Genomic DNA, 72,089 nt, shown 5'->3' on the forward strand with positions numbered 1-72,089 from the left:
GCCTGGGTGACGAGCGTCCTTCGTGGACTGTCCGGAGACCGTGGCGGATGGCTGCCTTTGGAGAGACCCGGTCCCTCCTGCCAAGGTCTCCGCAGCGGCTGGGTGGGACAGGCCCTTCTCTTCCAGGAGGCTTCTGTGCAGCCTCCGTGTGGTGCTTTCGTAGGGAGCGCCGGAAGGGCCAGTCTCCTTTGGGAAGGACAGCGTCTCCCCACAGACAGCGGCCTGAGACGCAGGGCCCTGGCCACAGGGTGCTGAGGGCCTGAGAGAAGGCGGCCTTCCTTGGTACAGTGGCACGGGTAACAGCGCGCATCAACAGAGCCAGCCATCGTTGTGGTAGTAGCGGGGGTGAGGGCCCGCGCGGCGGGCCCGGGTGTTACTGCGTGAGATGGGGTCTCATGACTGTGTTTGCCATGCGGTGATGTCCGTGCTTCTCCTGAGCTGCGGGACACCTGCCTTGAGCCTCTACCCCGGGCTCAGGCAAGGTCTGCAAATTAGAAATTCCCGGGCTTTACTTTGTGTTTCAGTTGTAACTGCTTTGGATTGCTAGCCCCTCACGAATATAGATATATATTTGTGCACAGCTTGCATCACAACAGAGATGTGGACAGATGCTGACTTCCCCCCCTCCAGATGAAATGGCCAGTGCTTTTCTAGAGCTGTAGGTGGCCCTTGCGTGGGGGAGGAAGCTGGGAGCCACGGTGAATCATGAACGTGCTGTGTCTGTCTGGTCTCCCGGAAGGCGCCTGTGTGGCTGCTGTTGACTGCGTGTGCGTCCAGTGGAAGCAGCTCCAAGCAGAGCTCAGCCAGGGCCTGGGCAGTGTCATGTCCCTCATTCAGGGCACCAGGCTGTTATTATTATATGCAGAAAAGCGTAGATCGTGTGGTTACGCAGTGTCTTTTAAATCCAGCCGTTTTTCATAAACAGAATATACAGGGGCCGATGAAATTTAGATCCCCTAATTGGACGAATCAATTACTAATCTCAGTCAGCAGAACCCATAAGAATGTGAGGCCCTGGCATCCGTAGAAATCATGAACCTTTTCAAATCGCATGACTGCTGTTACAGACCGGGGAGCAGAGCGTCTGCGGGGGCGTATCACCCAGGGTGTCACGAAAGCCTCAGCTGGAGCTTGAAGCAGCAGCGGTAGTTTTCAATGTTGACAACATTATGGCCATGTAAGGGAGTATTGTTCAGCACCTGGCTAAAAGCTCTCTGGTGCCAATAATGAATGAATGAGGAGGAGGAGGAGGAGGAGGAGGAGGGGGAGGAGGAGGAGGAGGAAGAGCTGTGGTAGCTGTTCCTGCAGAGGCAATCTCAGATCATATTTACGTGCGCTAAAATGGCAGGAAAAGAGTCAAAGTGAGTTTAAAGTTACAACCAGAGAAGAGGCCCCAAGCCACGGGGAGGCAGGAGGCTCGAACGTCACCCTTCCTCTTTCCTACTGTCCTTCCTGTCAGTAGAAAAGGAAATGGAGGAAGGCAAAGCCTGAGACAGTTGGGCCAAGTGGGTGTCTCAGAAACGAGAAGTTCCACCCCTGAGTGGCTGCCGGGGAGTTGGGCCATCCCTGCCGTCCCTGCCCTGCCTCAGTCGGAGCTGGAGGCGGCTCAGGCCCCAGGCAGCGGACCCAGCCGCTTCCACCTCGACTCCTCCCTGCCTACCTCTTCCCTCAGCCGGCCCTCACTCCATGGGTGCTGTCCTCTGTTGAGGACCCGAGTGAGCACAGCGTCCAGCTGTCTCCACACCTGTGCGTTCCTCCCACTCCTGATCGCACCTGCCGTGGGCTGAATAAAACTGAGCCTCAGACCCCGAGGAGATGAGGACCCAGTCAGCATCCCCTGGAACAGCGGATCAGACTGCACAGCCATGTTGCTTGAAAGCAGACTCGGAGCTAAACGTCCAAATGGCTTCTCAGCCGAGCTCTCCAGGAGTTAATTTAATACTGTCTGTGCATTTTAGAAATTAGAAGATAGATATCCAGAAATGTCAGGTTATTTGTTTCAGGTCATTTAGCTACTTATTGACAGCATACAGTGTGGAGCCTGGCTGAATATATAATCGTGACTGGAACCAAACAGACATTGTTCACAGGCAGTAATCTCCGAAATATAAAAATTATATCTGAGTGGAGAAACTTTTCAGTAGACTTCTTTGGAATTTAAGGTAATTTAATAATAAAATAAAATTAATTTACATATACAGTCTGTGTATGAAAAATAATGGAAACTAACTTTGATCTACATGAGTATATGTTAAATGTAATTTGAATCTGATTATTTTACCTACTGCTCTGGTACTGATTTTTTTGTGCATGCGACAATGAAGAAAATATGTTAAGAATTACAAAATACTTAACATCAATTTGCTGGAAAGGATTGGTCCCAAGCTACGCACTAGCCTTGTTCTAAAAATACATTAAAAATTATTTGACACAAAAACTTTTACAATACCTTCACAGAGTAAATATACAAGAAATACTTGCCACTTATTATATACAAGCAATTAAGATGAAGATTGTTTACAGAGTAAGTACCTATGGAGTTCTAAAACTCGATTAATTTTCTTTACTTTTTACCCTTCACAGCCATACTGCATTTACACTATTGTCATACTTTGAATTGTTCCTTATACTCATGGTAAGGGTGGCAATGCTACAAACTGGAAAGTCAGAACACAGAGATGTGGGAAGTGAATGAAGAGGCTGAGGGTGTGCGGATGTGGGTGTGTATGTACCATACACCGGGAAAGGCCTGCAAATTCCTGAGAGACGTAATCGCCCCATTTGGTTCTGGAGATTGAGTAGGAATCTAACGATGTGTGTCCTGTAGATATAGAAAGTGGTGGAAACCCGGCTTTCAGTGCTTGAGCTTCTAAGAACACCTCCTACTCAGTTATCCATCCTCATCTGACGGTGCTGCTTCAAGAGGCTGCGAATGTTTAGAAGGTCGGTCTGTGTGCTCGCTTTACCCGGGGGCACACACACAGACACACACAGACACACAGACACACACACACACGCTCACGTGCACCTGCACACACACACACGTGTGCACGTGCACCCGTACACACATGCGTGTGCACACACAACCATATGTATATCAGAGAGAAAGATATTGAGATAGAGATTAACATTTGTGTGAAATCAAGCTGTATCCTGAAACTCATAACATTCCTACTTCTTACTTAACAGATAAAGACCTTTGTGTTTGAATTTTTTAATGCTACAGAAGTAACTGTTGACACTCAGTCTTATTCCCGTGTAAAATTAGTTCCGGTGGGTCCTAATCTTGAGCTAAAGATAGTCTTTCCTGGGCGCCATAAGTCATTGTAACTTGAGCTCTGATAAAATATTAAATCCATTTTAATTAACCTTCCCTAAGGGTGTAGAAGTGGGATTTTTAGGATATTTATCACGCAGATCTGTATCTATCTGCCTCTGATGGACTCGGGTCTTGCTTCTATTTTGGATTGAGGCCCTGGGCCTCTGGGTGCACAGAATCTCTTGGACTTTTTGCTGAGTTTTCAGTGAGTGTCCAGTGTCCCTAAGCTATTCAAATATATGAGCTTTTAATTTTGAAAACATTCATGGAACCCCAAAGAGTGGGTGATGAAGTTCCACAAGCACCTCGGGAAATGGCCTTGCATCTCTGAGGCCCATCTCCTGACCTTGCAGAGTGGGGCCTGGGCCTGCGGGGTCTGTGGATGGTGTGGGCCGGGGCCTGGGCCTGCGGGGTCTGTGGATGGTGTGGGCCGGGGCCTGGGCCTGCGGGGTCTGTGGATGGTGTGGGCCGGGGCCTGGACCTGCGGGGTCTGTGGATGGTGTGGGCCGGGGCCTGGGCCTGCGGGGTCTGTGGATGGTGTGGGCCGGGGCCGGGGCCTGTGGGGTCTGTGGATGGTGTGGGCCGGGGCCTGGGCCTGCGGGGTCTGTGGATGGTGTGGGCCGGGGCCTGGACCTGCGGGGTCTGTGGATGGTGTGGGCCGGGGCCGGGGCCTGTGGGGTCTGTGGATGATGTGGGCCAGGGCCGGGGCCTGTGGGGTCTGTGGATGATGTGGGCAGGGGCCGGGGCCGGGCCTGTGGGGTCTGTGGACGGTGTGGCCAGGGCCTGGGCCTGTGGGGTCTGTGGATGGTGTGGCCAGGGCCTGGGCCTGTGGGGTCTGTGGACGGTGTGGGCTGAGGCCTGGGCCTGTGGGGTCTAAGGATGGCGTAGGGTGGGAGCTCCCAGGGTCTGTGGACAGTGTGGGCTGGGGCCTGCGTGGTGGGACCCCTGTGGCCTGTGGCCATACTTGGTTTCTGTGACCGGTGGGCTCCAGAGCTTGAGGGTCAGTACCGCAGGCTTTGATATCAACCAGGTCCCTTCAGATGCCAGGTTTGTTACCACCTAGCTCCCAGACAGAGCTCGTGATCACCCACGTGCCCCTCATGAACGCCGTCACAGCGCCCCGTCAGAGCCATGGTGGAAATAGAGTCCTTAGCCTGGAGCCAGTCCTTAATGGGCACATCCGACAGTTAATAAATGACAGCAGTGCAGAGCACCCATGGTGGTGCACATAAACACACACTGCTGTGCAGACACAGGAGATGACTGAGCCCGTATAGGAGATAACTGAGCCTGTGGGAGATGACTGAGCCCGTGGGGGATGATGGAGTGCACTAGAGATGATGGAGCTTACTCTAGATAATTGAGCACATGGGAGATGAATGGGTACATAAGGGATGACTGAGGGCTCAGGAGAGGACTGAGCGTGAGGGAGATGATTGAGCACACGGAGGTGATGATGGAGACGCAGAAGATGACCGAGAGCACTAGAGATGGCTGACGTCAATATTCCAATGAAACAGTTTCCCTGAGCATCACATAGGGCACTGCATAGTTTATGTTCTGAGATAGATGTCTAACTTTATCCACAGTTTACTCCACCCCCGTGGCCTCGGTTCCTTACGGGTGGTGATGATGATGATGATACTGAACAATAACAATCATATCACCCAGAGAATGAATTAGCAAAATACAGCAAGAAATTATTTTGAATGTAAAAGCATAAGAATTCCAAATGTAAGGTTTTAACACATTAAACTGGCTGAACTTTAAGTCGGTGCACCTGTGGTTTTAATTGTGAATCTGTAATGGATTAATGGAGAGTTTCACTGGAAGAGCAGGGTCATTTACTTTTGGATGAGACTTTACTTTTGCAGAGCCTTTCTTCACCTGCATGAAGTCTCTAATTCAACAAAAGGATGTGCGCCCTTACTTGATTTCTTAGGACTCTTTACAAAAGCCCTACTCTCAGGTTGAATTTTATGAGGCTACAGAAAAAAAATTGTAATGGAAAAGAAAAATCTTTATGTCTTGGCCTGAGACCACGTAGCAGTGTTTTGCAGATGGGAAAAGAGGGAGAGCGAAAAATGGGATGAACTCCTAATACCATAAGCTCTCTACTGAGATGTGGTGGTAATTGCTTTTTTTGTAGCATCTCTTGGAAATGGTAATGCTTTCAAGTGAGGATCAAAGAGAATGACCTACATAAGAAATAGATTGCAACATGTAGTTACATTTGTTCATCCTTTGTAATATGCTTTTTGCATCCATACTTCTAATAAGAAACACAGCATAATGCTCATCATCTTTTAAAATGAGCTGTCACTGAGGTCGGAAACTAGGGGAAAAATGATTTGGACCAGGATGTTAAGGCCAATAGATGAGGGAGTCTCCATAATGCCAGCCTCTGCTCCGAAAGGAAGTGAGACCAAAGACTCAGAGAGTCATGTAGGCTGGGAGAGAGATGCATTGGCTCTTCTTGCCCTCCATCTGCTGTCTATCTCTCTGTGTGTCTGCTTCTCTCTCTGTGTGTCTGCGTATATGTCTCAAGGATAGAGCTGGGCACTGGTGGCTCACGCCTGTCTTCCTAGCTATTCAAGAGGCTGAGAACTGAGGATCATGGTTCAATGACAGCCTCCGTAGAAAAGTCCATGTGACTCTTATCTCCAATAAACCACCAGAAAACCAGAAGTGGCGCTGTGGCTCAAGTGGTAGAGCGCTAGCCTTGAGCTGAGGAGCTGAGGGACAGCGCCCAGGCCCAGAGTTCAGGACCCATGACCACCACCAACAGCAACAACAAAACAAAGAAAATCATCTCCATTTTTTCACCCCAATTATTCATGAATAAAACAAATGATTTATATAGGAGAAGTGATAATATCGTACCATTTTAAAGGCTTATTCAACCCTTTTGCTCATATAAAAAAAATTGCTTCCCCCAGCACTATATCGAGAGGTGAGCGTCAACCAATGTCCAGCCCAGACTTTGCTGAGACTGCATCTCGTATAAGCATGTGATAAAACTGGAGAGGATTCTTTGTGTTCTGACCTGTAAGGATGAGCAGTGCATTTATAGGGTTAGCTAACTTCAGTTTTTCAAGCATTCTCAGTGATGGAGACTGCCTGAGGTTGTAAGTTATATAGAAAGTTCCAGTGACTCGGAACTGGCTGAGGAAGAATTCTGTGCCCCCCCCGAAAGCGAGAGCCACTGACCCCCCGATCCACATCCCCTTCTCAGCCTCCTCCCACCGGGGTAACGTAACCTGACAGGATGATGATGCCACTTAATAGATGATCTCTGGGATGCGTTGTGTCATTTGTGAGTTTCCTTAGTAGCAGAAGAGGCAAGGAAGAAAATCTATTTAGAAAGGAGTTGTGTGGGGTGAAGGTGCAAATCGCACACGGGTTTCAGTGGACATTGATTTCTGTGCCATGGAAATATCAGAATGGCCTCAGCCGGTCACTGCTTGGCCTTCTTTCTAAAGGCAAAGTTAATTTCTGCATCCAGTCCGTGGGTAGCCTTCCAAATGGCTGTCAGAGAGACCCACGGGAGCTGATGGCTGCCCCAGAGAAAAGTTAACAATTGGGGCACGTGCACAAGGGCCCTCAGCCAGAGAGACGAGGGAAGAAGCAGGCAGGGCTTATTTGCAATAGACAGAGCACGTCTAAGAGGAGGTAGCTACTGCATTTAACAGAAGATTCTGTGTGTATTATACTTCTTGAGCAGCTTTTCATTCAATTCTATTTTCCTATCATCATAAAATTTAGTATCTATTCTTAGAGAAGCATCCATCCCAAGATAAGAACTTCTGAACGGGACACCACTTAGGCAATGTAATGAAATGCTTAGTTGGTAAGAAAATAAACTTTGAATATAAGGTCATAGGACACAAGGACTTCTCTGTGGAGCTACTCTTAGAGCTTTTGATGATCTTACACAAAGTAGAGCATCCCGAATAAGGACCACCACCGTTGATCAAAACTTCTGCTACTTCGAGGCCAGTTCAGGAGTTAGCTGTAGAAATGAATGGATGAGTCCAGGTTCAGCTCAGGACTTCATAAAAGCACATCGTTTTCCTCAGCTGAAAATGCTCAGACAAAATGGGAAAATGGGTTTCACATTTGCCGCTAGTTTTTCATTAGAGAACCTGGAAATTTTGCATTTAGATAACACAAAGAGCAAAAGTTCTTAGATTCATTTATACAATCCAGAGGTAGAAGAAGAAGAAAAAGATAATGGGGAAACTGAAATTAGCAAAAGTGAAATAAACTGCTGCTCAATAATCATGAATTTACTAAGCTTTTAAGGACTTCCGCACTCATGAATTTTACATCATGAACTCTATCCAGTGTGCCTTCTCTCTTTTTGGATGGTGTGTGTCACACTCACTTTTATTATAACCCGGCGAGAGTGTTTCCCGGACAGAAGCTGTGAAATAGGAATGAAAGGCAGAATTTCCATACTGGACTTTGCCTCTGGGGTGGAGCTTTTATTTAGGAGTTATTTTTCTTTCTTTCCTTAGTACCTAAAGCAAATTAGCACTTTTGGTTTGAAGTGAATGGCCACATTTCCTGTTTGATTTTCTCACACTTCTTGTTTTCATTTATCAGACAGTGAGGACGTTTCCGTTCTTTTTATTTGCATGGACCCTGTGTCTCAGGAAAAGCATAATATTCTTCACATAGATACTAAAATATTGGCCTAGGAGATAGAAATCTGTAGCTTCTGTGAGAAATTATGGAACAAGAAATATCCATCCAGTCAAACAATTCTACTCAGCGTGGAATATAGTGATAAAATTACTTTTGAGAAATAGGTTCAAGGTTTTTGGAAATGTCATATTTCTGGTGATTCTATTCTCTCTCATAAGAAGATAGCATGAAATCTTTCTGCCTTTTATCCTTGGAATCACAGGCAATTTTCAACCCTTACATTACTGAAGGTCCTAATTTCTTAGGAGAAGTAGAAAGCCCTTTTGCTCTCTGCCTGGTGTAAGAATCTGCGTTCTGGAAGAGACTGTCAGGGCTGGAGTACAGCTTGCACCTTGTGAAGTCAAGGCCCTCATGTTACAGAGAGAAAGCCAACCCCAGAGAGAGAATCTGCATCCAGGACACACCTGTCATCCGTCCGGGCTACAGCCCACAAGCAAGAGGTTTTGGAGTCAGCCTTACCCAAACGCTGTGGCGGGGGCCGATCCCCGGACCCTCTACAGGTGTCCTACTTACTGAGCACGGGTTTGCTTTGGATTTTCTTCCTTCTCCCCAGTCTGCCCCACTACACAACCGGGACAAGTGTTGGCTGAATTGTAACAACCCGTACTAAAGGATGCGTCTATTATCACAGAAACTGCTAGTAACAGAGTCCTGGCACATAATCTTACAGTCTCACACTTCCAAGTGCCTCTTTGATTATTGGATGGATGAAGAGTTTGAGACTACCGCTATCTGTCCTTTATACACCACGCTGGGTGTCAGGCTGACGCCCGGCCAGAAGAAACACGCAGCCTGCAGCCACCGGCCGTGTGGTCTGCCGGAGGCTGTGACCACACACACTGGCCGTCTCTTCACCCAGCGCTCTGCCTGGGAGAGAATTTCTGAGACACAAATGTGAGCATTTTGTTCTGTGGTCAAACCTGGGATCTGAGTGAAACTTCTTTCTCCAAACCTCTAAACCTTGTAGGTCAAAGGTGATCGTTCGTGAATGGCAAACAAGCTATCAAACATCTGATAAAATGGTTTCTTTGTAAATTGGAATGGTATTTATTCACTTTGCTTAAGAAATCCTTGGGTCTAGACAGGAGCAACCACAATTCTTTTTGTTCAACTCCGTATGTCTGAAATCAGAAAACCTGGATTTGTTCCTGGCTACCTCATGCTTGGGGCCAACGTAGTCCCTCAACCCTGCGGTGAGCAACTAAACACAAAGTCCTGACCTAGACTAAACACAAAGTCCTGACCTAGACTTCCTGGGATGCTCTTCAGCTTCTCAACAGGCAGTGTTTTGTCACTCGGGGCTGACGAGGAACAGCTCAGTAACCACGTTCACTTCCAGAAACGGTGCATAAAACTTGTGCCAGATCCAGAAAACAAGTAGTGGTGTGCTCTGTGAATTCCATTTGCACTTACAATATATGTTTGAGTGTGTGCAATCCTTTTTGTTATTTTGGGGAAAATCACGTTTAAGAGCGGCGTGCCAGAGCTTTTAAAAAGGAAGCATCTAATTTATTCCATTTCACGTTGGCCTTCCCTAACTTGTATGTCACACTATGTACATTACTAGCCACTCAGCATACACAGTTATCTAATGGGATTGGTAAAGTAGTTCATGCTGCCACGCATTTAGCTTTTGTGTCATATGACCAGACAAAAAGTTCTTTGGTTTGTATTAACTTGTTAGGAGGCAAGTCACTAAGAACTGTCATTCTACTCTATCTCCTTACATGGCAGGGGGCCAATTAAAAATATAACAAGCTTTGACTTGACTTTTGCTCCCTCTTTTGATTTCAAATTTGAAGAACTATAATAAAGAATAAAAAAGCACTGTATGCCATATTCACCCATTTTCCTGAGATACTTTGTGCACACACACATACATATATGAATGATACATGTGTGTGTGCATGCATATGGATATGTATGACAATCGTTCATAATCTGCTTCCACTAAGTGACAATGGCATCCAACAGGATATTTTAAGTGTCTCAGCCATTAGCTTTCCATTGCTTAGAAGCGATATCTAAGTAAAACAGCCAGCAAGTTTCCTTTATTTTAGCTTTGGTCAATTTTCCAGACTATCATTTGCACACTCAATCTTAGCGTCACTTGTTATTTAAAAAAAAAAAAAGGTGTGAATGGGAAGGAAATCCAGATGTGCATGTCTTCCAGCCCTGGAATCCCATTCAGAATAAATGAAGCTGGAGTCAGATCTGTTTTATTCTGTAGTAACATGCTCAGACTAGAATGGCCACGAAATGGTTTCAAGTTCATATGTATTTTCCTAAAGAAAGCATTATGAAGCTACTGTAACCATACAATAAAGGGCTTGTAATTAATGTGAGTTTCCTAAAAATAAAAGACAAGAGAAAATACAAATCACAAAAGAAAATAGGTGTGTATGTAGCGCCCGCATTGCTGTTTAACTTTGAGCTGAAATGTCTGTGCAGCTGACAGTGGAGACACGGAGACACGCTGCACAGACCGGGGCCGCTTGCTCCTTCTCACACGATGTCTATACGACAAGGGTGTGTTCAGCCACTCTCCTGTCAAAGTGGAACCCCGCTTCCAAGTGATGCCCCCCAAATCAACCACGAGGTTGAAATGCTCCTCATTGAAAACCCTGTGAGTCCACCTCATCGAGGGAATTGTGCGCGCTTGGCATCCTGCCGGGAGAGGCAGGAAGTGGCCGACGCGGCCCACGTCCCGTGGGACTACTCCGGTACCTTTTTATGGTGGGCGTCCTAAACTAACTGCATTGGGATCTTTTAACAAATACCAAGGGGGCTTCGTCGCAGATGCAGGAGCGTGCAGATTGTGACGAGATGCGTCCGTGTGTCCACCCTCCTGGCTGGGCGGTGCTGGGCAACACCACAGAGCCCCGTCCAGCCGGGAGACGTGACCACAGCTCTGAGGGAGGCCGGGGACCTCGTCTCCAGCCTCCTCCCTCAGATTCTCTTCTGTGGAGCCACTAGGCAGGTGGTTGGGCGACAGAATGTCCAGGCTCTGGCAGGCGTCGACGGGCATTTCACTGAATGCCGAATGGACTCTGCTTCTTGAGTCTAACTTCTGAACTGTATCTCGGCAGTCTAGAAGCCGTTGTGATTGGGATGAACAAATGATGTACAAGAGAGGTTTGAAGTGGGCTGAATGAACTCAGGATTGACATCGTGAGAAGGTGGAGGAGTGAGGAGCTGGGAGGCACGTTCCCTATCCCAAGGGTCCCGCACGGGGAGGAACCGCTTCCAAACTGGAAGTGGGAGAGTTACAGAGGCCCGATTTATCTGCCAGCCTGGAAAATACTGGCCTGGTCCCTTCCAGGGTAGAAGGGTTTTTAATGAACAGCGCTGGCATACCTTAGGACTTCAAACTATCAGAGTATGTGGACACATATTCTTGGAGAAAATTGTGAGATGTTTGACAATTAAAATGTGGCAATGTCTCTTAGCTTATTACAAAATAACAATACATGTACATGCATTTCAGGGTACGGAAAAACAAAGATATCAGAGTATTTTATAATAATTGGTACTATGTTGGGATACAGGTGATTTGGGTATGCATATTACATTTAATGTGCATTAAATGTAACACCTTTAACAAGTTTTTCACATAAATCTCTTAACCCAAAGCTTGTAAGGACACATCTATCCTGGGATAGAAAGAAAAAATATAGAAAGAAATGTAATATCTAACAAATTAGATGGGTAAGTTGGGACTCTGTGTTTAAAATCCAGTAGGAAGCCATAAAACCTTAATTTTGGATTAGGAGACAATACTCATTTAAAATAGCCATACCATTACTCTCTAACAGTGTATTCTTGCCTAATTTATTTAAAACAGCCTCTCTTCCCATATCTGTAAAATAGAGTTTGTCATTATTCCTTGTGGATGTGTTGGGAAATCAAATCAAATCATGTAAATTTATACTGGAGAATCATTGAAAATGAAATACAAGTGAACAATGCGGCTACAATGCAGTGTAGAGACAGAGTGCTTGTCAGGTTTTTAAAACCCGCTGGGCCTTACCACTCCAAATACATAAAACTACACAGTCCACTCCAAAACATCTGTAAAAATTTCCGTGGATATGGTTATGGATAAAATTTCATGAGAAATAACAAATTCATTCTAAGATAAGTCTACTTTTCTTGAGGTTAGATATCTTCTAAGTAGAATATACATAAGGCACATTGAAGCTGCTTTTATTGGGCTTAAAAGACAATGCCTGATTGATGACAGTTTCACTTGTTGAAAGAAAGCTACTTCTGTAAATAGCGATTTTTTTCTTAATAGCCAATGGCAATGACCAGCTACTCAGGAGGCTGAGATCAGAGGATCGTGGTTGGAGTCCAGACCAGGTGGGAAAGTCTGCAAGGCTCCGTCTCTAGCTACCCAGACCCTCAAGAGAATAATATTCCCCGAATCCATACGAAGCCGGGAATGCTGCTGAGACAAAATGCGTTTATGAAATAGTGGCCATGCAAATGATCGATTGCTGAGACTACACGACCTGGAATCTAAAAATGTACAAACCTAGCTTTTACTCTTAAAAAATCAAACTAAGTGCATAAAATAGCCAATATTAGGCCCAGATGCCTCAAGCAACCTTACTGTTAAAAGTATAGTTTTAGAATAAAAGCATTGGAATTTGCTTTTCTACACCTCCCAAAATAATCTGGGGGATACACAAAATTTCAGTTATTGGAAATCAGAGGTGGAGTGGTAGCCAATGCAGCTCAGAGCAAGCGTGCTAGTCTCACGGACGCAGGGCGGATGAGGCCTGTGTCTGAGGTGTCCAGGATCCCCAGGGGGCTGGCGGTCCCCGCCGGAGGCCCAGGGGCGTCCACTGTGTCCAGAGGGTGGACAGAGAGTGGGTCTCTTCTGGGAAGCTTTGTCTGTAATATGATGGCTAGGGGACCTTACCTCTCCTCATTGTTCTGGAGTCCCAGATACCGCCCATACCCAAATTTCTACCTCTCCTCAAGGTTTAGGACTTCTATTATCTTATCGAAAGGTTTCCATGGCTTTAGCTTGCACCTCCTCTTCTACACATACCCGTCAGACATTTGGTCTTTTAATGGTAGCTCAGATTTTTGTGAGTTTCGATTGATATTGTTTTGTCTTTGTAGATATCTGAATGCATGTTCCTTTCAGGTCCTAATAGTCTGCATTGAATTTGGGCCCATCTACTGAACAGCCTTTCAGCTACCTTTTTAAATTCACTTACTTTGAACTTTTAATTGAGCTTGATCTTTTTATTACTGTATGATGGTTATATGTCTTTTTCAGGTCCTGCAGTGCTTATTTTATTCAGTTCCTTGAGTTTCCTTGGAATTCACCCATGCATTTGTTTCCTCATTAATTTTATTGTTTTTAATTTTGTTTTTTGTTGATTATTCTTAAAATTCTCTGAGGTTTCATCCACTTTCTGTCATAGGAGGTTTTGTGGGTCTGTGTGTGTGCGTGTACATAAGAAAAGCTTTTTTAAAAAAAGTAAAACTGGTACAAATAGGAAGTCAGCTTATTCCTGTTTGCAAATGATGTAATATTCTTAAAAGGCCCTAAATACTCCCCCCCGTCTTAGATTTGATGAAGACTTCAAGTAGAAGAACACAAAATCAATCTACATTAGTAATTTTTCTCTATACCCCCCCCCCCAAAATAAGGGAAAGGAAAAAACCAGGAAAATTGTCTGATTCACAGCACTGATTCAAATACCACTTAGGAGTATGCTTAACTGTCGGTGTGAAAATTCCCTACAGTGAAAGCTGTAAAATACTGATGCAGAGAGTTAATGAAGATCGCACATGGAAAGACCTCTCATGTTCACGGTGTCAATCACTATGAAAACTGCTCAGCTGCTCCATGCAATGGACAGACTTCAATGCCACGCCCATGGAAATCCTCATACTGTGATTCACAGAGGTGGGAAAACAATGGCAGAGTTCACATGGAGAAGTGAGAGTCCCCACCAGCAAACGCAGTCCTGACTGAGAGTCTCCTAACACCTGATTTCCAGTGTGCCAGGACCTGTGCTGTCACAGACATACGGACCAGTGGCGTCACATCAGAACCAAACCCACACAGCGACAGCCATGGAAGTTTGACCAAGAAAGCACAGTTCCTCCCGGGTTGTGTTGGGAACACTGAATGTCCACGTGTAAAAGATCGACGTGAGATCTCACCCTCAGCAAAAGTCCATTCGACGTGAATCAAAGATCTAAGGGTAAGCCCTGCGCTTTGAACCACCACAGAAGTGGGCAGTTCCTCTCCCAGTGGACTCCATTGGCGCAGCACCTGACAGCAAGACGCTTCCTAATTGGATGACCCTGAATTCACAAGCTTTTCCACCTCAGATGCAGTGCTGTCCAGAACCAAGACGTGAGCCACAGAGTGGAGGGCAGGGGTGTTTCAGGCTGGCCATTGCAGCGATCGTATTCTGAGCATGCCAGGCTCTCAAAAGCACCTCTCTGGGTCGGCTCTAGGGGCTTTGCTCACACCCCTCTGGTCTCCATTCTTGTGACCTCGTAACCTGCGTAAGTCCACACCTCCGATTTCAGGGCCGTGGTTAGGCGTGCGGCGTGACTGTGTGTGACTCACAGTATCCAGCCTGTGGTCCTGTGCCTCTGTCACGCGTGCCCTGAAGGCTCTCAAATTAGACTGACGCTGGTCTTAAAAACATTCCTCCTTTTCATGGTGGATTTCTAGGGTTTTTTAAAAACTATTTTGATCTGTGAAGGATATGCTTTGATATTTATGAAACACAATTATACACAGACCAGCAACCCACCAAGATGCCGGAAAGATTACTTGAAGCAAAAGCCTTTCAATCGCCACAGAGGCAGGAGGAAATCTACCTGAGCATCCTTATCTGAGAAGAGCAGAGTCTCGGAAACTTCACTGCAGGGAGCCTCCCGTGGAGCCTGCTCCGGCCTGGGCCCACTCGAGCGGCCGGGGCAGCTCCCTGCCAGCCCTGCTCTCTCTGGACGCCCGGCTGCCCACAGCCTGCCACAGCTGGAAATGGAAACTTTTCCGGTGAGCCGCGGCCAGCGACGTGCCCCGTCTGTGTCTGACGGGGTGGGCATCACCGTGGCCAGCGACGTGCCCGTCTGTGTCTGATGGGGCTGGCATCACCATCTGTGTCTGTCGGGGCTGGCATCACCGTCTGTGTCTGACAGGGCCGGCATCACCGCAGCCAGTGACTTGCCCCGTCTGTGTCTGATGGGGCCGGCATCGTGCGCTCTCCTGGCGGCAGGTTTTGAATATCATGTGCTTGGCGATGTGCTTCTCTTCAGTTTGATTACTCCTCAGACTCCCTGTGTGACACCTCGTCATAGTTACAAACGTGACTGCAATCTCCTTGACTTTAACTTGGATTTTAATGGCTGCTGCTTTTTTATTTGCCTTATCTTATTTCTGTCACATCGACTTGTAGAAGGCACAACACCCTTCTCGTCGCTTACTGAAAGGTGTGTTAAAAGGAGTCCACCTGCCTGGCTATGGTCTCCGGCCGTGCTGCGGCCGCCCCTCCCCCACGGCCCCGAGACGCCAGCTGCCATCATCTACCTTCTACTCATTTTCTCACACGTCCCTGGAGACCATCTCTTAGGACTCCCAGAGCACTGATATTAGCAAATTCTTAACCGCATCCATCGGCATGAGTAGCAGACAGGATTAACCACGGTGAAAGAGAGCAAGATAGTAGAAAATAATCACGAGATTTTGAATGTATATATAAAACAAACCTATATCAATTGCACAAATAAAAACGCCATTTCCTTCAGTGACCCCAGATATTTGAAAAGCACCATCAACTACTCATCAATAGTGTGGATCGTCTACTGGATTCTTTAAAATCTGAGCAAAGAATGGCAGCAGAATAAGAAATTGGAGTCGGTCCCTTAAAACCTGGCCTGTGGCCTGCGCTTCTTCCAGGGGGGAGGGGAGAGTGGTGTTTCACGCCTGCGTGAAGGGGGCGTGGCGCCACGGGGCTCCACTCGCTTCTCCTCTCCCTGCCGTCTCCACGCTCCGCCCTGCAGGGAGGCCGGCAGCCTCTCCCAGTCTGCCTCAGCCTCCAGGACGGCCGCCTCCCACTGCCCGGATGCCCGTGGCTCCCAGCCACCTGACCCCTCCTCACCCTGGGGATCGTGAAAGGCCCGAGAGCGTTTACAAAGCCACTGAAGAGACAAAGCGCGGTCCATGACTGTGCACGTGTGTGCTGGTCCCAGGACTGTGCTCGTGTGTGCTGCCCCGTGCAGGCGCCCTTCCCCGAGCCTGGCGACCGCTTTCATCATCAGTTGTAAAGGTTCTGACCTCTGAACGCTCAGCTTGACAGCTACACAATGTCTTGGATTATTCATTTGTATGTTCACAGCGTCATGCCCTAAAAATTAGTCTCATGAATACGACTACTTAGAACAGACACAAACAATAAACAATCAAAAGGCCCCTGTTCCCGGTGAGGCCTTTGCAGGGGACAGTGGCAAAGGTCAGGAAGGAAACAGCGGGGTGATCAGTGCTCTGGGTGAGGGAGCTGCAGGAACGCTCGCCCAAAGACCCCAGACAACGTGCTCGTTTGTAGTGCTTTAATTTAAGTCCTTGTGCAAAGGAGGTGGCGTTTCACAAAGCAGTGTCTGGAGACAGGGCAGCTTTGCAGCGCGGCCACAGCAGCCTCCCCCGGCCCTCTCCCCACTGCTGCCCTGCTTCTCCCGTGAGGTGCAGGCCCACTGCAGCCTCCCCCCGGCCCTCTCCCGACTGCTGCCCTGCTTCTCCTGTGAGGTGCAGGCCCGCTGCAGCCTCCCCCGGCCCTCTCCCCACTGCTGCCCTGCTTCTCCTGTGAGGTGCAGGCCCACTGCAGCCTCCCCCCGGCCCTCTCCCGACTGCTGCCCTGCTTCTCCTGTGAGGTGCACGCAACAGACTCTCCGCTGCATTCTTCTCCTGCCACCCTCTTCTGCAGTGACTCACAACCACGTGCACGGTAACCCAGTCCAACCCTAGGTTTTAAAACCAAGGAAACCTGCAAAGCAAAGGCAAGGAAGCCAAGAGGCCCTGGGGTGGAGGCAGGGAGGCCGGGGGCTGGGAGGTGGAGGCAGGGAGGCCGGGGGCCGTGAGGTGGAGGCAGGGAGGCTGGGGACCCTGAGGTGGAGGCAGGAAGGCCAGTCCTTTGTCCTCCTGTGGTTCCCGCTGGGGAGAGGAGCCGGGGCCTCAGTGCAGAGCCGGCCCCATGGCCCTGGAGTTGATTGAACAGGTTGAAGCCCGTGAGCTGGCCACTGGCCAATCCTGGCCTCACTCTTTATCAGAGAGCCCCGTGGACCCCCGAGTGGGCTTTGCTCACAGGTAGCTCCGTGCTGACCCTCAGCACCCTGTGCTTTTAGAACTTAGGGTAGAGGTTTTAGGCCCCAGAGTGTGAGGTGCCCAGCTACCACCTTTGACATTCCAGAACTGTGTTCTATATTTGAGTCCTGCAAACACAAGCTAGACAGCAGCTTTCTCACAATAAAAACAGATTGTTTGACATTTGGGTTTTCTGCATTTCAATAAAAGTGGTACATATAAAGAAAGTTTTTGCTTTTGGGAAAAAAAAAAACTTGGCAAATGACGCTAGCACAAAAGTTTATTTTTGTTCGGCACGTTGGCTAAGTTCATGTAATGAGACAAAAAGCAGGAGTTCATCATAGAAATGGCAAGAGGTTACTTTTTTCATTTCACCAGTGATGGCAAAAGATCAGCTTTCACACCAGTCCTTGCTAGGCAAGAATGAATAGTTTCACACACTCTGATTACCATAGGCAGGAACCACAGGGGTGCAGTTTCTCAAAGCAGGCTTCTAACAGCTCTGTGATAGTTAATAATAAGATAGCAAATAGATTTTGGTGCAGGTTCAACTTTTGGGCATGCCAAAGACACTAGAGTTAAGAACTAAATAAATAAATCATGTTCAATACCTTGGGTAAGCGTAACAAAATTTATTCAGCTGGTGGAGAAGATTGCCGGGAATGTTGTAACTAAGGTTTCCAAAATGTAATTGCAAATGTCAAAACGAATCATAACAAAATGTACAACTGTGCAGATTTATGCTTCGCACCAGACGGTCCTAATGCATGGGAGAGCTGTATGGAAAAAGAGCTGAGAATTGGTTGTGAAACCGTACTACAGAAGAAAACCCTTTTGGCTCAGGCAATGGGAGAACCTGTTTAATACACCACCACCTGCGAGGTCCATGCAACACTCAAACCTGGACAGGGAGAAGATTAAACCTGGCGGCCAAATGCCACCTCCCCGAATGGTTTATGAGGAAGAAGGACTGATCACGCACATTGATGATCAGTAATAGTTGGTTTGCTAAAAGCAAACAAGCAAATGAGCATAGACAAAAACCTGCCAGCTGAGTCATCAGCTTGCTGGAATAGGCCTCCCAAGCCCATTTTTCCAGAAAGTTCATTTGATTCATAAGCAGGGATTAGATATTAACATCTTTAAGACCACGGCAAGCCCGCGGTCTGTTCCCCTCAGCCTGCTCATCTTGTCCAGTGCGGCAGCTGAGCGACCCTCAGCCACTTTGTGGGGATGACAAGTTTCTAGTATCTGAGTAATGAGCCTTAACTATTTGCAAACGTAATCATTCTGTTGCCTTCAGGTTTACAAAGCGCACATACTTCAGTTAAAGCTGCAGTGCACGGGTCAAGAATTCATGACCTCGTTTTGAAAGCGATAATTATTCTTCTCTGTTATCTGTTGCCAAAGCAGAGGGGAATGAAAGTTTGCTGCAGTCCTTAGAAAATAGGTCTGATGAGCTGGAACACATAATGGTATGCGAAGTCAGAAGGAGACACGGCTCACGACATTAAAATGTGCACGGAGCAGATGTACATGCATTCACTAGCACTCGTGAAATTAAAATATAAAATGTGAATTGAAGATCATTTTTAGAAGCAACACTATGTATTTGTCCCACAAATTTCATAGCCTCTTATTAACAAATGCCCTACTGTGTAACTGGTGTAGAAAAGGATTCAATTGTTGGTTCTCACCAGGGCGTTCCTGGAGTGTACAACCGCAGAATGCAGACAGATGTATCCATCTCAAAATCAACACTTCCTGTTTAGCTTCTGGGTCTTTGGGAGGGGGTGGCAGTTGTGGTGATGTCCTGAACCTTCATTCACCTCCTGTCCACATTTATCCTATCGCCAAGGATGGCTTTCTGCTGCAGGCTTCTCTGGGATACAATCTCAGGTGGATTTTTGGTTTTATGTTTTTAAGTTATAACATATGTAACTACGAGTTAACTAATTACATAACACAATGGCATGTGATACATGTAACTACAGTGCTGTTGTGATTAACTGCTGTCAGCACTGTGTCTTTTGTTACTGTGTGTGTTTGGTTGTTTATTTTTTTGTCATCCCTAAGCTGTCTGGCTCTGTCCCGTCAGCCACAGCTCCACTTCTGGCTGGATTTTTTTTTTTTTTGGTAACTAATTAGTTGTAAGGGTGTCACGGACACACTGCTGGGGCTCAAACTCACAACCTTGTGCTTGGCTAGGCAGGTGCTCAATCACTTGAGCCATGCTTCTGGGCCTTAACTACTATCATTAATGTACTAAAATGTCATTAACATACTATTTTCACATGTCACTTAGTAACAGAAATGAGTTCTGATAATGGTGGCATAAGCCAATTTCTTCTTGGTAATCACCTAGCATGAAGTTTTACACAAATTAAGATGGCTACCGTGCCACTTTGCTGGTGTGAATTATTGACTCTGTCACTGGCATGTGATGAATGTAACGGCATATTCACATGTATTTTACAGATTGATATACAGACACACATATGAATTAACTTCATGGGAACAAAGAGAGAAACACTGAAGTTCTAAAACGAGAGAAGCATTTCAGAGCAAAAACTGTGAGGAAAAGCAATGATCAGATGTTGAAGATGGCCTGTGACAGGAATTTTGCATTAGTTTTTTCAGGACCTGCCAATATTGATTAAATTATACCGACATAGCTACTGATGAACAGAGCTTATCTGTTACAATGCTAATCTTTATATTTCCCAGAGTCCTTTGCGACTCAATTGAAATTGAGCTACATGGTCCCTCAGACATGGTTCTAACCCAAGCTTGGGAGGAGGCTTCCCAGGGAATGCACGAAGTGGACCAGGAGAAAGCATCCTGGATCTCGGCGTGTTCTGTGGGATACTATTTTAGGGCAGAGAGGATTAACAGAGCAATAAGTGCATATAATTAACCGAGCTGGAATTTGCTCAGAAAATCGAGGCCAAGTGCGGCTTTAATTATTCAGCTAATGGGTCTGTCGGTGCCGGGGCCGCCTGAACAGAGACCGTGGCCTGCTTTCCGAGGGCCGCCCTTTTCTGTACCACAAAACCACACACAAGATACTGCTTGTCTAATGCCTCCATTCCAGTTCACTCGCGAGGTTCATACTGGGTGGGTTATTCTGGGGCTTGGGGAGTCAGCAGAACAGCAGATAAACAAGTTCTGCGTCACTGAAGTGGGGTGCTGTGCAGACCCCATCTTCGCCTCTGAGCCTGTGTCTGGCTGTTGAAGTTGAACAAGGCCTCTGTGACTGTGGCCGATACGTGTGGCGTGTGACCGACCCGAGCTGTCATCCTGCCTGGCTTTTCCTTAGGAAGAATGTGGAGCATCTCTTCAGGTGTTTATTAGCCATTTGTATTTCTCCTTTTGAGAACTGTGTTTAATCCCTTTGTCGATTTATTAATTGAATGACTTGTCCCTTGGGCATTTAATCTTTGAGATCTTTCTGCATCCTTTGTGCCGTGCACACCTAGGGACAGGAGAAATCCTGTCCTTGAGTTTTCTCTGGGCTCTGGTAAGTGTGTTCTTCCACACGTGAAGCTTTCTAATGTGATATAATACCATCTCTCAATTTTTGCTCTTATCTCCTCGGCACCTGGGGTCTTTACAAGTAGCTGCATCTGCCTGTGTCTTCAAGCATTTTCCATAGGAGCTCTGAGACGGTTTGGTTCATTCTGAACTGAGCTTTGCCCAGGGTGAGAGATGAGGACCTGGTTTTGTTCTGGATGTCCAGTTTTCCCAGTCACTTGTTCAAGTCCATGTTCAGGGCATGCTTCTGCCGCAACAATCAGGTGGCGGCCTCCTGCATCTGCTTCGAGATTCGTTCGTCTCAGTCTGGAAGACTAGCATCAAGAGAACAGCACAGGGCGGTGAAGATGGTGAAGAGGAATTCTCACACCCTGATAGTGGGATATAACGAAGCCCGGTCGCTGTGGAGGCCGGCGTGGAGGCCACTCAGGAAGCCGGAAGCCTCTGTCCCCATGGTGCCCAATCGGCCATGTGTCCAAAGGAGTGGACGCCTACATCGCATATATCCAAAGGCCTGTGAGCCAGCATCTTCTAGAGGCCTGACGCCCTCCTCTCTGTCAGCTCCGGTCGCCTCCGCCAGTGGCCGGGATTGCACAGAGATCGTGGGTGTGTGTCCAGTCGGCCCGTGTGGGGGGCACCGCCACCGCGAGCCTGGGCCTGCGGCCACCCGTGGGAACGTGGTGGGTGGTTCGCGGTCGGGTAGAAACGTCCTCAGGAAGACGCGGGAACTGGTTTGCCTCCTTCAGGTTTGGGACACCACTTTTATTTCATTCCACTCCGTTTTATTTTAAGTCATCTCCACATGGCGGCCCTCTGACCTAACTGCCGTCACCCACTTGACACCGAGGATTTAAAATGCCAAGCAGCCCTCGCTCCTCCTCGGGGTTACTCCCCGGGAGAAGCGTAAGACAGGTGGATTGCGGGGGATTAGAGCCCCGGGAGACTCAGAGCCGCCGATCTCATTAGCCGTCTCCTGACTCGGGGCGGGGGCTAGTCATTAATTCAGTCTACTCTCTATCCCCAGGAAAGTTCCAGAGGTGGAGATGGTGGAGGCCGGCGAGGGCAATCTTTTATACTGTTTAAATTGCTGTTTAAATTTGAATTAAACTCTAATAGTGACCGCTTGAAACCCACACAGCTTAATTCATTATCGCGTTCCCAAACCTGCCTGTCTATCTGAACCGGTTTAGAGCTGCCTTGAAGAAGCCATCAGCCCAGTGCACCTCCACGCCCGTTGTCTCCGTGGACTCAGAGCTTAATACAAACAGCGACTCGCACTGTCTTCAAATTCCCTGCACGTCTTCTGGTCTAACTCTACGCTGGTCCCTGGGCCGCTAAGACTGTGCAGCTGGGGGTCACGGTCAGAGCACAGGGTGGTCAGAGAGAAGCCCGCAGGACGATCGGTGACAAAGGCGGGGAGCGATGTGCTCTTGCCCACCGCTCCCTCTCACACGGATCAACGCAGCTGGCTTGTTCTAATGTGTGGAGCCCCCCACATGAGGCTGGGCCTGCGTCACCCCCAATGTTGGGGACTCCGGGTGCCTAGAGAGTCGAGACGCAGGTGGGGAGCTGCCCAGGAAGGATGAACAGCATCTGTGCTTCCGTTCCCAGTAGCACACGGCCCGTTGGGGCTGCAAATCCTTCTGCGGTAGGGTTAAACCATGTGTGGGAAGAGGTATTAACCCTAATCTCATGGTTAACCTGAAAATATCAACTATCACATGAAAATCTTAATTTCATTGAGAATATGCTTTTAGCAATTCCCGATTAATTCAAATCCTTTTTGTGTGTGTGCGTGTCGGTTATGGGGCTTGAACTCAGAGCTGGGGCCCGTCCCTGAGTTTTTGCGCTCAGGGGAAGCTCTCTCCTACTTTGAGCCACAGCACCACTTCTGGTTTTCAGGGGGTTCATTGGAGCTAAGAGTTCCACAGACATTCCTGTCCAGGCTGGCTTCGAACCGTGATCCTCAGATCTCAGTCTCCTGAGTCACTAAGATGACAAGTGGGAACCACCCGCACTGGTTAATCCCAACAATTTTAAAGGTCATTTTTTACTTTTAAAAAAGTTCTGTAATGCTCACTGCTGTGTGCTCTCCAGTGCTGTGATGCTCACTGCTGTGTGCTCTCCAGTGCTGTGATGCTCACTGCCGTGTGCTCTCCAGTGCTGTGATGCTCACTGCCGTGTGCTCTCCAGTGCTGTGATGTTCACTGCTGTGTGCTCTCCAGTGCTGTGATGCTCACTGCCGTGTGCTCTCCAGTGCTGTGATGCTCACTGCTGTGTGCTCTCCAGTGCTCTGATGCTCACTGCTGTGTGCTCTCCAGTGCTGTGATGCTCACTGCTGTGTGCTCTCCAGTGCTCTGATGCTCACTGCTGTGTGCTCTCCAGTGCTCTGATGCTCACTGCTGTGTGCTCTCCAGTGCTGTGATGCTCACTGCCGTGTGCTCTCCAGTGCTCTGATGTTCACTGCCGTGTGCTCTCCAGTGCTCTGATGCTCACTGCCGTGTGCTCTCCAGTGCTGTGATGCTCACAGCTGTGTGCTCTCCAGTGCTCTGATGCTCACTGCTGTGTGCTCTCCAGTGCTGTAATGTTCACAGCTGTGTGCTCTCCAGTGCTCTGATGCTCACTGCCGTGTGCTTTCCAGTGCTGTGATGCTCACAGCTGTGTGCTCTCCAGTGCTCTGATGCTCACAGCTGTGTGCTCTCCAGTGCTCTGATGCTCACAGCTGTGTGCTCTCCAGTGCTGTGATGCTCACAGCTGTGTGCTCTCCAGTGCTCTGATGCTCACTGCCGTGTGCTCTCCAGTGCTGTGATGCTCACGGCTGTGTGCTCTCCAGTGCTGTGATGCTCACGGCTGTGTGCTCTCCAGTGCTGTGATGCTCACTGCCGTGTGCTCTCCAGTGCTCTGATGCTCACAGCTGTGTGCTCTCCAGTGCTGTGATGCTCACTGCCGTGTGCTCTCCAGTGCTCTGATGCTCACGGCTGTGTGCTCTCCAGTGCTTTCTAGGTGTATCTACTCCATGCCCTCGTCACGGCAGGCGGGTCGCTTGGGAGAAGGTGGCAGGTGTGCCTTGTTCCGTATGTGAGATGTGTTACTCTCTCCTCTGCTGGTATAGACGCTTGCCTTACACGGCCATTGGATTTTAGGAGACAGAGGAGACCCTAGGGGCCATTTGATGGGATGCTTCATCAGGGATGCGGTGGGTGCAAATCCATTGTGTATTGGTGGAGTCCACTGGATGCTTTAGCTTTTGCCTAGAGCGTCTCCCTGCCTACGAAATTACATGTCCAGCATGGCGAATGGACTGACGCTCAGGGCTTCGTTGGACAGCCCTTGTGCTCAGGGCTTCGTTGGACAGCCCTTGTGCTCAGGGCTTCATTGGACAGGCCTCCTCCTGCAGCTGAGCAGACGCTCAGTGTCTGCACACACAGAGGCACCCAGCCATCACCGTTTCCCCAGCCCCTGTTGCTTCCCGGCTGCCTGGTAGGGAGAGACAAAGGTCTTCCCTCAAGTTTTCTCTACTCTGTTGCCAACGTCCTGGGGACTGGCGTGGACACACACGCGTGGACAGGAGCTTGTGTCTCTGCCCCGCCGGCCCCCCTCACCGCGGGCCCCTTGTTGGCATGGGTTTGGCACTTGGCGGATCTTTTTTGGTATGGTGCCTGGTGTGGTCGGTTCCACGACTGGGAACTCACCAGTGAAGACCTCAGTGCAGGGTGCAGCGTGATTTTCTCTGTGTTCATCTGAGCAGCTGCTGGCTGTGCTGCCCAGGGAGAGGCATTCACTTGCATCCAAGAGCTTTCAGTGAGAAGCAATTGGTCAGGCCGGTTCCCAACAGCATCTGCAAAGACACCCAGGTCATACCCTCCCATTTAATTGCGAGGCTTCCTGGGTACCCCACCATCGTGCCCTGCCGTTTACTTAAAACATCTTTAAAGAGAACAGGAGGTGGAGCAGGTACTCTGGGAGCATTGAATCCCTGTGCGGTTTGTGTGTTCTGTCAGGGCTCGTCTGGGCTGGCGTGGGAGGGGAGGGGAGCAGTCGGGGCCCCAGGGAATGGCCCGTCGGCTGCTCTCGTGTTCCTCCTATTTTGGGGACCGTTTAGAATAGTCGCCTGCTGCGGAATAAATTTCGTATTTTGAAAGCCGGCTTCCGCGTTCCACTTAGCATTCTTAGTACTCTAGAGCTCACTTCAGCCTTGATTTCTGCGGGTTGTAAGTCATCAAATCCTGTGTGTAAGTCATCAAATCCCACCTGAGAGGCCGGAGTCAGGACAGACCCTCCGCCCGTCCTGTGGGCCGGAGGTTAGCATAGACCCCCGCCCATGACCTTTGACTTGACCCCTGGCCATTATTGAGCCTAACTTTACTTACGCTTGCCAATAGCTTGTGTTATCCATACTCCTCACAGAGATGCCGCCTGTGTGGAGGAGACAGCTGTGTTTCCTGCGTCTCCTTCTCCACGCCTGGAACAATGTGTGGGATTAAAAGGCCTTTGGGAAATAGTTCGGAATGAACAATTGTTTTTGTTTATAGCTGTGTGAATAGGGTCATATTCGTCCAAGGAAGTGTTTGGGGTTTTGATTTTATATATTTATTTATTTTGTTTACTTATTTTTATATTGAACTCTGGGCCTGGGTGCTGTCCCTGAGCTCTTTTGCTCAAGGCTAGCGCTCTACCACCTGAACCACAGCACCCTTCCCAAAGAAGTCATTTTAGAACAAGTTTCTGCATTATTGGTACAGTATTTCTAAGGAAGGAAGGAAGGAATCACAGGTCAAAGATGTATTAAATATGAACTTTGTCTCCACAGTGAAGAACACTCGTTGGTGTTTTATTACTATGAAAAGATAGTCATACCTCTTTGAATATATAGTTTTATTGTTAGAACCTGAATTGCGGTTAGTGAGGTAATGTGTAAGGCAGTAGAAGGTAGCTAAGGGATGTGATATAAATATATTTTTATCTTGCTTTTAAAGCATATGAAATGCGAGAACTTCACTTTGGTTTTTATAAAATTGTTTTTCAGGCTTTGCGATTAATTGGAAGATAAATATGGGCGATGGAGTGTCTCCACAGTTCTTTGCTTCGCGTGTGATTGTATGGACGTGCTTGCGTGCTGACGGGCTTCTCTTCAGAGTGTGCTCCGTGTCACGAGTCCGTTGTGCATGTTGCTTTGCAAGAGTGTGGAGCTCCTCGTGCAGGTGGAAGTTGCTGGAGCAAGCAGCTGCTATGTGTCTTTGATGTGGACACCACATGGGGGTCAGGATTAGCGTGGACTGACGTCTCCCTTCTGTCAAGAAGAGGGTCAGTCTTGTTTTATGGTCTCTGAAGGCCCTGAGGATCGGGGCTGTGGGGCTGTGTGAGGTGAGCCCTCGTCCACCCCCGAGGATCGGGCTGTGTGAGGTGAGCCCTCGTCCACCCCCGAGGATCGGGCTGTGTGAGGTGAGCCCTCGTCCACCCCCGAGGATCGGGCTGTGTGAGGTGAGGCCTTGTCCACCCCGAGGATCGGGCTGTGTGAGGTGCCCTCTCGTCCCCCACTCCCGAGGATCGGGCTGTGTGAGGTGAGCTCTCGTCCATCCCAAGGATCGGGCTGTGTGAGGTGCCCTCTGGTCCCCCACCCCGAGGATCGGGCTGTGTGAGGTGAGCCCTTGTCCACCCCAAGGATCGGGCTGTGTGAGGTGCCCTCTGGTCCCCCACTCCCGAGGATCGGGCTGTGTGAGGTGAGCTCTCGTCCATCCCAAGGATCGGGCTGTGTGAGCTGCCCTCTGGTCCCCCACCCTGAGGATCGGGCTGTGTGAGGTGAGCCCTTGTCCACCCCGAGGATCGGGCTGTGTGAGGTGAGCCCTCGTCCACCCCCGAGGATCGGGCTGTGTGAGGTGCCCTCTGGTCTCCCACCCACGCTCAGACTCTCAGGCTCGGGGACGGTGCACTGGTACCCAGCCTTGGTCTTTCTGCTGGCAGAGGATGTGGCCTGAGCTCTTCCCTGGCTCAGGGGCTTTGCTGAGCCTGGTTGTCCCCCGGACGGCTCCCCTGGGACGCGCAGCTCTTACTCCTGTTCCTCTGATAAGACGCTGGGGACACTTGCCTGGCAGAGAGAGTTGAGGAAACCATGGCTGATTTCCTACTCAGGCTCTCCCGCCAGGCATAGTGTCCCCAGTGCTGTGGCAGAGTGCTGCTTATGCCAAAGGTAACGAAGTATTTGCCGAATAATTGACGGGAGAGAGCTCTTGCTCTGTCGGCGGCGGCACGGGACGCTCTTGGCAGGGAATGTCCTGCACCAGGCAGCCGGGCCTGCTTCTCAGCACTCAGCACTGACCTCCGTGAGCCCGAGGTGCCGCAGGGATGCACCGCGTGTCCAGCCCTGGCTGCTGCCCTCGTCCCCTGGGCTTACAGTGCAGGGCGACCCCAGCGAGAGATCAAGGAAACTATTTATTGCACAACCAAACAGTTGGCTTGTGCTGCAAGTGCCGGAGCCAGGCTCTGCCAAGCTGGTGCGTGTGGCCCGCGGGGTGACAGTTCCCTGGCTCGGCGGTGAATGTCGGTGAATCCTCACCGCGCCCCCACCGCCGGATCCCACAGTGACAGACGCAATGCACAGTGGCTTCAAGCTTCGTCTTTGGTTTGCTTCATTTTTGACTCTAGTAGCTGTCTTCTATTTGAAGAACAGGACGAAACCTTCTCCTGCCCCCACTTCACCTGTAGCCTCCGCTTGACCACAGTTACTTTAATAATACCTCTAAGGGAGGCTTTAAAAAATCAAACACATAAGTATATTCACTCATAGCGCATCAAATCTCTTCGCTTTGTGGGAAAAACAGAAGATTCTTGGATCTGGGGCAGGTGTGCTTTGGTTTTGGTTGGCTTGTGGCCTCCGGTCTAGTGATCTCAGGGAAGGCGTGTCCTAAATGCCAGTCCTATGTGCTCGGGTGTTAATGCACAGGGAGCGGTCCCCGGGGTGGGTAGAACCCCCAGAACACGGTGGGGGGGCTTGAGTCCTCTCCCCGTCCTGTGTTCCACCTCCTGCTGCCCCCTTCCCCCATGGCCCCCCTTCTTGCCCCAAACCCTCTGCCTCCCTCCCACCTCCAGTCTCCTCTCCCACATCCCACATTTCTTGACTAAAGTCTGGGAAAACTAGACTTTTGACCTTGGCTTTACCCTCTCTGCAAACCTAGTGCTTGAAGAAATGTTTCCAGTGTTCTGGTGAACTTTCGGTTGACATTTAAAATGTGCTAGCCCTGACACTATTCCTGGGAGAAGCACTGGTATGGGGGCTAAATGTACAATGTGGCTGTCACAAAACATGGCGTACGTGGCAAGGGAGAGCCCATCCTCTGCCGGATTCATGTTTCCCTTCCAGCCACTGACTGTAGGGGTTTTACTTTTCTATGGCAGACGTGCTTCTTAGGTTTTAGCCTTCAACCACTCCAAATTTGCAGAGTAGATGCAACCTATAAACAGCTTCAGAGCTCTTCTGTCAAGAGCCTGAAATCATTTTGAAAACTCAAGGAGAGAACAAGGCAAGGACACCACAGATTCCACCAAAGGAGAGGAGACAAAGTGCAGCCCGAGCCGGCGGATCCCACCAAAGGAGAGGAGACAAAGTGCAGCCCGAGCCGGCGACCGTGCCGCCAACAGGCGCCAGTCGCTTTGGGCAACTTCACACATCAGAGTGTTACTCAGTGAAGACCAGCCGCCATTCCCTTCATTTTTATAAGGCTGGCACCAACATAACATCACATTACAAGCAGCAGTCACATGGTACAGAGCCATTTATGGGTAAAATACAGAGAAATTATTCTAATGTGTGTAGACCACGAAGGGCTCAGCTACTGCAGAAGCACAACGTGGGGCTGTGGCACTGAAATCTGCATGATAATTTGCAGTAAACATGGAGTTTTGCAAAGGAATAGGTGCTAAATCAGTGGCATCTGTGCTTTATTTTCTCACATTTGCCTGAGAAATGGCATAATAAACTAAGATCCTAAACATTCATGAATAAAGACTCAGGTTTGTGAGCTAAGCAGAACTGTGAAAATCAGGTCGAGATCTGCAATCGACTTTAGGCAATGAGCCTTCGGAAAATACCGGCATTCCGGAGTCAGCTGCTTTCAAATACTAAGTATGTAGTGGAAAAAAGAGGGTCCCCAAAGCACCCTACTTGACACAAATAGCCAACTCTTAGCCTGCGGACCATGGCAAGTTTTGTTGGCGTATTGCTTGCTGATGTTCCAGGCCTGTCTGATATCTGATGGACATTAGTGATAATTTATTTACCTTAGAAAAATGAGCATACACATCCTACTTGTTTAAGATAAAGAACAGGCCCTAGGAGTCCTGGAGGTCTGCCCACACAGCCAGTCACATTGTTTTCAGCTCCGTAGGAAGTTTCCGTGTAGACGAGAGCTGTTCTTATTAGTGGGCTTCCCTCCTGGCATCCGGCCCCTGCATCTCATTTAGAACTGTCTTGTCTTCTGCTCACTTCACCGACGTGAGCTAATGGAGTTGAGTGTCCAATGAGGAGGTTTCTGCTTCTGCCGTGAATGCAACCTTTATTCGAACAGCTGCATCCTGGCAGGCTTTTGTCTGATCTTCCTGGAAATGCTTAAAGTAGCAGCCAAAGGGCTAGTACGCCTGATCTGCCCATGAGCACGTCACTCACATCCTATAGCAGGACTAATCTGCACTCACTGCTCCTTCCTGTGTGACTTAATGACTTGAAGAGCCACGTGTGTGTAAGAAAGAGAATGTCACCTCCTGTTGTGGTTAAGTCCAGGTTTCCCGCCGAGAAAGTTACTTGGTGTGTTTGTCAGCAGCAGGCCCACCGCGGGCCGGGCCCCCACGTTTGCCTGCCGTTTGAAGGCTCAGGACTACGCTGCCGTGGCCCTCATGGTTCAGATACCGGTGAGGGTGCGGTCTCCACCACAAAGGCAGGGGCTGTGGAAAGCCCTGGCTCACACCAGATGTCAAGATGTCATTTCATGAGTTGAAGCCGCACCTGTGAACCATGGCTCCTGGGGTCTCCAGCAATGCCTGCTTGTGGGTGGGGGGCTCCCTGAGCAGAGACGTGTGCAAAGACGGGAGGAGGAGGGAGGCGGAGCAGGGTGCTCAGGGGGACAGGAATGGGGACGGCGTCGACTGGGTGGCTGCGTGCTGTGTGCCGTGAGCTGTGTGCTGTATCCCATGTGCTGTGAGCTGTGAGCTGTATACCATGTGCTGTGTGCCGTGTGCTGTGTGCTGTGTGTGCCGTGTGCCGTGTGCTGTGTGCTGTGTGTGCTGTGTGTGCTGTGTGTGCTGTGTGCCGTGTGCTGTGTGTGCTGTGTGTGCTGTGTGTGCTGTGTGCTGTGTGTGCTGTGTGCCGTGTGCTGTGTGTGCTGTGTGTGCTGTGTGTGCCGTGTGCTGTGTGCTGTGTGTGCTGTGTGCTGTGTGTGCTGTGTGCCGTGTGCTGTGTGCTGTGTGTGCTGTGTGTGCTGTGTGTGCTGTGTGCTGTGTGTGCTGTGTGCCATGTGCTGTGTGCTGTGTGCCATGTGCTGTGTGCTGTGTGCTGTGTGCTGTGTGTGCTGTGTGCCATGTGCCGTGTGCTGTGTACCGTGTGCCGTGTGCCGTGTGCTGTGTGCCGTGTGCCATGTGCCGTGTGCTGCGTGCATGCATGTCGGCCCCGTGCAGTGCTGTGGACTCTGCTTTGCGGTTGGACACCGGTTGTGTCCTGGACGCTGCAGGCAGTCGGGAGCCGCCACGGCGGGCCGCTGGCCGTCTGCGCTCTCTCCCGACGCTGTCCTCTGGCAAATGCTTTCATGGCGCTGGAACAACAGGGTCGAGGCACCTGCGGCGCAGCCGTGAGTTTTCATGGAGATTCGCTGCAGAAGCTAGAAGCTCCGGAGACACGCCGTCCTCCTCCTGTGATTGCTTCTCACTAAAAGAAAAATGGATTCAAAGCTATTCTAGCTTCTGCACGAACGGGTGATTCCCCATCTTTTCCCTGCGACTCTGAGGGCAATGCCTTTCCACGGTGAGAGAGCTCCGATGCCAGAAATGACCGCGCAGGGCGGTGAGCTGATGACAAACAGGCCACAGGTGACCAAGGCCTGGCGAGGAAAAGGGGACGCACAGTCACAGCAGCGAGAATGCTTCGTTAGCATCTCAAGTCTCAATATTCCTTGAGAAAATGTGAGTTTTCCAAGGACAGGAGTGCATATGTAGGTTGTGTGTGTGTGTGTGTGTGTGTGTGTGTGTGTGTGTGTGTTCCTAATTCGGTGGAGCTATGTCAATAGGATATTCACTTCAAGGACTAGAGATATTTAACTTATCTGGCTTTAGAATTTGCTTGCCAACAAAAAAGAAACAGGAGTGCATGCATAAACCATTTAATCACATGTAGCATATGTTTGGATAAGAGAACAATCAAACGTACCTGCTTATGACTTTATGCAGTCATCATAAAATCCTCCTCTAGAGATACCTCCTCCCCCCATTCAGTGTGTTAGCTCTCGCGATGGGTGAAAAGAGATGACTATGTTATTGGAATCCTCTGGGGACTCCAGGTGCCGTGGAGCTGGACCAGCATCTACAGGAATCCTGGTGTGTTCTACAGTTGCAGATTGCGATTCGGAGCTCCCAACGAAGTTCTCTCTTCCTAGAACGTCTTTTTTTTTTTTTTACATTAGGCAAGTTATGTTTAAAATACACTTAAAATACTGTTCTTGTCTGTCAGTTGGATTTCTTAATTCACCATAAATAAGGAGCCAGAGATAGAAATAAGAGGACAATAAAAGATCTTAGATCACTCACACATGACAGCCTGCTAAAGACTCCCTTGCTCAGATTTGCCAAGAACAACAACAGAACTGTCTCAGGTGCTCCAACAAGAAGAGATAAAATACTTTTTTTGTATGGTTTTTATTGTAAAGATACGGCACAGAAGGGCTCAGTTATTGAGCAAGGTGACGAGTCCATTTCCCATGGAGCATTGCTGCCTCCTCAGCACTCCAAGTCTTGCCATGTTGAAACCGTGTCTGAGAAGGTCAGCGAGACTGAAATTCTCTAAGCCAACCACGTCGGGACATTCTCTCAGCGTTCATCTTGGCACAGAAGTTCCTCTGCGTTCAAGACAGGGAAGGAATCACGGCTGTTGCGGAGGTGTACCTTGTCAGTCACTCTCTGAGTTTGATTTTGTGATTGCTCTCATCTCACTGGACGCTCCCACGCCTCTGAGTTTAGTCTCTGACCGTCCCCGTCTCCTGCAAGGACCAACTGGGCTTTCTATGTTTTGTTTTGATTTTAGTAACACATATAATCATCTCTTTTCACACATTATAAAGCAAATGATGCACCAGGAACAGGGTGGTGTGCAGGGCATTTGGTGTTTTCCTCCAGAATTCCCTCATTCCGTTTCTTCCCCAAGGATTCCTGGAGTGACATCCTGAGGATGTTCATGGGGAAATAAACAAAATGCCAGGAAATCATGGCCTGCAGGGAAGCGGATGGTCAGGATCACTGTCATTATTGTTACAGAGCACATGGCTCAGAGGCAGGCAGGCGGGTGCCCGGTGGGGGTCATGGGTGGGGTCACGGGTGGGGTCACGGGTGGAGGTCATGAGTGCAATCACACCATTCCCGGTTTCCTTCCTCCCTCGGGAGCTGAGACAGCTCCTGGAGGAAACTAGAATGCTTTCTGCAGAATCCAGACAGGCGACCATGTGACTCACCAGGTTGGACCTGTGTTGTTCACACAGGGTAACTCAGACACTACCCACAATGAAACAGCAAACAGACTCGGTTTGTGCCCGGGGGTCTCCGCCACGTCAGTGCCACTGGGCATTTCAAAGCAGCCACCCAAGCCAGGCAGCGGCAGTGGTGGGGTCTGGGGTCAGGATGAGGCTGCTGCTCTCAGCTTCAGCCTGCATCTGAACACGGCCTCCGAGCAATCCATCAGCCATTTTGCATGCAAAGCACGCTTGCGGAGACACAGAGCTTGGGCAAGGGGGTGGGCAGGGGAGCGGCACCCCCCGAGTCCCGCTGCGGCTGGAGGGCTGTGCAGGCCACTGCTGGGCACCGAGGTGGAGGGAGAAGAGCCCGTGTGTGTGCTGTGCGGAGGAGGCCTTGCAGATGAAGAGGGCCAGGCCGGTCTCCTCCGTGCTCTGTGGCTGTGCCTGCTCCAGGTGCCGGGGGTCAGAGGAAAGCCCTCATTCCCGACTCCCCTCTGGGGGTTTCCGGGCCTGGGCGGCTGGTGCTTCCATTTCAGGGTGGTGGAGAGAAGGAAGGGCGCTCAGGTGGGAGCCACGGGGGCCAGGCCGGCCCTGTCCTGGGACAGCCGCACAGCGACGAGGGGCCAGGCCGGCCCTGGATCCATCTAGAAAAACTGTCCTTCAGAAGAGGAGGGTGGCCTCCCAGAGAGCACTTTCACTACCCCTTCCGTCACGACGTCGCCATTGTCGCCAGTCCAGGCGAACACCCCAGGGGCTGTTAGTACAGTGCACTCTGTGTGCGTGCGTGGCACAGCCAGCGTCCGCATCCATCTTATCAGCTAGATTTGTTCATAATTCAGGCAAGCCCCCTACCCCGCCGATGGCAGGATTCATCGCTTTTATTATCATGTTTTATTTCATTCAAGCTTTCTTTGACCATCAGTGACAGCTCCAAGAACTCCGGTTTGAGATGCTTCTAGACTTCGCCATCTTGGAAGATTGAAACCCTTTTCCTTCTATTCCTAACAAACACAAACACAAGTCAAGGCATAGGGCTCATCTTCCTGTTTAAATGTTCACTAAAACATGTGATGTGATTTTGTTTCTGATTTTGGTGGCGTAATGTTTAATAATTATCAAAAAAGTTTGTTTAAGGCTGCAAAGAAATCCTTAGAATTCAAAGGCCAATCAGTGTTGCCTATTGAAAGCTTTCATTAAATGGAGACCTTGACATATATTTCTTAGAGAGACGGGTATTGGAGGATGACATTAGACCTACTGGACTGTGTTCAAACAGTGGTGTAATGTTGACATCACCTTCACAGAAAATGATTTATCCTAGTGCCTTGAGCAATAATCTATAAATTATGTCCTTTATCTTTTAATGATAATGCAGACTTTTTAAATATTGCCAGTAATGTGTGAAATGTAAAAGGTCCATATGACAAAGTCAAAAGCTCAATTTGATTTAGCAGAAAGAATAAATAGAATCCCATAATTCTCCCCACTGGAAAGATTAAATTCAAAACACAAGTAAATCCAGTGGATTTCATATCTTGGGACCATCAGTCATCATGTAGAGAATGGAGAGAAGAAAAGAATTATCCTGGTATTTGAGGCTTTGTTTATTTTGGAGGTGTGTGTGTGTGTGCGTGTGTGTGTGTATGTGTGCATTTTTGCACACACATACATGCACGTGTGCATGTACACACACTCCAATGAATCCTTCAAATAGCTTAGAAAAGTTGGAGTAATTGAGGAACATCATTTTATCCTAGAAACAATTCGCATGATTTGATGTAATCATGACAACCCAGGCCTGTCTTTGTTCTTAAGTCTGCTGCCTGGAGGGAAGCCGGGCGTCTGCCCCAGGTAGGGCTGAGGGAGCGTCTCGGCTGGAGCTGTCAGCAGCTCCACGTTGGAAGCCCGTCCCCCCACTCTTCCCGGGATGCTGTTTAACCTTTTGCTTTCACTGTCCTTATTCTTAGGAGAGTAATGAAATGCTCACAGGTTAAGAAGTCAAGTACTAGCACTAGGCTATCGCATAAACACCGTAGGCCTTCTTCTGTCCTCCCACTCGAATCCCTGTGGATAAATGTCACGTTTGCCGAAGCAGTTTCATCTGTTTATTTCCATGCCTTCAAGTGGTATCTTTGGCTGCTATTTCTCGAAGCTCCAATTTATGACAATAAAAATGCTCATTCTGAGAGGCTGCTTCTTTCTCTCATTGGCTGGCATGATGCAGTTCCTTCTTTTTGTATTGTCAGTGTTGTTTGCTGCATAAAGCGCTGTGTGTTATCATCAAGGCATTGGGTTTGTCATGCTGGCCCTGCCTTTGCATGTTACCTGTGGATCATACATTTCTTTAAAAAGCTGGTGTACTCCAGGACTGAGATTATAGCCCAGTGGTAGAGAGCTTACCTAGCACCTGTAATGTACCCAAAAGGATTTTTGGGGTATCTCTGTCCAAATATTCCCAGACTTACCAGCAGTGGTTTGTATGAGTTATACGGGGGGAGGATTTCACTGTTACACCTCCACACGTGTTTATACTGCACTTCAGTCTCTCCTCCCCGCTCTGCCCTGCTGCCCGGCCCCTGGGGAATCGCCCCCATGGGTCTCACTGTTGGGTGGTGGCATTACCAGCTGCTTGCTCCAGCCCTGCTCCAGCCCTGCCCTTCCCCCCCCTCCCCTCCCCCGCTCCAGCCCTGCTCCAGCCCTGCCCTTCCCCCCCTCCCCTCCCCGCCCTGACCTTGGAGGGTTTCTCTGTGACCCCCTCACCCAGAGCCACCCACCCTTTCCTTCTCCCTATCAAGAAGTCCCTTGGTTTGATTCCAGTTCTGTGTTCAATCATGTAATTACACATATCTATACACATACACACGTGTGTTTTCCACATGAGAGTCAAAATGCACACCATTTGGCTCTTGGGCTTTTCTGGACATAATGTCTTCCAATTGCGCCCCTGTGTTCTGCCACTGCATTTCATTTTTTCTCACATACACACACACACTCACACGCACGTCGTCTGGCCACGCAGGTGTCCCGTGGATGGCTCACGTCTCTGGACGTGTGTTCAGTAGCACTATGGTGGGCTCATAAGGAAGTCTGCTGGGGTCCAGGTCATTGCACGACGCTTTCTGCAGTGCCGCGCCGTTTAACGTCACACCGCACCGGAGTGTGCCCTCCCGCACTCGTGATGGCTGCCGGTCCTGACGGGCCACACAGACCGGGTGAGATGCGCCTACACCACTTTCGCCCTGCATTTCCTTTACAGCGAAGGGCGGGGGCAGTTTCTCCTGTGTATATCAGCTACTTGCATCCCTGGTGGGAGACGCACCTGCTCAGATGCACAGATGACTTGTCCTCTTGCTTTTTAATGTTTGACTTCTCTGCATATTCTGGGTATGAATCTTTTACCTGCTGGCTTGCAAAGTGTTTCTCCCATTCTTGGTTGTCTTGGTTGTCTTGGTGTCTCTTGGTTCTAGTGATTGTTTCCATTCTGTGTCTCTTGGTTCTAGTGATTGTTTCCATTCTGTATCTCTTGGTTCTAGTGATTGTTTCTATTCTGTGTCTGTTGGTTCTAGTGATTATTTCCATTCTGTGTCTGTTGGTTCTAGTGATTGTTTCCATTCTGTATCTCTTGGTTCTAGTGATTGTTTCCATTCTGTATCTCTTGGTTCTAGTGATTGTTTCCATTCTGTGTCTGTTGGTTCTAGTGATTGTTTCCATTCTGTATCTCTTGGTTCTAGTGATTGTTTCCATTCTGTGTCTGTTGGTTCTAGTGATTGTTTCCATTCTGTATCTCTTGGTTCTAGTGATTGTTTCTATTCTGTGTCTGTTGGTTCTAGTGATTGTTTCCATTCTGTGTCTCTTGGTTCTAGTGATTGTTTCCATTCTGTATCTCTTGGCTTTGTAATTGTTTCTTTTGCTGTGCAGAATTGCCTCTTCTCATCCTGGAAAATTCAGGAAAAATTCACCTGTGCCCTCTGAAATATTTTTCCTTTGTTTTAATGTAGTATATTAACAACTCATGTCTTGTTTTGAGCTCCTTGATGTGAGTTTTGCACAGGCTGAGAGATAAAGATGTAGTTTTGGTCTCCTGCAGGTAGAAAACCAGGTGTTGTAGCATTATTTATTGAAGAGACTGTTTTTTCTACACTCTATGCTTTTTGACCCCGTTATCAAGACTAGTGGACTGAGGTGTGTGTGGTTATTTTTTCTCTATATTCTACTACATTGGTCGTTGGGTCTGTTTTCAAGCCAGTACCATGCTGTTTTTGATACTATGACTCAGTGGTATAATTTGAAGGCTGACATGCTGTCTTAGAATTTCTTTCATTATTCAGTCTTATGGGCCCATATGGTGGTAGGGAGGAGATGAACGGAGGAGGTGTTGGAGTAATGCTAGGAACTGGATTATGCAGATTGGGACAATGCAGAGTTAAAGTCATAGGAGAGATTAATGAGAAGTTGATCTGAAGTAAACAGAAAAAATATTGATTTGGTTGTGTTGGCTCAAGACACAGTGGTAGTGAAATCAGGAGTAAGTGTGGACGTTCCACAAGCAAGTGTAAACTCTGCTGACGTGATGAGCAAGAAAGAAGAAAGAGAGGGAAGGAGAAAGGAGAAAGAAAAAAACAGAAAGACAAACAGGCAGCCAAACTAACAAGAGAAAAAGAGACCAGAACATCTTTAAGAAGAAGCACCTGAGGATTCATGCCGTCTGGCCGTCTAGTGGCCGGGGAGTCGGCCGGCAGGGAAGTTTCACCTGTGGGTGAGCAGAGGCTGCGACGGGAGGGCTCCCGGAGCTCAGGCGTGAGGGATAGCTCTGGTTCAAGGCAGGGGTTGAGGCAAACTCCAAGATTACATGGGAGAGGGCAATGGCCCTTTCTGATTTACAGACGAGACGAACCGTAGAGTGAAATGAATGCAGCACTCAAGCTAGTTCAGTCAACACAGAAACACAGACAAACATTTAAATGCGGCGGTGGCGAAGTTTTCCTTGTCCTTGCATGTCTGATACACATGTTTGTGGAGACCTCCTGTGGCGGGTTTGCCTCCCGCAGAAGGCTGGGTGGGGAGGGCCTGGAGTTCTGGTTCCCGCCGATGGGTGTCAGCCTCTGTTACGTGGCCAGCAGAGTCCCAAGGCTGCCCAGCTGCCGGCATGGCACCGATCGCCGTCTAAATCCGAGCCTTGGGAGAGCCATCGCTTTGGGGCTTGGCCCTGCTGGGCCGGGGTTCTGGAGACCTACAGCTGCTGCTCCCATCCCGGAATCCCCACCCAGCCTTGGTTTTCATGGATCTCAATGAAGGAGCACAAGGAGCAGCTAGCCAGACCTGGAGTGTAGGAAGGCCGTAATGGGGAGAAGCCATTCGGCACGTTCCGGGTGGGAGGTGATGGGCACTCAGTCCATGGAGCACGGGCGTTAGAATCGTTATCTATCTGACTGGCCCTGGGGGCTCTCATGGAGCTAGAGACCGACATGAGGCAGACAGGTCAGCATCCGCAGGATGTACTGTGGGGGCAGAGACTGACGGACAGGACAGGAGTGGGCACCAGCCAGAGTGTGGCTAGGAGGAGTCAGTGAGGGAGAAGACACAGGCGCTGCCTGTGGGCAGAGTGCAGCATTGCACACGGCGCCACTTCCTGTCTGGTGCGGCTGTTATGAGGCTGCGTCGCCTGTCCGTGAGTCAGCGGGTCACTGTGTGTCTGTCACGATGGGTTTATGGGTAAGACAGAAAGCAGGCCACCTCTCCATTAAGTTAGTTTTGAACATGAGGCACAAGAACTTCCCCACATAAAAGGGCAGAAGGTTTTCAAGTTAGGAATACTGAAAAATGTTAGCGTGATCATACTCTTCTTTTACCTGGCAGTGATTGTATCTTAAGAACCTGAGCCATTGTACATCATGTAAACATTAGACAAAGCAAATACTTCCTGGCATGCACCAGGAAGTGTGCTAGGCCAGGCAGCACACAGATGCCCGGAGAATCTGCAGCCTTTGTCAATGAATACTCCGACGGGCTCATGACATCAAAATATAGAGCAAATAAATTAAGATATAGAGCAAATTCAAACTTAGCCTTGAAGAAGAACTCTATTAATTATAACTCCTAGGATGAAGTAAGGTTTGGCAAAATGGACAGAAAATAAAAGTGAATGTGTTGATTTTTTCCCCCTGTCCCAACTACCTTCTGTCTAACCTGTCATCTTTTTTGGCTATCTCATGATCTAATCTGTGAAAAAGGAAGATATTAATTCCCTCTCAGTGCACAAACCAAGTCATGCACATATATTTCAGGCAAAGCACTCAGGAAACTCTTGGGAATATTTATGTAGATATTTAAGAGGAGTTATAAGTACTGGGAACTGGAAGCCATGTGGCTCCAGGTAGACGGGGACGGGGTGTGAAACACAACATGCAGAGTGTCACAATTGGGACGTTTGGGTTTTTATCTTCATTGTGGGTTGGATGGCCTGGCAGTTCAGCTACTAATTGATGCTGGGCTTTGAAAGCGAGTTCGTAACATACTTCGAAAAATCGTATTTAAACTTTGGCACAAAGTATCCGTGTCTTGAGAACAGGTACTTATAAATCCTAATCTTATTGTTAGATCACATCATTCCACATCATTGCCTTATTGATACTTCCAATGTTTCAGCTCACAGTCCCTTATTATTATTTCCTTTTGTTCTCACAGCTTTTCTCTCTTACCTCTCCAGCGATCTTCCCTGCGATTTCCCCCTGCACAGCGTTGGTCAGTCACATTCCAGCACATTCCGTGTTCCAGCTTGGACACGTAGCAGTGCTTGGGGCAGCTGGCCTCCACCTCCTCTTCTCGCACTTCACTGTCCCTGCTCAGTTATGCTGATGTTTATATTTAGAGCTAAGATACCCGCTGCTGTCTCCCGAATCTTATCTTCAACATAGCGCTTACTCTTGAAATCCAAATCTGTGAGTGGAGCTTTCTATTCAAATACATGACACACATCTGACATTCAGGTTTTACACTCGAAGGATGTGTATCCCCGAATTTCAGCTCTGTTGAAGTCCTACAGTATCCCCATGGCCAGGCCTGGGAGCACCGTCCCACCTCAGCTGCTCGCGCCCGCGGGCCTGTGGGGACGGTTGGTAGCGGCTTCCATAACTTGAAGCCAGTTGTCTCTCCAGAGACGCCACGTTGCATTGGATCCTCTCCTCTCTGGATGCTGGCGACAAGTCCTGAGGCCGTGTCTTCCTTCTGCAGTGGTAACCACACCATCTCCCCAGAACACAGACCGGTCTGCCACGCTGATCCCGCTCCCAGCCCTGCTGGGCTTGGGGTGCAGACATGACTCGCAGGCCTCGCGACTCATGTTCTCACCTCATCTCTCCTGTTCTCACCTCATCTCTCCTGTTCTCACCTCATCTCTCCTGTTCTCATCACCTGACACAGAGTAGCCTCCAGTCCATGCCTTCCACTGCACCCGTTGTGCAAGGGAACAGCTCTTTCTGCCCAACACAGTTTTCTCCTGAGTGCTGAGAGCTGGGAGCTGGGAGCTGGTCCCCAGGTCCCATTGGCCTGCACTCGTGCCACTGAGAGACAGAGACCTCACGTGCTACTGAGAGAGACCCCATGGGCCACAGAGAGACCCCATGTGCCACCAAGAGGCCCCACGTGCCACCAAGAGACCCCCCGTGCCACCAAGAGACCCCACAGGCCACCAAGAGACCCCACGTGCCACCAAGAGACCCCACGTGCCACCAAGAGACCCCACGTGCCACCAAGAGACCCCACGTGCTACCAAGAGACCCCACGTGCCACCAAGAGACCCCACGTGCCACCAAGAGAGACCCCACGTGCCACCAAGAGAGACCCCACGTGCCACCAAGAGACCCCACGTGCCACCAAGAGAGACCCCACGTGCCACCAAGAGAGACCCTGCATGCCACCAAGAGACCCCACGTGCCACCAAGAGAGACCCCACGTGCCACCAAGAGAGACCCCGCATGCCACCAAGAGACCCCACGTGCCACCAAGAGACCCCATGTGCCACCAAGAGAGACCCTGTGTGCCGAGAGAGACCCCACGTGCCACCAAGAGACCCCACGTGCCACCAAGAGACCCCATGTGCCACCAAGAGAGACCCTGTGTGCCAAGAGAGACCCCACGTGCCACCAAGAGAGACCCCACGTGCCATCAAGAGACCCCACGTGCCACCAAGAAAGACCCTGTGTGCCGAGAGAGACCCAGTACACAAGACAATTAGCGTAGCCCCTGGCATGCAGTAGGATCCACTTACATTTTAATCAGTGTAGAAATGAGCATTTCTTCATAAAAGAAGCCAACCCCCCAAGTGAGCCTCCCGGGAGCCATCATCACTGGAGGAGACCAAAGAGGAGGTGGTGGCTGAGTCCATGGACCCAGTTATTCCGTAAAATAAGGATCATCTTTAGACAGAGGACGCAGAGAGGAAAAGCGGGGGGAGGAGGGGGACAATAGCATCTGCCACCCTAGCATGATTTTGGTGACAACTTCCAAATAATGTCAGAAATGAGATGCGTGTGACACTGAAATGATAGGAAAGTGAATCTTCACAATTCACACACACACAAATGTGCATGACACACACGTGCGTGCACAAGTGGACCTGACTAGTGTTTTTTGTACTTTACAATGCGTTACGTTATATAAGAACTCTGTGTCTATCCAGTCATGGCAGAGAAAACAGACTGCTAAATAAGGGTCTGTGGAGAGGCTGAAGATGACAATGTCCTGGTAGAGATTCAATGGTGAGCCAGCTGATGGCGAGCCTTATTCAAGACAACTCTCAAAGAGCGTTGTCAATTAGCCTGGTTGAAATGCAAGTATTTTTTGCAGGGGGGTGAGGGGGACAAATTTATCCAAGAGGAAAGAAAGTAGCGAGCACGGATGAAGACTTAATGAAGCAGATGTCCCATTGTCTCACAGGGAGTTACTACAATCAAGTCTGTTTTTAACCCATTTCAAAAAGACTTGTATATATCGAGGCTTGGAAAAGTAGACTCTAAGTAGAATCTATCCAGCAAAATAGTATTTTTGTCCTGAACAGCTGAGTGATAATCTTGAGATAAATGTTGCTTAGGAGGCTGAAATTGTAAGGAGTTTTGCACTTTCTTTTTTGGCTCTGGAACACTAATTTCCATCTTGGATACATTTCTTGTCGAGAGAATACAGGAGAAAGTTGAGTAGGAAAAGACAGTATTAATGAATGGTCACCAGTTTCTACATTGCTAAACTGAAATAACCACTAATTGGGCCATTGTTAATAGCTGGTGATGAGCAAGAACATTCGATGATGCATCATTGTGTAGCTCATTCATGGCATAAAAACTAGCTCTGTTCTGCGCCTCGACCAAGTTCTGACATTCTGCAGGGAGGACTGGGGCCTCCCCTCCATTTGGAAAGGTTACTCCGCCCTGGGGCCTGCTTATTGAGACTCTAGACTCAACCCAGATTATCCTCACCCTACTTCTAACCATTCTTATCATCTGTGGAAAAATGTTCACTATTTGAGGCCATTTTGGCCGGGTGTTTGGAGAAAGGGTGAGCTCAGCCAGGTGTCAGGCTGGGGCTCGTCTCAATCAGGAAAAGGAAAAAGAATCGGCGTTGTTTTAAGGTACCTCCCAATGCTGTTCCTACCCATTGCTCAGCTGGTATTACTTCTGCGCCACCTTTCATCCAGTTTTTCATTCAGGTGGCTTTTCTTCCCTGATGTGTGCAGCAGAAAAAAAGAGCCTTCTTTCGCATGAACACCCACTACCAGGAACACAACAGACGCCATCACCACCGGTGATCGGAGCCGGTGTTGATGGGAACGGGCGCGGGTGTGTGCTGATGACAGGATTGCTTCCCGTGCCCTGGCAGCCAGGGCCGTCCCCGGCCTGATTCGAGGCCAGCTCTTCGGATGGTCTGGTCCGTGGGGTCTCTCGTCCAAGTGTTACTCTGGTTTATGTTATTTTGTCTCAAACACCGGTGTAGCTTCTTTCCCTTTGTCCCACAACTCAGTTATTTGCCAGAAACATATCTTCCCTTTCCAATACCATTCTGCTTACAAGCTGTGTGTCTTCATTTTCAGATCTTTCCAAGTGAGAAAAAAATCGCAGCTCTGCTAGAGACGCAGCACCCGGCTTTCCGGGTGCCGGCTCTCTCCCCCCTCCCCGCCCCGCCCCCCATGGCTCCACCCCAGCCCCAGGCCCTGGCGGCTGCCCCAACCCTCTGAGACTTTAATCAAACAACACACTCCCGCAATACCAAACGTGGGCAATGGCTTTTACTTTAACGTTTTCTTTTGTTTTTATGAACTTTATAGCGGTTGATTTCCTCAACCTAAGGCCTCCTTGTGCCGTGGTGGTGCCAGGCATGGGAGAGCCAAGGAGAGAAGCGAGATGAGGAGACCGTTTAGAGCTGTGTACAAACTGCACATTCTCTCTATTCTGTCATCTAATTAGTAGTGAAAGCCAGGACTCCCGAGACATTGGGGGAAAGAGTTATGTTTAAATTAACTGGAAGGTTCCATGGAAATTGCTAAAGAAATGTGTTTGTTTCTGGTACACGGCTATTGCCTTAACCTAAAGTTTGGTGAAACTAAATAAATAAATTCATGAAAGAGAAATATCCATAGAAAGAAACATCTTCCTTGGGCAAGATACAATCTTTGTGAAAATGAAAAGAATCACATTAGAAATTATAATGTGTTGCTTTCATTCCGATATTAACCATGTTTGAAACAAAAACGGAATTTCCAATTTCTACAAAAATGGTCTCCAGGCTATCATTTGCATACTATTGCCATGTATCTGTGGGATGTATAGAAAATAAATGTTTAGCTGTCAGGATGGAAAATGGAAATTCTAAGTATACCGCTTCTACATCCGTCACCTTACCAGTTAGATGAATGGAATGCTGTTATATATTTAAGGGGTTTAGATAAGCAGCAAACAGGATCATAATCAGTTTTTTAAGCAATTCTAGCCTGGCGTGGCTGGGACTGAATTTATTTCTCTTGTGAATTGCTACCTCATCTTGAAGCAGAATGTGAGAGTAGATGTGTTCATGTTTACTTTGTTCAGTTTAATATAAACAACTTCTACATTTATTTGTCAAGTGTATTTTAATTTTATTGTCTACCTGGGGGCTCCAACCTGTGTTAAAGAGAGGAATGGAGGGCTGTCACTTTGATTGTGAGGCATCTCGCCTCATTTATATCGCGTGACGCTGTGTTTACATGTAAGTGGCAGAAGTGAGTGAATAGCACACATCGAGCCGCAGTTGTCTGTGTTTACGCGGTTGCCCAGCATCTGCACCTCTGTGACACCCATAGGAGCAGTTTGTACCTCCCCCGTGGCCCCTCCGCCCATCTTCCTTAACAAGACAATGAGGTGCTGTCCCTCTTCACCAGACGGTAAATGCTCAAAACCTCTCTTTCTGCGAACGTCTGTTCTCCTCCACTGTTCTTTCTGTTGTGCATTAATTTGCTTCTCCCTCTCCATCAGCTCGGCGCTCTCTAGATCCCCTTCCCCACTTTGAATATCACAGCGATCACTTGAAGCCCATTACCGGGCGTCCAGAGAGATTTTCATAAACTATAAACCCAGCACTGCTATGGTTCTGCCCACACCTTGCTGGTATCGGTATCTTCCGTGGCTTCTCCTCCTCCCAGATCTGAGCCATCCCTGCTCTGTGGAGCTCCAGGTCTTTGCCAACTTAGAATTCTCTGTCCTTTTGTCAGATTTCCCGGGCTCCATATTCACCTGTAAATAAATACTCCTCCATTTTCCTTGTCCTTTCTCTTGCAGAATTTTCTATTTAATTTTGTCTCTGTCCTTGTCTCCATTCTTCTGACATCTCACTCAATTTCCCCTCCACGATCAACCCATTGACACGTCTCTCCTCGGGTCAAGGACCGTCTGACTCTATGCGGAGATTCCTCCTTGCGTCTCCCCAGACGGCCCCAGCACCCCCCCCCCCGCTTGCTCTCCTCACGTGCTGGGTCAGTGGCCTCACGGTTTCGTGGTCTGTTCTGCACATTCTGCCCCCCAAGCCTCGCGGGTGCTTGTATCCGGCATTATTCCCATCCTCTGCTCTACTAAGCGTTTCTTCCAATGGACTTGCACTCAGTGCCACATCCTTAAATGTAAATTAAAATCTGAAAATAGCATTTCCACGAACCACACAGATCACAGGGAGGGGAGGCTCTGGACACTCTGTGGATCGTCTAAAGTAAGTCAAGTGGGCTGCGGTGCAGCGTGCTGCTCCCGCTGCGGACGGGCTGGGACACGCTCGGAGGTGTAGAAGCATTCCCGTCCTCAGCTCCAGGAGCCGCCGCCTCCCACCCACGGGGTGAACGCACAGGCGCCCTGCAGGGCCTGTCACTAGGGGCTTACTGCAAGGCTCTGCTGAGGTCTCCCATAAGCCTTTCCTTTTGTCATCCTATTCTTGCTCTTACCTGAGGGCTTAATAATAATATAATCCAGTTATTATTGTTATATGACCTATGACCATAATCAGTTTATTGTATAAGGAATCATTTATTACAACTGACTGTAGTTCATTGTTTAAAAAATTCATTATTAGTTATGTGATATTGAATGGTATATTATTATTTATGTAACAAATTAATTAGAATCATAGTATCAGTTATTATAATATTATAACCATATCATAAGTTGTTATATATTTTCAGAAGATGCATATATGCCACATATATTTTACAATGGCTATCTTACCCTGGTGGTATTATTGCTAATGACGATGCTCGTCATGGGTCTCTCCATCCCAGGATCTGCTTCTACTTGCCACGCAGAGGCCTCCCTACCCTTCGGGCCTTGTAGACCGCTCGGTGCCCACACAGGGGTGGAGGGCATGTGATCTGCTTCAAGTGCTCTCCCCCACCCCTGCCCCGTGTTACCACACGTGCACGGCAGGGGGGTCAAATGTGAGAATGACGAAGCGTAAGTTCAGTGACGGGGAATTTATGAACTCAGGACGGGGAAAGGCTTCCGGTGGCTGTTGTGCTGACTTCACAAAGAACACCTGTCTGCCGTGCCGCACCAGAAAAGAGAAACAGCTTTACATCGAAGGGTTTATAATGAATGCGCATTAGTTTCAGGATCAATAGCTTTGTGAGTTAGTTTGTAAATCGACGTCTACATGATGGAAGTCTTCTTTAATTTGCGCATGCTGCATTGTTGGTCTTGAAGAAGTTCCAAAAATGTTTAATAAAATTTTGCCTACTCCTGTGAAACATTTTACATTGAACTCTTCACCTCACAGTTACTGAAATGTGTAATGGCATTTGTGGTTTTGCCCAGCATCTTCTATTGACAGGGTATCTTTACAGAGTGAATCTGGCATAGGAGTTTGTACCTGTAATCCTACTGTCCAGGAGGCAGGGGACAGGAGGATTCTGGTTAAAGACTGGCCAGGCTCCACACTCCATTTAAGGGATTAGCCAGGCATGGTAGGACTTGTTCTAATCTAGCAATGTGGAGGCCTTCCACACGGCTGGAGGGCCCTCAGCATGCAAGACTTCCTACTGAATTACTTAAAAAAAAAGTCTGGTGCATGGTGGTAATGCGTGGTGCATGTGTGGTGCATGTGTTGTGCGTGTGTGGTGTGTGGTGGCAATGTGTGGTATGTGTGTGGTGCATGGTGTATGTGGTGCATGGTGGTAATGTGTGTGTGTGGTGCATGGTGTGTGTGGTGCCTGTGTGGTGCGTGGTGGTAATGCATGGTATGTGTGTGGTGCGTGTGTGGTGCATGCGTGGTGCATGTGTGGTGTGTGGTGTTAGTGCATGGTGTGTGTTTTGTGTGTGGTGGTAATGCGTGGTGTGCATGGTGTGTGTGATAATGTGTGGTGCATGTGTGGTGTGCGTAGTGGTAATGCGTGGTATGCGTGGTGCATGGTGGTAATGCATGGTGCATGTGCAGTGCGTGGTGGTAATGCGTAGTGTGTGTGTGGTGTGCGTGGTGGTAATGTGTGTTGTGTGTGGTATGTGGTGGTAATGCATGTGTGTGGTGCGTGGTGGTAATGCATGGTGCATGTGCAGTGCATGGTGGTAATGCGTAGTGTGTGTGTGGTGTGCGTGGGGGTAATGCGTGTTGTGTGTGGTATGTGGTGGTAATGCGTGTTGTGTGTGGTATGTGGTGGTAATGCGTGTGTGTGGTGTGTGGTGGTAATGCGTGGTGTGCGTGTGGTGCATGTGATAATGTGTGGTGCATGTGTGGTGTGTGGTGGTAGTGCATGGTGCGTGTTTTATGTGTGGTGGTAATGCGTGGTGTGCATGGTGCGTGTGATAATGTGTGGTGCATGTGTGGTGTGCATGGTGGTAATGCGTGGTGTGCATGGTGCGTGTGATAATGTGTGGTGCATGTGTGGTGTGCATGGTGGTAATGCGTGGTGCATGTGCAGTGCGTGGTGGTAATGCGTAGTGTGTGTGTGGTGTGCGTGGTGGTAATGCGTGTTGTGTGTGGTATGTGGTGGTAATGCGTGTGTGTGGTGCATGGTGGTAATGCATGGTATGTGTATGTGTATGGTGCATGTGTGGTAATGCATGGTGCATCAGTGGTACGTGTTCATTGCGTGGTGGTAATATGTGGTGCACACGCGGTGTGTGCGTGGTAATGCGTGGTACATGCTCGGTGCATTGTGGTGCATGTGTGGTGCGTGGTGGTAATGTGTGATGCATGTGCAGTGTGTGATGCCAACAGAACAGGACAGTGCTCTTCTCCAATGGCTGGCAGCACTGGCTGGGCCAGACCCGCAAAGCCCATGGTGCTTCCTGGATCTCCACGTTGATCTGCCTGCCCGGGACCCTTTAGGACTTGTGTTCACACTCACAGATGTGTCCTGTGTAGGGTGTACACACTGAATCCTAGACAGTCCTGGGGCTGACTTCATCTTTGATTCTCAGTGACTCTGACACTCACGTGTCCTTTACAACCCAGCCGTCTAACTAGCCCCGTCGGCTACAACCCCAGTTACAGATGTCCAAGATAAGTCAGTGAAGTCAGCTTGCCCACTGAATTAGCTCAATGGGATTTCATTTAGGCCCATTCACCCAGCGCCTGGGGATTATAATATAACCGCAGTAACAGTTTTTCTTCACTTCAGTGAGATTGGCTCAATGAAGAAGAAAACGCGTCTATCTGTTGTACCCAAGCACCAATTTCCAGCACTGACAGCTGTCCGGGCCGGGGGTGAGGTCCGGGGCCACCATGCGGCAGGCAGGCCCTGGCAGTGGCTCCACTGATGTCTGGTGTGAAGATGCAATTTAAGAGGGAAACTTTTTCACTATTGTCGAAGCACCGTCTTTAGAACAAATGTGCACACACACACACACACACATACGCGCGCGCGCACACACACACACACACACACACACACATCCCACAGAGCTTGCAAAGCCCTAACTGTAATATAACACCTTACCACCCCACCAGAGCTTTCCTCTAACTCAAGGCTTACTTCTTTTTTTTTTTTTAAATAGCTTTTTTTTTAAAATTTAATTTTATTTTGTTTGTGAACATACTGTACAGAGGAGTTACAATTACATGGGCAGGATAATGCGTACATTTCTTACCAAGCATTGCAGCCTCCTCCTTTGTTTACCCTTCACATCCCTTCCCAGCCTCCCCCCTCCCCCCCCCATCCCAATCCTATTCCTTCCCCCCCCCACCCCCCGCACCGACTTTGTAAAGCTCATTTTGGACATGACAACTTGTACTTCTCATTGTTGCAACAGGTCCACCTGTATCTTTAAACAACTGGTTTTTCCCCATCTCCTCCACAAGTTATACTGACATCAAATATAGTGAAAGCAGGGGTTATACTGTGGGGGAGGGACATGCAAAGCAACAAAGAGATAATCTTATAAATGCGTTAGAAACACATGCATGAAAGAAAAAAACATTAAAATACACATCTAAGGGTTCATTTTCCTGACATCACATTATCTGACCGTTTCCACTTGACTCATACATATACTAGATATTACAGATAACGGAAACCATGGGACCTATGTTTCTTGGGCCTGGCTTACTTCACTTAATATAATTTTTTCCAAGTTTTTCCGTTTCCTAACAAATGGGGCAATGTCATTCTTTCTGATGGAGGCATAGAATTCCATTGTGTATATATACCACATTTTCTTGATCCATTCATCTACTGAGGGGCTTCTGGGTTGGTTCCATATCTTAGCTATGGTAAATAATGCTGCAATAAACATAGTTGTGCTGGTAGCTTTAGTGTGGTCTTGTTTGTGAACATTTGGGTAAATGCCCAAAAGTGGGATTGCTGGGTCATAGGGAAGTTCTATGTGAAGACTTTTGAGGAACCTCCATACTGCTTTCCAAAGTGGTTGAACAAGTTTACATTCCCACCAACAATGAAGTAAAGTTCCTTTCTGTCCACATCCCCTCCAGCATCTGTTGTTGTTAGAGTTCTTGATTTTTGCCGTTCTAACTGGAGTGAGGTGATATCTCAATGTTGTTTTGATTTGCATTTCTTTTATGGCTAGGGATGTTGAACATTTCTTCATGTGTCTATTGCCCATCCTTCTTTCTTCTTCAGAGAAGTTTCTCTTTAAGTCTTTCGCCCACTTATTTATTGGGCAGTTGTTTCTTTGAGGATTTGTTGTTGGGGGGTTTAATTTTTTGAGTTCCAAGTATATTTTAGATATGAGACCCTTGTCCGTTGTATGGCTAGTAAAGATCTTCTCCCAATCCGTGGGTTTTCTATTGATCTTGCTAGCTATGTCATTTGCCCTGCAGAAGCTCTGCAACTTTATGCAGTCCCATTTGTCCAACCTTTCTTTGATTTGTTGTGTTTCCGGGTCTCTATTCAGAAAATTTCGGCCTGAGCCAAGGAGACCTAGGGTTTCTCCTATTCCATCCTGTAATGTTTTCAGAGTGTCTGCTTTGACTTCAAGGTCTTTGATCCATTTGGAGTTGATTCTGGTGCAGGGTGATATATAAGGATCTAGCTTAAGTTTTCTACATGTAGTTAACCAATTTTGCCAGCACCATTTACTGAAGAGGCTGTCTTTCTTCCATTCTATTGTTTTAGCTCCCTTATTGAAGATTAGATGGCTATAGGTCTGTAGGTTCATTTCTGGGTTTTCAATTCTATTCCATGGTCCTGAGGTCTGTTCTTATGCCAATACCAAGCTGTTTTGATTACTATGGCTTTATAGTAGAGTTTGAAGTTTGGTATTGATATTCCTCCAGCAGTGTTCTTTCCGTTGAGGAGCGTTTTTGCTATTCGGGGTCTTTTATTTTTCCATATGAATTTTTGGATTGCCTCTTCTATTTCCGTGAAGAATGAGGTTGGAATTTTGATAGGTATTGCGTTCAATTTGTAGATAGCCTTGGGAAGAATTGCCATTTTCACAATGTTAATCTTTCCAATCCAGGAGCATGGGAGGTTTTGCCATTTTTTAAGTTCTGTGTTGATTTCCTTTTTTAAGGTTTTAAAGTTTTCATCATAGAGGTCCTTCACTTCTTTAGTTAAGTTAATTCCTAGGTATTTTATTTTTTGTGGGGCTATTACAAATGGAGTTGCTTTCCTAATTTCAGCCACACTTTTCTCATTGTTGGCATACAGAAAAGCCATTGATTTTTGGGGGTTAATTTTATAACCTGCTACTTTGCCAAAGTTTTGAATCAGCTTGAGTAATTTGGGAGTGGAGTCTATGGGATTCTTTAAATACAAGATCATGTCATCTGCAAAGAGGGAGAGTTTTATTTCTTCTTTCCCTATTTGGATCCCCTTCATGTCTGCATCTTGTCTTATTGCTGTAGCTAGGCATTCTAATACTAGATTGAAGAGAAGTGGAGAGAGTGGGCATCCTTGTCTTGTTCCTGAGTTAAGAGGAAATGGCTTTAGTTTTTCACCATTGAGTATAATGCTGGCTGTAGGTTTGTCATATACAGCCTTTATTGTATTGAGGAATGTTCCATGGATTCCTAATTTTTCCAAAACCTTCATCATAAAGGGGTGTTGGATCTTGTCGAATGCTTTTTCTGCATCTATTGAAATAACCATGTGGTTCTTATTCTTGCTCCTGTTGATGTGATGAATAATATTAATTGATTTGCGTATATTGAACCAGCTTTGCATCCCTGAAATGAATCCTGTTTGATCATGGTGTATGATTTTTTGGATGAATTGTTGAAGTCGATTGGCCAAAATTTTGTTGAGAAGTTTTGCATCAATGTTCATCAAAGAAATGGGTCTATAGTTCTCTTTCTTTGATGAGTCCCTGCCTGGTTTTGGGATGAGGGTTATGATGGCTTCATAGAATGTGAGCTTTCTCTTTCAATTTCATTGAAGAGTTGGAGGAGTATTGGTGTGAGCTCTGCTTTGAAGGCCTTGTAAAATTCCACTGTAAAACCATCTGGTCCTGGACTTTTCTTAGCTGGGAGGTCTCTTATTGTTGTTTCTATTTCAATGCTTGATATGGGCCTGTTGAGCTGGTTTAACTCATCTTGGTTTAGTTTTGGTATGTCAATATTTGCTAGGAAAAGGTCCATTTCTGTCAAGTTCTCAAACTTATTAGCATAAAGTTTTGAGAAGTATTCCCTTATAATGTTCTGAATCTTGGTTGTTTCCGTGGTAATGTTTCCATTCTCATCTCTGAGTTTATTAATTTGGGTGTGTTCTCTCCTTTTTCTGATAAGATTTGCTAAGGGTCTGTCAATTTTGTTAAGTTTTTCGAAGAACCAACTCTTTGTTTTGTTGATTCTTTCTATAGTTTTTTTGGATTCTAATTCATTTAATTCTGATTTAAATTTGATTATTTCTTTCCGTCTACTGGATTGGGGTTTATCTTGCTGCTCTTTTTCAAGAAGGTTTAGATGTATCATTAAATTGCTAGTTTCAGATCTCTCCAATTTGTTGATGTAGGAGCTCAGAGCTATAAACTTGCCTCTGAGTACTGCCTTTGTTGTGTCCCAGAGGAGCTGGTAATTTGTGTGTTCATTTTTGTTGAAAAGCATGAACATTTGAATTTCCTTTCTAATCTCTTCCATGACCCACTCTTGATTCAGCAGTGTGTTGTTCAGCCTCCATGTGATACCGGACTTTCTTTGGTGGCTTTTGGTGTTGAGTTCTAATTTTATTCCCTTGTGGTCAGAGAGAATGCAAGGTATAACTTCAATGTTTCTGAATTTAGACAAGTTTGCTTTGTGGCCTAAAATGTGGTCTATTTTAGAAAACATTCCATGTGCTGCTGAGAAAAACGTGTATTCTGATGCTGCTGGGTGAAATGTTCGGTAGATGTCTGTTAAGTCTAGTTGATCTATGCAGCTGTTTAGATCTGCAGTTTCTCTGTTGAGTTTTTGCTGAGTTGATCTATCTAGTGGGGAGAGTGGTGTGTTAAAATCCCCAACAATTAATGTCTTTGGATCTATATGGGATTTGAGGGAAAGTAGTGTTTCTTTGATAAATTTGGGTGCTCCATTGTTTGGCGAATAGATATTTAGAATTGTAATATCCTCCTGAAGGAGAGATCCTTTAATTAGTATGTAGCGACCTTCTTTATCTCTTCTCACGAATTTTAATTTGAAGTCTATTTTATCTGATATTAGGATTGCAACTCCCGCCTGTTTATGGGGGCCGTTTGCTTGGTAGATTTTGTTCCAGCCTTTAACATTGAAAATGTGTTTGTTTTTATGGGCAAGATGTGACTCCTGCAGGCAGCAGATAGAAGGGTCTTGTTTTTTAATCCAACTAGACAGTCTATGTCGCTTAATTGGAGAGTTCAGTCCATTAACGTTAAGAGATAGGACTGAGAGGTATTTGGGAGTTCCTGCCATGTTATCCACCTTCTTGGGGGCTGTGAAAACTGGGTTCTTCCTATGGTTCTTGGATTCTCAGTTTGGGTGCAGTTTCTTGGCCTTTGTTGTGGTCTTGTTGGTTTTCTATGTGTAGGACATCTTTAAGAATCTTTTGTAGGGCTGGTTTGGTGGAGATGTATTGTTTCAATTTTTCTTTGCTATGGAAGGTTTTTATTTGGCCTTCAGTTATGAAGGAGAGTTTAGCTGGGTACAGTATTCTTGGTTGATAGTTGTTTGTTTTTAGGGCATGGCATACGTCATTCCAGGCTCTTCTTGCTTTGATTGTCTCTGCTGAGAAATCTGAGGTGATTCTAATTGGTTTCCCTTTATAGGTGATTACCCTTTTCTCCTTGACAGCTTTAAGGATCTTTTCCTTGGTCTGAGTTGATCCTGTGTGGATTATAATGTGACGGTAGGATGTCCTATTCTGGTCTGGTCTATTTGGGGTTCTAAAAGCTTCTTGTATCTGAATAGGCCTATCTTTTTGTATGTTTGGGAAGTTCTCTGCTAGGATCCTGTTAAACAAATTTCCTAGACCATTAACTTCTGTTTCTAGGCCTATCTTTTTGTATGTTTGGGAAGTTCTCTGCTAGGATCCTGTTAAACAAATTTCCTAGACCATTAACTTCTGTTTCTAGGTGCTCCTCTACACCCATTATCCTTAGATTAGGCCTTCTGATGGTGTCTTCCAGGTGTTGGATAGATCTATCATATTTCTTGGACTTGTCTTGGATGGTTGTATGTTCTTTCTCTATAATATCTAAGCTGTCTTCAATCCCTGAGATTCGATCTTCTGCATGGTCTAACCTGCTGTCAAGACTCTCTACTTTGTTTTTTATCTCTTTTCCTTCTAATTGGTCAGCTTCTAATTGGTCAGCTTTGAAGCTCTGTTTTAGGTCTTGTATGAATTTCTTTACTTCCTTAATTTGGTGTTCAGTGTTTGTTCTCAAATCACTTAGTTGATTGGTTATGGTTTCTTTGGACTCCCATTCCTTCTGTTGGGTTCCATTCAGCATTCCCTTTGTGGTCTCCCTGACTTCCTTCAGCTCTTTGTTAATGGATTCCATGAATGCCTTTAGTGATCTTTGTGTATTCTCTACCTGGTCTCTCAATTCCTGAATTACTCTTTGATTAGCTTCTTCCCGTCTGTGGGATTCCTGCAGTTCTCTTTCTTCCCGTTCATGGGATTCCTGCAATTCTCTTTGAGTGTTCTCAGCCTGCTCACGCCATTCCTCCCTTTCTCTTTGAGTATTCTCAAGTTGTTCACGCAAATCCTGTATCAGTTTTTGAGTAGCTTCCTCACGCTTATGATATTCCTGTATAAACTTTTGGGATGCCTCCTCTCTCTCCCTATCACGCTCATTCAGAGTCCTTTGTAAGTTGTCAAACTTCTCATTTATCATGTTTGCCACCAGTGTTTGTAGGGCTATTTGGGAACTCTCCTCTGGGTTGTTCATTATCTGATCTGACTCCTGATTATCAAGATTGGGAATTGAGGTACCCGGATTTGCCATTTTTCTTGTGTTTTTCCGGCTTACTCTGCCCATTTGAGATGAAAATAGCACCAGTTTTGTGCTAGAACACTATCTTAAGGCAACCATCAACCAACGTTTGCATTTATACAGTCAATAGTCTACAGATACAATCTAGTTCAACAGATACATCTATTCAACATCAAACAACTATATGTTAATGGGTTTCGAACCGCAGAGAATTTGGAAAACCAGAAATTTTTAGGGTTAGGGAGAGATGTGGGTAAAAAATAGGAATAGATTGGTGTGGGGAGGCACAGGGAGAGTTAACTATGTCCTAATCTCAATGCAGGAAATAGGTTGGGTAGGATGCAAGTAGAGAGAGAGAGAAAAGGAAGAAAGGGAAAGGGAAATGAAAAGAGACCAGAAAAAAATAGAAACGTAAAAATTAATATTATTATGGAGATTAAAAGACCATCTATTTAGAAAGGAATGTGAGTATATTAATAGAAGGGTAGGGACATAGAGGAGAAGTGAAAAACTTAAGAAAATGTTTAAAATATTATATAAGTATAAAGAGGTAGTACTGCTATTAAGGAATTTAAGTCTCAGAGGTTTTGAATTGAGTAATAAATTTGTGGATTAAGTGTGTACACAATGGGGGATAGGGTCTACTAGTTAACTACGGGTTTATCTGAGGATATGCAGGACAAGAGTTAAGTCACATACAGAAGATCAAAGGAGAGGAAAAGGTGAAAAGGATTAGAAAGGGAGAGAAAAAGATCAGAAGTTCAGTAGAGCTAGACAAAAAAACCAAAAAGATAGTTAAGAAAGAAAGAAAAAGAGAAAGAAGACAAGAAAAGAAAGGAAAACACACATTCATGTATTCCTAAAATAAAAATTATAAGAGGAAAAAAAAAAGTTACTGGAAAACAATTATTTTTTCAAAAAAGGCAAAAATTAAAGATTAATACAATTTTTAGAAAAGGAAAAAAATTATATATATATATATATATATAAGGTACCAAAAAAAAGAAAAAAAAAGAGAAAAAAAAAAAGAAGAGGAAGAGAAGAAAAAAAAAAAGTTCTTTGATTTTTTTTTTTTTAATTTTTTTGGGAGGGGTGGGAAGAATCCTGTATCTCCCTTTTGTCTGTAAACAGCCTCTTGTTGGAGTCTCTGGTCAGCTTGAGGTCCTGTGGCTTGATTGGTTTCTTAAGTCAGTTTGTTTGAACAGGCAGAAAAATGCTCTGCTTTACCCAAGATTTTGAGATCCCCCTCCCAGATTAGTTTACTGGGAGGGTGATCTGCTTTGAGAATCACAAAAGAGGGGGATGCAGTGGTAAGGCTAGGTTCTGGGTAGAGTTGAGGCCTTTCAACAATCAGTAGCTTTTTCCTGGGGCTATTTTGTGAAAAACAAAAACAAAAAAAACAAAAAAAAAACCTCACAGAGCCCAGCCTGGAGACGTTCTCAGGGTTTCTGTTTTTCAATTGATTGTTGAGGCTGCTAGAGGGAGGGGCAGCCTCTGGCTCTGGTTACCCAGTGAGGAAAGCCACTCCAATGGCTGGTGCCTGAGCTGGGTGACTTTTCCCTGGATGGAGCCGAGTCTGGCAGGTCACTTCGCCGCCGTTAAGTTCTTGTGACCTGCTAAATGACTCGTTTTATTCCAAGGCCTGGGTTGGAGCTGGCAGCTCCTCCGAGCTTTGTCGGTATCCAAGATGGAGATCACCGGTGCTGGGGGGGAAGGGGTGGCCCTCCCTCCTTTGCTCCCTGAGAAGGAGTGAGGACGTCAGGCTTCTACTCATGTCGAGTCTTGGATCCTGGGTCGTCTCTGGTCTGCGAACTGCAGGATGAAGATGTCCGCTCCTTGTCGGTTCTTGCTGGTGTTGAGTAGAATCCGCTCGCCTGCTGCGTCTGGCTCCTTCGTCCTGGACTTTCTGTGTGAGCGCTCAGTTATGGCCCCCGTGGCTGTGTTCTCCGCTGGGACCCTGCCGCCGCGGCGGCTGCTGGCAGGCGCTCAGATGTGTCTTTTTGCCTTGGCTTCCCCTCTCTTGTCTAACTCTCTGTCCTGTGATGGCACACTTGGTGTGATTCTCTGGCTTAGGACTGTTCACTGGAACTCTAAAACTGCTTTCTATGCGAGAGCTTGTTCAGATTCCAGCTTCTCCTCTGCCATCTTCCCCAAGAATAATCTCAAGGCTTACTTCTTAAATCTCAGCTCCTGGAGTCTGGCGATGCGGCTCACGGGAGAACGCCAGCCTACGATCCCATCTCCTAGCAAGCACAAAAATGCCCTTTAAAATATTTGTTTTTCAATGGACAAAACCCATGTCTGTTCCGGAGCCTGTGTTTAGCAAGGCCTCTGGGCCACCTCCACGTCGGCGGTCGGTGCTGACGTTTGCTTTGGTGGGTGCTCCACGTCCAGTGGTCGGCTCTCCACGTCCAGCGGTCGGCCTTCCACGTCCAGTGGTCGGTGCTGACGTTTGCTCCTCCACATGGGCAGTTGGTGTTGACGTTTGCTTTGGTGGGCGCTCCACGTCCAGCGGTCGGCGCTGATGTTTGCTTTGGTGGGCGCTCCACGTCCAGCGGTCGGCGCTGATGTTTGCTTTGGTGGGCGCCGTTGCGAGGCCTGGCTTCTCGCCCTGCATCTTCTATAGCTTTGCTTGTAAAATGCAAATTTTAATAGATACGTTAGAGGATGTTGGAGTTCTCCATCTGTTTTCCCTATTTCAAACATGAAAGCTCTTCCAGCTCATAGATTAAATACTGTCTGACTAGTTTTATATGATTAAATTGTTTCTTGTTTTCTTGGTGTGTGTGTGTGTGTGTGTGTGTGTGTGTGTGTGTGTGTGTGTGTGTGTGTTGGTCATAGGGCTTGACCTCAGGGTCTTGACTCACTGACCTTGAGCTCTGTTTTCTCAAGGCTGGTGCTTTACCACTGGAGTGATAGCTCCACTTCTAGGTCTTGTTTTGTTTTTTGATTAAGATGGTCTCACAGACTTTCCTGCCTGGGCTAGCATTGAACCATGACCTCAGATCTCAGCCTACTGAGGAGCCCTGGGTCATACCATTTACCATTTAACACACTTAAGGTGTGTCTTAAAGTTTTGATTTTGAGATAAGAATGTATTATTTGTTTATGTGATGATGAATAGCAACTTTTAAACCTAAACTTCAATTTGGGGAAATCTATTATAATTTCTTTTAGCCATGCCTATAGTAATTTCTTCATCCAAGGTACTTATTTTGAAAAATTTGGAGACACTTCAGGGTAAGGGCATGTGTAGTAGAAATTTGTTCTGAAGAATGAAAGACAGCATGCATAAATTACCCTGCAGGAAACATTGCATTAACTACAGACATCTGACCTTCATTGAATATGGCATGATTCATCATGTAAGCAGCTTCTGCAAATAAATTTTGGGAGAGGTAACAGTTGTCTGGAGCTTGGCAGTGGAGAGGAGTCATTTTGTAATTGAGCATTAAATTTATGAAGTCAATAGCATCAACAATATATCCTGATTTTATCTTAATTGGATGCAATTAAACCTAGGTGTGCTTTTCATAAAATTAAAGATATGAGGCTGAACGATATCAAAGACAAGACACTGATGCACTTTGATAGATGAAATAAATTGAGCTTTTACACTCTTGGCTTTTCCACATGTTTATGCAGATAAGTGAAAAGAAGCAAAGTAGTTCATGATGTCCTGGACTTCCATTTCCAAGGCTGACAACGAAGGAAACTATTGCTTTGAAGGTCAGTCTCCATTGATCTGTCCATTTAGACACACACACGCTCACACACACACTCACTCACTGTCACATACACACACATATAAATTAGGTAGTTATGATAGAGGTGTGATATATATATATAATGTATATTACTTGTAGACATACATTATATGTTGTATACGTTGTATATTATATATACATATATGGTATACACTGTATATGTAATATACATACCCAAGGAATATGCATGTCCTTTAGGTCTATCTTCCGTGTATAAGCCAGGCACATACGATTGTGGAAAGACAGGTTTTTCAGGAATTGGAGCTGTGAAAAGTGGGCACGCACTGGCAGGAGAGGGAGACTGGGCTTCAAACTCTGAACCTGTGCAAAACCAACTCCAGGTGGATCAAGAAACTCTAAGCATTAAACATCTACGTCCAGTGCAGGAAGCGGAGCGAGAACCCTGGTGGCCCGGAGGCAGCCCTCGGCCGCCTTTGCCGCCCTGGGGAGGGGCAGTGGCAGGCGTGTGGGCCGGGTGCGCCTCTGCTTTCCATCTGCTGTGTGTCCACAGCCTGATGCAAGACAACTGGTCTCTGGTCCCTGTGCCCACTCCGTGCCCACTTCCGCAGGGCTTTCCGCGTTCTTCTTGCGCTCTTCTGTGCTATGTGCATCCAGACCAGCGGATGAGATGCGTCACGCCGTGCAGATCTGGGCTCCGTGTCTGGTGTCCAGCCTGGCTGTGTCCAGTCCTGTCCTGGAGGGTGCGCTGTGGGTCGCAGTCCCACCCGATGCCCTGGCGGGGCCGTCGGAGGCCTAGGCTGGCCTGGCTGCCCGCTGCCTGGGGTGAGAGTTAAACATTTTCCTCTTCCAGGCTGCAAACAAACTTGACGACCAGTTAGCTGAAAAACAGTTTTCAAGAACAAGGATGTGTGTTTTCCCATTTTAGGTCTCAAATTTCTATTAGGACAGTATAGCTTAAGGTGGAGGAATCACGTTTTCCTGATGTCCTTAAATACATCAAGTGCATCATTATTTGTGCTATGTAGTAGGTGGATGGAAGAAAAGTACTAACTTCTTATTTTAGTGGAAAATTTAAAACATAAATGTTTACGAATAATCAGTTTCTCAATACAATTTTGCAACTTATTCCGTTTATTTGTACTTTAACATTATCGTTCACCAATGGCTTTGTGTAAGATTTTGCTTTAGAATTATACAGCCAACTGTTGTTGTTGTTTTTTAACTGACTAGAGGAGATAGATTTGTCAGCATTGAAGTTTTTCTTGAATTTATTTTATCTGTTCAAAGTTGAGAACGTGAAGGATCCTTTCCCGATGCTGTCTCCCACAGCGGAGCTTTTAACTATCACTTGCAATTACACTGAAGACACCCACTGCTTAATCTGTAACTCCAACCTGCACGTCCCTCCTGAGTCCCCACCCAGAGCCGATCTTCCTCAGTCCCAGCCCAGCATTTAGCGTGGCCCAGCCCCTCTATCGGCCATCAGCCTTCAGTCAGGAGGGGGAGGACACTTCAAAGAACTAAACATAGCTCCCAGGGGCTCCATGCATAAAGCATCTATTTTCCTTCTCTGAATCCACTTCTGTGTCTCCGAGCCAGGTCACACACGGCCCCTGGCATCTCCCGGTGCCCCGGGGCTGCTGCCGGGTGCTTCCCGGGGACAGCGCTGTTTTCTGTTTGGTATATCACCACGTCCATTGATCACCTTTATGATAAAATACAGATAAAATCCACAGGCAGGGAGTGGGATGTACAGAATGTAGCTAGGAGACATTTTTCCTCTTTGACAACTAGTGCACTGACACAGCATACATCTGCTCCCTGAGGTCGAGGACAGGGGGTAGGAAGGTCACAGGGCTGGGGCAGGGGTAGGAAGGTCACAGGGCTGGGGACAGGGGTAGGAAGGTCACAGGGCTGGGGACAGGGGTAGGAAGGTCACAGGGCTGGGGACAGGGGTAGGAAGGTCACAGGGCTGGGGACAGGGGTAGGAAGGTCACAGGGCTGGGGACAGGGGGTAGGAAGGTCACAAGGCTGGGGACAGGGGTAGGAAGGTCACAGGGCTGGGGACAGGGGTAGGAAGGTCACAGGGCTGGGGACAGGGGTAGGAAGGTCACAGGGCTGAGGACAGGGGGTAGGAAGGGGACAGGGGGTAGGAAGGGGACAGGGGGTAGGAAGGGAACAGGGGGTAGGAAGGGGACAGGGGGTAGGAAGGCCACAGGGCTGGGGACAGGGGTAGGAAGGTCACAGGGCTGGGGACAGGGGGTAGGAAGGCCACAGGGCTGGGGACAGAGAGTAGGAAGGTCACAGGGCTGGGGACAGAGAGTAGGAAGGTCACAGGGCTGGGGACAGGGGGTAGGAAGGTCACTGGGCTGGGGACAGGGGTAGGAAGGGGACAGGAGGTAGGAAGGGGACAGGGGGTAGGAAGGCCACAGGGCTGGGGACAGGGGGTAGGAAGGTCACAGGGCTGGGGACAGTGGGTAGGAAGGTCACAGGGCTGGGGACAGGGGGTAGGAAGGGGACAGGGCTGGGGACAGGGGTAGGAAGGCCACAGGGCTGGGGACAGAGGGTAGGAAGGGGACAGGGCTGGGGACAGGGGGTAGGAAGGTCACAGGGCTGGGGACAGGGGGTAGGAAGGTCACAGGGCTGGGGACAGGGGGTAGGAAGGTCACAGGGCTGGGGACAGGGGGTAGGAAGGTCACAGGGCTGGGGCAGGGGTAGGAAGGTCACAGGGCTGGGGGCAGGGGTAGGAAGGTCACAGGGCTGGGGACAGGGGGTAGGAAGGCCACAGGGCTGGGGACAGGGGTAGGAAGGGGACAGGGCTGGGGACAGGGTTAGGAAGGTCACAAGGCTGGGGACAGGGGGTAGGAAGGTCACAAGGCTGGGGACAGGGGGTAGGAAGGTCACAGGGCTGGGGACAGGGGGTAGGAAGGCCACAGGGCTGGAGACAGGGGGTAGGAAGGTCACAGGGCTGGGGGCAGGGGGTAGGAAGGGGACAGGGCTGGGGACAGGGGGTAAGAAGGTCACAGGGCTGGGGGCAGGGGGTAGGAAGGGGACAGGGCTGGGGGCAGGGAGTAGGAAGGGGACAGGGCTGGGGGCAGGGGGTAGGAAGGGGACAGGGCTGGGGACAGGGGTAGGAAGGTCACAGGGCTGGGGGCAGGGGGTAGGAAGGTCACAGGGCTGGGGGCAGGGAGTAGGAAGGGGACAGGGCTGGGGACAGGGGGTAGGAAGGTCACAGGGCTGGGGACAGGGGGTAGGAAGGTCACAGGGCTGGGGACAGGGGGTAGGAAGGTCATAGGGCTGGGGGCAGGGAGTAGGAAGGGGACAGGGCTGGGGACAGGGGGTAGGAAGGCCACAGGGCTGGGGACAGGGGTAGGAAGGGGACAGGGCTGGGGACAGGGTTAGGAAGGTCACAAGGCTGGGGACAGGGGGTAGGAAGGTCACAAGGCTGGGGACAGGGGGTAGGAAGGTCACAGGGCTGGGGACAGGGGGTAGGAAGGTCACAGGGCTGGGGACAGGGGTAGGAAGGGGACAGGGCTGGGGACAGGGGGTAGGAAGGTCACAGGGCTGGGGACAGGGGGTAGGAAGGGGACAGGGCTGAGAAGCTGCGTGGTGATGTCCACACTACCAGTCCAGTCTCCTGTTGTTGGCCAGAGATTGGGTCAATACATGAGCACAAGACAGAGGTGAGACACACGTACAGCCCTGAGACATGAGGCCGCCCAGCCTCCCTGATGCGGCCAGTGGACCTCGGCTGACCCACACCGTGGTTTGTGGGCTTCCTGAGGCGCCGGCCTGAGACGTTCTCAATGGGACAGAGGAGGAAAACAGTAGGAGGTCCTCGGGGCCAGCAAGGCTGCTTCTGTTTTGTGTTGTGGTTTTAAACCTGCAACATGTTCCTATTCCAAAGGAGCATGGAACGTGTGTGTGTGTGTGTGTGTGTGCGCGCGCGCAAGTGTGCATGACGTATGGTTATATGTGCATTTGGCAGCGAGTCCTGGATTCAAACCCAGGCTTCCAGCTCGCCCTACCAGACCTCCGCTCGCTGTGTGTTCCTGTTTACATTCCTGTCTTGATTTTGTCTGGGTCGGGCTGAATTCCAATCCCCACCCGTTTATACATCCACGTGTAGCCCCCACATCCAGCGAGTGCTGACGTGGGGTCGGCGATGGTTGAGCTGGGCCTGTCTCCCTGACCTTGGCCGTGTTCCCTGACACAGGCAGTGGGGGGTGGGAAGAAGGGTGGGGCCTGTGGGGGGGAGGGAGGGCGGGGCCTGTGTCACTGGGCCAGGACCTGGCCCGGGTGACCTGTGTGTGCACGCCTCCTCCATGGAGTCTCGTGAACTCTCGTGCCCCGATTGACCTCTAACCCAGAGCCCCCCAAAAAGCTGGCCCTGCAGCTGGAACCATTGCCCGGGCTCCTGGTTCATTACTTCTAGGAGGGACAGACATTATGTCTACCTTGGTTTTCAGAAGTCACCTGGAAGCAGGTGACGTGTTTTCTGCATGCCAGCTTAAAATAGGGTTTTGCAATCTGTCGCTTTTTCCTTGGGTGTTTACTTTTCAAGCTCGGATCTGGCCTTCTTCCCCTGCTGAAAGAAACCCGTTGGTTACCAGAACACGGACAGTCGGTAGGCAAGCGCCAAGCCTGCCATGGACTCCGTCCTGGCTGAGGTTTAAGCGCTCTGCACGTACAAATGTCAGGTCTGCATCTGGAAACAGGGGCTCCATTACGTCAGGTGCATGAAAACCGACTAATCGGTGTAAAGCGTGGATTAGAAAAGACATGATGAAAACACGTTCTTCACATCTGTGGCAAGCCTGCGTGCGAAGTAAGCACCCTGCGGTTCATCTGCCCACCTGGCCCAGCAGCCCTGCGGCTTTTTCTGCCACTTGGAATCTTTTACCCCAAGATGCAAACCCGAAGACGAGGTGTCTGTGAAAACGTGGGGTGCACTCCACACGCATATTTCAAGGATCTTCCTCTTTCCTCCAGCAATGACTCAGTTGAAGAGTCATAATTCTCTTCTTTGGGGCCAGTCATCACTCACTATTGATAAGCAGGCAATAAAATTGTATTGTGCTGGAAGGCGTGAACGTGCCAGCTAATTCCAACCTCTGAGCAGAGGCGGTTCCAAGGGAAAACTTTAAAAAGGACTGCACTGACTTTTTAAAAATGTTTATTTTCTGAGATGGGAATCGTCATGTATTTTGTCCTTAAATTTGTATCTCATTACCCAGAGACCCTCGCTGATGCCCTTTCTGGGAACGTGTGCATGCAGAGAACATGCAGAATCAGGTCTCCTTCGCCGTCGAAGGAGGCGAGTGGAGAAGACAGAGAAATAAGAAAGGAAAGGCGGGCGCGGAGAACATGGAGAGTGCCGTGGTCTCGCACGCGTATCCCCTTCATTTCTCTTTCTGACTTGGTTTCTGCGGAAACAATGGAAGGGGAGGGAAACCCAGTGCTTTCCACACGGTAAAGGGAGTGTAAAGTTAATTCAATCTACAGCGAAGTCCTTGCCACCAGCCGGACTGACCGTAGAGCTGACTTAGAGAGATCCAGAAAAGCCTAGAAGTCACAGGACAAAGGAACCTGAGAAACAGAATGGGAAATGCACCGTGGACGGGGCGCTCCAGGGAAGGGCTGGCCTGGGGGACCGTGAAGCCCTAGACGTGACCCAGGCCAAGGCGCCTTGGGGAATGACCCGGGCAGAAGTGTGGGCTCTGGAGGCAGCCGACCGTGTGGCCTGTGCGAAGGCGTGGCGTGTGGCGGGCGCGCTGCACACGCAGCTCTCCTGATTGTTTAGGAGAAACAATCATAACATCGAAGTCCCTGTCTAGAGGAAATGGGCAGGCGAAGAGCAAATAAGGAAAATGTAGGAATCCTAGTTAGGTGTCCATTAAAGCTGGTACAGAGGGCGGCATTAACCTTAACTCAGGGAGCAGTCCCTTCACCCCGCAGAACGCCGCGGCCACCGCTTCTCGGACGCCGTCTCTGCGGGAACAAAGCGATGCCACCAAATTTTGGGAATATGCAGTCTGAGTGTTCTCAGAGCATTAGAACACCAAGATCAAAGGCATGCTCATGTTCATTTCCTTTAGTTAGAGAGGAGAGAGTCCTTGGAATCAAAGTAGCAGCAGCCTTGTAAGAATTTATTAGTGGCAGTGCCCGATTTGACGAGCAGTTAGAAAGCATATCTTTTTCTTCTCATCAACAGACAACTGATGACATTCTCTGATCTGAAAATTAGAAAGTGGGATTTGTGTTTTCTCGGGAAATGAAACAAAAATTTTCAAAGGGAAGCCTTCAAACTCTTCCCCAAAGGCTCCTCAAATCATTTCCGCTCGCACAATCATAAATCGAGTTCTCTTATCTTAAATTTTGTCTTAAGAGACAACACAGAGTTAGCTTGAGAGCTGAACTGCATTCATGTCTTCTCCTCTCGATTCCAAGTTTGAAGCTTGAGTCTTTATTGAAGTATTTGACGTTTCAGAATGGATCATGAATTGAAATGTAACTCCAGATTGCAGATGGGAGGCAAGCAAATAAATGCATATCTTAGGCAGCGTTGTGTGACAGTGGTAAGTAGATTAGCTGTAAGGACCTGGTAAAGAGCTGAGTCTGGCGTTCCAACCCATGTCTACAGTCAGGCACCCAGCACGGCATTGCTAAGGTGGGCACCATCTCAGGAAGCCGCTGTCGACTAGTAAAAGCTGGTACCAGTTACATGAAGGAAGCTGGTTTTGAGAGCTAAAGGAAGGCATTCATAAGAAGTCGTCTGTTCTGCTACTCTTAAGATTATATGGTTATGAGGATATACAACAGTCTGAGGAGTGGATCAGTCTCCTCTCCCACAGGAGTGGGAGGAGACAGAAGTTTTAAATTAAGTTTTAAAAAATATTTAAATTTAAATATCTAGTATGTTAAATGCCTTGCCGTTTAATCAATTTCAGACTAAATACTCCAGCAATCTCTTTAAGGTCAGAATTCTGTTCATTGTGGGAGATTGGCAATGGCACCACCAGCATTCTCCATCATTGTGAGCCAGGGCCTTCTCTGCAAGGACAGCCAGGTGCACCTGCCCGAGACTGGCCTTGCTCTGTGCTGACCTTGCCCTGGCCTGGCCTTGATCTGTGCTGACTGGCCTGGCCCTGGACTGACCTTGCTCTGTACTGGCTTTGTTCTGGCCTGGTCTTCTTGTACAGACAACTCAGTGCCATTGTAAAGTTGTATGCTGATCTAAGGCATTCAGGATCTCGATGATAAAATAAAAGGGCAGCTCCTACACCAGAGAGCTCATCACGTTTCTGGAAAATAACCAAAAAGACAAAGCATGAAAATCTGATTTTTAGACGTCTTGTAGCATACAGATCACCTACTCTAAATTCATTGGTAATATTTTAACTATTCCTTGAAAAGAGAGGGAAGGAAACAAAACAAGGTTAAATTGTTGAAATAATTGTGTTTCTGAGTTTTTTTCTCATTCTGGAAAATTCTTGGGGGATTTTTCTGCACAACGTCAGGTCCTTCCTTCCCCTGCATTCAGGGTCTCTCTAAGTCGAGGTCTGTGCTTTGGCATCTGCTCAGAGACCTTCCACACACTTCCCCTTCTCCTCTCTCACCTGTCAGATAATGTTCTCATTTTGAAATGCTAATGTTCGGCTTTATGTAGCACCTTTGTGGAAAGCCTCTGACACATGATAAATGTTTTAGCTTATTGTAAAGAGCTTCTGCCTTAAACCATCTGATAGAGAAACAGTTTGAGACCATTTTGCCTCTCTTTTCTTATTGTATATTTTACTTTGCTATTCAGAGCTTGTTTCTCCCTAAATCCCAACTGGTATATAAAAATCACAATACTATCCCAAGGTAAAAACTAATTCAGTAACTCAATAAACATATATTTTAAATAGTTACTATTTTACCAAGTAATTTTTAAATTTATGAAATGCGGTCCTCTCCACTTGATAAGTTTGTTTTCAAGGGGAGGTTAGGAAATTTAGAGCACTCAAGACTTTCCTTTACCACAAGAGTATTTTGAACATGTTGAGAGAAATTCAGGGAACTCTGATTCTATTAAAAGTGACCTCATCTACCTGCTCACACCTGCTGTGCATTGCAGTTGTAACAGAAACTAGCAAGTGGTTTAAAAAATAAGCATATATATATATATATATTCACACATACATGTACATGCATGCATACTCACACACACAAAAACACACCAAAGGAGAAATTAAGCACATGCTCCTCCGCTCAGCTATAGCAGATTGTCTGCTAAGGAAAAGATATTTTTCCTTGCAATTCAAAGCAGATGTCAAGCGAATGGCTGTATCTGCAAGAATTAAGGAAGCCATCACACATGATCAGTGAGGTTGTAAACGGAGTGATCGCCCTGTACCTTCAAGGTGAGTTTTGTGTGATAATCACCGCGGACATGACGTGGACAAGTGGAGGACTGGGGCGCGTGTTAAGACAGTTTGTTATCTGAGCCCGAGCTGCAAAGGCCAGTTTTACTGGAAGGTGCGCTCTTGCCGATATTGTCTTCAACGAACGATGAGGAGGAGTCTGGCAGACTGTGTATAATCAGGCATAGCGCTTGCTGGCTTGTCCAGGTGTTGCACCTGGGTGTGTGTGTGGTTGGCTAGGGCATCTGGGGCGAAGCCAGGCCCAGATGGACAGGGAAGCGTGTGGTCTCATGACCCCAGCATGGGGGGTATCACTGAGGCAGAAAATGGAGAAGGTTGACTGTTCTTGCTCTCCCATTAGAACATGGAGCCAAACAAAAGGTCTGTTTCTCTTGGAACACCTTCGCTCCAACGATTTATGCAAAAACACGAGAGAATTTCAGAAAAATGTTGTGAGCGCCACACCGTCGCTCACAGCACCAGGACCATGGCTGGTAACAGTGTGTAAATGGGGCGTGTAAACACTCTCTCCACAAGATAGAAAATGCTTCTTGTAGATCATGCAAGGAGCACAGGGAGGGCCTAGGATCCTGACACACCACCAGTGTCCTCTGACACACTTCCTGTGACATCACCAGTGTCCATACACACTTCCTGTGACACCACCAGTGTCCTCTGACACACTTCCTGTGACACCACCAGTGTCCTCTCCACACTTCCTGTGACACCACCAGTGTCCTCTCCACACTTCCTGCAACACCACCAGTGTCCATACACACTTCCTGTGACACCACCAGTGTCCATACACACTTCCTGCGACACCACGTGTCCATACACACTTCCTGCGACACCACCAGTGTCCATACACACTTCCTGTGACACCACCAGTGTCCTCTGACACACTTCCTGTGACACCACCAGTGTCCATACACACTTCCTGCGACACCACCAGTGTCCTCTACACACTTCCTGTGACACCATCAGTGTCCTCTACACACTTCCTGCGACACCACCAGTGTCCATACACACTTCCTGCGACACCACCAGTGTCCATACACACTTCCTGCGACACCACCAGTGTCCATACACACATCCTGAGACACCACCAGTGTCCATACACACTTCCTGTGACACCACCAGTGTCCTCTGACACACTTCCTGCGACACCACCAGTGTCCTCTCCACACTTCCTGCGACACCACCAGTGTCCATACACACTTCCTGCGACACCACCAGTGTCCATACACACTTCTTGCGACACCACCAGTGTCCTCTACACACTTCCTGACACACCACCAGTGTCCATACACACTTCCTGTGACACCACCAGTGTCCTCTACACACTTCCTGTGACACCACCAGTGTCCTCTGACACACTTCCTGCGACACCACCAGTGTCCTCTGACACACTTCCTGTGACACCACCAGTGTCCTCTACACACTTCCTGCGACACCACCAGTGTCCATACACACTTCCTGTGACACACCACGAATGTCCTCTACACACTTCCTGTGACACCACCAGTGTCCTCTACACACTTCCTGCGACACCACCAGTGTCCATACACACTTCCTGTGACACACCACGAATGTCCTCTACACACTTCCTGTGACACCACCAGTGTCCTCTACACACTTCCTGCGACACCACCAGTGTCCATACACACTTCCTGTGACACCACCAGTGTCCTCTACACACTTCCTGTGACATCACCAGTGTCCTCTGACACACTTCCTGTGACACCACCAGTGTCCATACACACTTCCTGTGACACCACCAGTGTCCATACACACTTCCTGTGACACCACCAGTGTCCATACACACTTCCTGTGACACCACCAGTGTCCATACACACTTCCTGTGACACCACCAGTGTCCTCCCACAGCCTCCCTCGATCAGCAGGCAGGGCTTCGTGTGAGGGGGCACGGAGGTCGTGTGAGGGGGCATGGAGGTCGTGTGAGGGGGCACGGAGGTCGTGTGAGGGGGCACAGAGGTCGTGTGAGGGTGCAGAGGTCGTGTGAGGGGCACAGAGGTCATGTGAGGGTGCAGAGGTCGTGTGAGGGGCACAGAGGTCATGTGAGGGTGCAGAGGTCGTGTGAGGGAGCACAGAGGTCGTGTGAGGGTGCAGAGGTCATGTGAGGGTGCAGAGGTCGTGTGAGGGAGCACAGAGGTCGTGTGAGGGGGCACAGAGGTCGTGTGAGGGTGCAGAGGTTGTGTGAGGGGCACAGAGGTCATGTGAGGGGCACGGAGGTCGTGTGAAGGGCACAGAGGTCGTGTGAGGGGGCAGAGGTCGTGTGAGGGGCACGGAGGTTGTGTGAAGGGCACGGAGGTCATGTCAGGGGGCACAGAGGTTGTGTGAGGGGGCACGGAGGTCGTGTGAGGGGTACAGAGGTCATGTGAGGGGGCACGGAGGTCGTGTGAGGGTGCAGAGGTCGTGTGAGTTAGGAGAGGTCGGCTCTGGCTCTAATCCCAGTGTGTGGCTCTCCCACACCTTCTCCCTGTGCTACCTCAGCCGAGTGCATCCTGTGAGGAAAATCCTGACACGGACCCATTTCTAGGTCAGGATTTGGCCCCTGTTCTTCTATTAAAATCACCGTGTGAATGTGGAAGAAATTTACAGATGTCCCGCAGCAGCTGATGTCTGAACTGTGGTCCCTAGAGTCCATAAAATACAACACGGCGAAGAAGAGACACGGGCTACTGAGAGACAACAATTTGGATGAATAATCAGGACGTTATCCCAAAGGAAGAAAGTGGATTCCTCACGTGATTCTTGAGTCCTACGACGCATTTCAGAATCACAAACGCTTATAGTAGAAGAGCGCTGGTGGCCAGTGGCGGGAGGGAGAGTGCTGGGCTGGAGAGGGGGTACCGAGGAGCACCCCCAGCGATGGCCGACCCCAGCACGCTGACTTTGATACACTGGGTGACAGGCTGGCTGTGTGTGCATACGGGAGTGTACATGAGTGAACATCTATATGCCTTTGTGCAAGGACCCACAATGGGGTAGGAGATCTGGAGAGTGGGTCAGCCAGGGATAGTCTACTATAAGCGCAAAATTGTGCCTTTGGGTGAAATGACAAAGCATGTCCTTAAAATCTGTGCGGAGTCCTGAGGCGATCACCTGTGAACACAACTGTGTGTCACCTTCAACCGAAACGGTTAAAACAAAGTAGGGACTCAAAAGAAGTGCTTTAAAAGTGGCTTTGAAGGCGTGGAGTGCACACTGCGAACTCTACCATGCGGGAGGCGGAGGCTGAGGCATCGTGAGTTCAAGGTCACCCCCAGCTAACTAGAGAGAACTTGTCTTTAAAAAACAGATATAAATTGGTCTTAAATTTTTCTTAGAGATGCTATTCCTAAAAGGTGGCAGAATGCTGTATTTGGTTTGTATGACATAAAAAGGATGTTGAAATGCTTTTTCATTTATCTTGTTAAAATAAATCCTATAGAAGTGGTTTATTACACTAATGATTTCATAATTTTCTTAATTTTTTGATAGGGATTACCTCAATCTAGTCGTAAAATTTTATTTTTCTAATTTTAATAATGGATATAACACGCGTACAAATTATTGTAAAATGCGTTCATGAAAACGTGAAGTTAGGCTTTTACACGTACAAGGAAATGGGAGAGAGACACAGACAGAAAGAGAGACAGAGGAGACAGAGAGACAGAGACACAGAAACAGAACGAGATAGAGAGGAGAGAGAAAGCAGGGAGAGAGAGAGAGATCATTGGAATGTGTCACAAGGCAAAGCGTGATTTTCCTTAATTTTTCTTTCTGCAAAATTAGGCTTAGGAAATTCTTTACATTATTTAACTAAAAAGTTTATAAATGTTTAATGCTGGAGCAATTAAGTTACTACTCATGACTAATAACCATTGAAGGATGTAATGAAAAATGCCCCACCAAGGTAATATTATTTAAAAATCTGTAATTGAATTTGCTCTTTATATGCAGCCCTTACACAACCATTTCACAACCATCCAATAGAATTCACATTTATATAAGTCCATACGCATGCATAGAACTCATGTATATTTACATATGTACATATGAATTCGTGTGTATTTATTTATGTACATGTGAATTTGTGTGTATTTGCCTATGTGCATGTGAGTGTGTATTTCCATGTGTACACATGAATTCACGTGTATTTATGTACATGTGAATTTGTGTGTATTTGCCTATGTGCATGTGAGTGTGCGTGTGTTTCCGTGTGCACACATGAATCCGTGTGCATGTGTCCACATGCACACATGGGCTCCTGTCCCTCTGCACACGGTTGTGATGCTGACCCCCAGTCCTCGGGTTCTGTCTGTCTGGTGCTCGGTGGAAGCCGCGCGGGCTCCTTCGGGCGCTGGCTTTCTGTCTTCCTGTCCCCACGGTCCTCCCTTGCTCTGCAGCGGTGTGTGGCTCTGTTGGCGGATCATGACTGTTCCTGCAGCGCGGCTGTGACATTTGTCTTCGATCCCTTCTCCCGTCTCTGTTGCACGCCCAGGGCGCGCAGCTGATCGGAGCTGGGACGGAGACTCACTGGTGCCGACTGCTGTGGTGGTGTGGGCTCCGTTCTGCCGACCGCGGCCCGCACGCATGGCTGAGCACCGTCTGGCCGGAGGAGGAGGGCTCCGAGCCAGACGTGTGTGTGTGTGTGTGTGTGTGTGTGTGTGTGTGTGTGTGTGTGTGTGTGTGTGTGTGTGTGTGTGTGTGTGTGTGTGTGTGGGCAGGTGTGGGGGTGTGGCCATGTAGGCGTGACCAGGTGGGCGTGGTCACGTGTGAGCATAGACCTGTGTGTGTGTGTGGCCATGCGTGGGCGTGGTCAGACGGGTGGGCGTGGTCCGTGGGTGTGGTCAGGTGGTGCGTTGGGGCATGGACACATGTGGGCGCGGTCTGGCTCGAGGACAGTGCCTGGCGTGTGGGCGTGGCCCGGCGTGTGGGCCTGGCCCGGTGTGTGGGCGTGGCCCGCCGTGTGGGCGTGGCCTGGCGTGTGGGCGTGGCCCGGCGTGTGGGCCTGGCCCGGTGTGTGGGCGGGGCGTAGCGTGTGGGCGTGGCCCGGCATGTGGGCGGGGTACAGCGTGTGGGCGTGGCCCGGTGTGTAGGCGTGGCCGGTGTGTAGGCGTGGCCGGTGTGTGGGCGGGGCCGGTGTGTGGGTGAGACGTGGTCTGGGTCGTGGGAGTGATTATCAGACAGGCTGGACTGGCCGGAGGGCAGTTTTGTACACGCTGTACTTTTGGACAGCACTGGAGACGCGCTGTGTGTCAGCTGGGGTCCATCCGGTGAGCTCCGGGGCAGGGTGTGCGCATGTCACGGGAGTGCGGCGACTCCGACAGGCAGGGGCGCGGACGCACAGCCGCGGACGCCGCCTCGGCCCCAGGGTCACTCCAGACAGTCTTCTTGTTGCCATCGGAACTTCAGGCACATTGTTTAGTACAAATCAATGTGACTGGTCACGCCAGGCCACGCACAGTCCATGCCAGGCCACACACTGGTCACGCCAGGCCACGCACTGGTCACGCCAGGCCACGCACTGGTCACGCCAGGCCACGCACTGGTCACGCCAGGCCACACACTGGTCATGCCAGGCCACGCACAGTCCATGCCAGGCCACGCACAGTCCATGCCAGGCCACACACTGGTCACGCCAGGCCACACACTGGTCACGCCAGGCCACACACTGGTCATGCCAGGCCACGCACAGTCCATGCCAGGCCACACACTGGTCATGCCAGGCCACGCACTGGTCACGTCAGGCCACGCACTGGTCACGCCAGGCCACGCACTGGTCACGCCAGGCCACGCACTGGTCACGCCAGGCCACACACTGGTCATGCCAGGCCACGCACAGTCCATGCCAGGCCACGCACAGTCCATGCCAGGCCACACACTGGTCACGCCAGGCCACACACTGGTCACGCCAGTCTACGCACTGGTCACGCCAGGCCACGCACTGGTCACGCCAGGCCACGCACTGGTCACGCCAGTCTACGCACTGGTCACGCCAGGC

This window comes from Dipodomys merriami, unplaced genomic scaffold (genome assembly GCF_024711535.1).
Source record: "Dipodomys merriami isolate MVZ:Mamm:240054 unplaced genomic scaffold, mDipMer1.0.p SCAF_15, whole genome shotgun sequence".
In the NCBI taxonomy this organism is placed as follows: Eukaryota; Metazoa; Chordata; class Mammalia; order Rodentia; family Heteromyidae; genus Dipodomys; species Dipodomys merriami.